Raw genomic sequence first — 71,541 nt, 5'->3', positions numbered from 1 at the left:
TGGTCCCCACCTCCTTGTGTGGACAAAGGTGGGGCATGGCATCAGGGTGGAGGGCTGACCCCACCCAGAGTGACCTGGCCCCTCACCAGGTGACAGAGCTGCTTGCTGGGGAGCTCCTTGGGCCTCTACTCTCTTTGCAGAGCAGCAGCCTTTGAAGTGATCACCAGCCTATGTGGAGAGCTAGGGAAGAGGGCGTGCCAAGGACTGGCTGTTATCTCCTCTGCACCCCAGCTGGTCCTGTACTGACACCAGGCTGGCGGGGTTGGTTCTCTGCCAAGGGGCTGGGACAAGTAATGGTCCTTTCCCAGGAAATCTGGGGAAAGGAAAGTGCATGACTGGGAGACACCAGCCAATCTCCTATTGGGTACCTGGCCTTCTTTCTCCTGGATTAAAACTCTTCAAGAAAACCAGCTACCTTCTTCTTTTCTCATCAGGAAAAGTGAATCTCAGAAAATGCCATTTCAAAATGCACATATAAGTATTGGCAAAAATACCCAAAGACATATCTCTGTATTGTTTCACTATATTTCCTTTCACCACCATTTTCAACAATGTATGGAGACTTCAGGTAAGAATCAGGAAGATCTCAGTGAGTTTTTCAACCTTTCCAAGCCTCATCAAGGAAATGGGGTAAATAATGGTATCCCCCTCTTTGGGTTGGGGGATTCAATAAAAAAATTCATGATAGAGCCCATCACATGGTAAGTCCTCATTAAATAGGGGGAAAGGGTCACAAACTCTCCAGACTCAGATCCTTTGTATCACATCGACTTTTTGAGAGGATTAAATGAATATAGGAAATACCCAGCATCATACCTAGCTCCACAAGTGCTTCTCCAAAAAAAAATCAAGGAATTGGTTTGCCAATTGCTTAAGGCCATAGATAGCATGTGACCTCTCACAGTTCAACTATGTGCTCACAAGTTGGCATTGAATTATAAATAGGGAAAAGGGGTGTAATTGTTTGACTCAAGGTTATCATGCAATTCTCTCTAGGTTCATACCAGCAATCCTTAATTGGTGGAACATGCACATCCACAAATGGGTAGAAATAAACATTCATCCAGAGAAACCCCTTCCCCTCATATGGTGCTGGAGGAATGATGTCTCATCTGCAGATACCTTTTTATGCACAAATAATGAAGGGACCTCAGCTCTGCTGCCTCAGGCCCACTGTAGGCTTGAATCCAGTGATACGTCCAGTAAACAGCAAGTTTACAAAGCTGGTTAGATGGGGGTCAGAATTAACTCTCAGAATTAGGAGTCATTAATAGGATTTTTGTGGTCAGCCTAAAAAGTAAATTTTACTTAAAGCACTAGAATCTAGGATATATTTCTAATAACTCTCTCCTTACAAAGGGAAGCAAACAAAACCATTCTTACAAGAACTTGTTCTAAACTGGGAATTGTTCAGACCCCCACTGTCCAACATGGTAGCCATTAGACCCATGTGGTTATTGGACCCTTGAAAAGCGGCTAACCTGAATTAAGATGTGCTGTGAGAGGAAAATATACACTGGATTTTAATGACTAAATATGAATAAAAGAATGTAAAATATCTCATATATTCTTTATGTTGATTGTATGTTTTTTATTTTTTATCAAGTTTTTAAATTGTAGAATACAACATATATACATAGAAGTCATAACTTTCCAAGTGCAATTTAACAAGTCATTAGAGAGCAAATTTCAAAGAATATTATAGGTGACAATTCCACAGTTTCAGTTATTTCCTTATTGTGAAATTTAACATATATACAAAAAGGTAATATCTTTCAAAATGTGATTTAACAAGTAGTTATATAGGAAATTTCTAAAGTTATGAGTTATAGTACCATAGTTTCAGTTATTTCCTTATTGTGGAATATGACATATATACAAAAAGGTGATAGCTTTCAAGTTACAATTTAACAAGAAGCTATAGAACAAATTTCAAAGGATGCTATGTATTACAGTTCCACCCTTTCAATTCTTTCCCTCTAGCTATTCTAATACCCTAGCAACTAAGAAAAAGAAAATTATATGAAGATTCAGTGTTCATAATCCTTTGTTAAATTCCATCTTGTCTGTTGCTCCCCCTTCCTCTAGTTCAATCACTTTCCCGATCTTCAGGGATGTCTAGGCAGGGACCACCCTAACCTGTTCATGTTGAAAAGGAGTGTCAACTTTTTGAGAAAAGGTGACACATCTAGTTGATGTTCTTGAAGAGGCTATTGCCTCTGAGTTTTAGGACTTAGCTGGCATAGGAGTTCTCTGAAGGACTTAAGTTTCTGAAGAATAAACTTAGTGAGTGAAACTTATATAGAGTCTCAGATAGGGAGCTGGGTATTGTTTAAGGTTTCTGGGACTACTGTTGAATTGGGCTTATCATACTGTGGTCATTTGGCATATCTAGCTGAAGCTTGCATAGGAGTAACCTCCAGGACAACCTCTTGACTCTATTTGAATTCTTTTAACCACTGAAACCTTATTTTGTTGCCTTTCTTTTCCCCCTTTTGGTCAAAAGGCATTCTCAATCCCTCAATGGCAGGGTCAGGCACATTCCTGGAATCCGTGTCCCATGTTGCCAGGAAAACTCATTCATCTGGGGGTCCTGTCCCATGTCAGGGGGAGGGTGATGAATTAATATTTCTGGTAGAAAAGTGCAGTTGATTGGTTAAGTAAGGCCTGAAGTACTAGAGGGAGACAGCCTGCACTGAGGTTCCCATGGTGTATAGCTCAGACTGACTCAGAAACGCAGAAGGTCCCAGGGGATTCTGTTTCCTCAGGCAGGACACTGGACCTTTGGAAGGCCCCAAGCTCCAGTTCCACTTACACTTCTCACAACCCATGGCCCCAGATGGGTTAGTACCCTCTCTATTTTCAGGAAAGGAATGAACTGGAGAGATTTAATTTCTCCTGACCCTACCTTTAAGACTCTGATCCTGATGAACCCATCCCCCTCTCACCAGTTGGTGAAGGAGCCAGATGTTCTAGAAGCCTCATGAGCCATTCTCTTCCCAAGGGGTCTCAAACACCTGTCCTCAGAAGCATTCCATGTTTCTCAGCCTCTGGGCAGGTGATGTCACCCCCCTCACCTCCAGCCTTCCCCTTTAGGATCTCCTGCTTGAAGTGCTCTGGAGGGATTATAAGAAAGAAGCACCTGACTGGGATGTCACTTCCCAATCTCAGCAGGAGATCCTTTCAACTAAACTAGAGTCTGATTCATTTTCAATGTGGGGCGAAATTCCAGAAGTTGAACAAAGAGAATGGATTAAGAACATAGCCTGTCCTGTCTGTGTCCCGTCCCTTCTGTGTCCACTCAATTTACTGTTCCCAAGGGCCCGTGGTGGCCGGCACTGTGCTTGACACTGGAAGGGGCAAACAAAGTTGGGCTCTGCCTAAGTAAAACAAAGCACAATTTAAAAACGACGGTCATTTACTATACCCCTAACAGATGCACATGCCATCTATATGTTTTTTTGCCTTTAATCAATTTGTCTTCAATTTTAAGACACGCTTCCTCTAACAGACTGACCCGGGAAAGCATATGCCATGTAGAATAAAGGTAATTCCAGCAAGCTGTATGAGTCAGGGCCATATGGTGTGCCCGAGCTTTGTGTTTGCTCTTGTACCTGGAGAGATAGCCAGCCAGAGGCACAGGGCCAACCTGGATGCCATCTGCCTGTCATGTAGTTTGAAGTTGAAAAGTCAACCCTGCAGAGACGGCCCCTGAACTTCAAGCAAGGCTCACGTTTTATCCACAGCCAGGCTGCAATTCCTCACCAAACAAGAGGAAAATCCCATTCTGGAAAACAAAGACTGGTCCTGAGTTCTTGGGGTTCAGGTTGATTTGGGGCTGCGTTGTGGGTCCCCAGCCTTTCCACAGGGACTCCTCCCAGACCCAAGAGGCTGGATCAGCACCTTCTCTGCTTGTGCGTCACTCCAAGAGCCATAGGTACTCTGCATTTTAGAGGTGGTGCTTTGCAAATGTAAAGGGTTTGGACTTTGCCCTGCATGTCCCTGGATTTCAGCTCTGGTCTGTGGTCTTGGGTAACTTTTTCAACCTCCCTAAATCTCAGTTTCTTTGTCTGTTAAACAATAATCCTCAGGGAGTTGTTGCCGGGATTAATTTATCTGAGATAATCTATGCAGAGCACCTGATTTTAGGAGGTGTGCAATAAAAGTGTGTTCCCTCCCCTCTTTCCCTCGGATTCTCTGATTCTGAGCCCTTCTGCCAGATGCCTTGGGGAAAGGAAAGCTGTTGCAAAATTCACCTGTAATCCCCAATGGTGAAATAAAATTCTTACCAAAATCATTTTGATGACCCATTGGCATGCCTGGGACACAGAATAATGATGTGATCAAAACAAAGTAGAGGCTATTGATCAAAAGGAGAGAGGATAGCAAGTCACAGTGTGAAGACAACTGGACTTGCCCTCAGAGGCCTGGATTCTTCCCCATGAAAAGTAAGACTGCACTCAACTCACTGTAGAAGTGCTGGACCTTTGTGGGCTTGGATTAAGTTCTTGCAGTCTCCTGCATTTGGGTTCAGTCCCTGGGGGCCCCTCTACACCCAGAACTGGCTGGGGTCATCAGCCCACTAACCCCAGAAGGAGGTCCATTTGCAGCAGATTTCATAACTGGCCCTGAACATGACGCTTTTCCATCATTTCTCTTGGGATAAGATATGAAGTGACAAGTTACAAAGGAGTCCTCGTTAAGTTCCCCCTGGCCTAATGGATTTCATTATAGGGGTGGTATTCATTTCTGAGAATATTTGCCCCTGTTCACAGCAATCCACTGCTAGTTCAGACAAACTCTTGGGCACTCTTCTCACCACAGAAACTCCCTGGCCTGTTATGGGGAAACTGTGACAACATCTGGCCAATTTCAGGGAAATTGATGGGCGCTGAAAGGGTGGACTTTGTTCATCCATGTGTTCCAATGAATATTTCCAGGCTTAAGGAACTGACTGTCCAAAAATCAAATTCATTGATTTTTCCAAAGAGCAAGTACAAGCAGATGGCCCCGTTAGGAAAGTCTCCCTGATGGTTTTCTAGCACTTGGTCTTTATTCGTTTTGTTAAATAGCTTCTCTCCTGAAAGCTAAAGGGAGGGGAAAAAAAACAAAAACAAAAACAAACAAACAAACAAAAAACTAAGGTCAGCTAGTGTGGACTACGCAGAGGGCAGAGCATGTTTTCTGCCGAGCAGCTGACATGTCACAGAGAGCCATCTCCTGAGCCTCATACTGTTGAGCACAGCCAGTTTGGTGATGCCTGGTAGGCCTTGGGCTCTGACTCTGAGAGTGTGTGCATGGTTCCACACCAGCAAAGGACTGCTGGGACAGCACAGCAATGTCCATGCAAGCTGAGGTGGCCCCACGGTCCAAAACGGTGGAATGGGGTAAGCACAGCTTCTCCTTGTAAGGATTCAAGAAGAATGGGCTCCACCCCTGACGCTATCTCTTCCAAGATTAGTTCCCCTGGTCACGTTACTTAGTATTCTCAAGACTCAGTCTCTTTATCCATAACATGGGATAATGTGACTTCTCCCTGCAGTAGGTTCTCAGCAAGTGTTTAATTGTCTTCTTAGAGCAAGTGTGGAGGGACTTTGCTCTCTCTCATGCAGGAATAAAGACAAAGAAGTTGGGAATGTGCAGCCTGTGGGATCTGGTGAAAGGCTTCTCACATCTCCAATTCCAGGGATGTTTTGCAATGTCAGATAAGGGGCTCTGGGTAGGACCTTAGACGGCATTCTTGAGCATTAAAGCACCCCAAGATAGGATCCCCAAGGTAGGAAGTAAAAACCTGGAGCATTAGGCTCTATTGGAGAAACCACCATTAATGGTGAAAATCTGCATCTGAGCCGAGTGGGCAAGGTCTTTTGCCTTCACCTGCTCCAGGCCTGAGGATGGTAATGGAGGCTTGTTTTGCAGAATAAAGCCCTTTCCCACTTAACCTCCAGAAAGGTGGTTCAGAAGCCGTGCAGAGTTGTCTTTTTTTGATTCTTCCTTATGTCCTCTCTCCAGGGAAACTTACACTTAATTTGGGGGTTAATTGTTGTTCAATTTAGCCCCTCCTTTGCAAAGTTAAAGCATGTCTTTAGACAGGTAGTAGGATGGGTAAAGCTTTTGAACTCCCTTTGTAACTGACTCTTAGTCCCCACATTGGCATTTATGGTGACTGGGTTACCTATGGCACATGCTCCTACCCTCCTATCCTGAAAAGGTCCCAAGTCACAGATGCACAGAATAAGGGAGCCAGAAGGGCAAAGGAACACTGTAATTAATTGGTTTGAAGTGATGCATGGTTGGGTTGACTCAGGAATTTAAGGGGGAAGGGAAAGGAGAGACATCTCCATAGAAGGATTGTGGCTGGGCATTAAGCTCAGCTCTGGTATTTCAGTGGCATATCTCTTGCAGTAAGACTTTGGGCAAGTCCGCTAACCTCTCTGATTAGATGTTTCCTTATTCATATATATACAAATGACAATGTCTTGGCTATAACTTGAGGATACTGAGGATCAAGCAAGAAAATGGGTCTGAAGGCATTAGAAAAAAAAATAATAATAATGGCTATAAAATGGCATAAGAATAAATTGCGATGATTATTATGTCCTAAGGAGCCATAGGCTGAAATGACACATCAAGCTCTACTAGTTAATTTCTACTCAGCAACTTCCAAAACCTAATGTCTGTGCACAAAAGTCATCCTGAATTGGTATATGGGCCTCCATCATAAAATTCTTTCAACTTTTCTGCATGTTTGAATATTTTCATAATAAAATGTTGGGGGTAAAAAATCACCTTAATGAAGACTGCAGTCTCATGCATGTTTGGAAGCAATGAATTTAGAGTCTCCATTTGAAAAAAAAAAAAAAAAAAAAAAGGCAGGCATTATCAAACTGTAAGATTGTTTAAAAGTCATCAATTCTGAGCCAGTAAAACAGGTTGTAGTCCAGAAATATTCATTACAGTGTTATTTATAATAGCAAACCATTTTCTCCAAAAAGAAAAAATTTTCAAAAACATGATGGCATGTTAAACTGAGGGAAGTGATAGGCAAAAAGTTGGTAGAGCAGCCTTGTGTCTATTATAAGGCCAAGTGAAACAAGTAACACAGAGGCAAGATTTTATATGCCAATTACAGATACAGTAAATAAAAAGGGAAACCAGAAAACTAGAACTAGAGCCACCCAAAGGATCATGGTGTTGTATTAGGGAGGTAGAATTACAGGAAGACTTTCTCTTACTTCTATGTAAATTTTTCCTTTGATTTGGTTATAATGCATTCATTTAAAAAAAAAAAAAAAGAGTGTAGAAGAAAAGTTTTTATTATTTTCATTTAGTATCATTCTGTGATTTTGAAAAATAAAATAACAAAATAAGAGCCCTCCACCTGACCCTACTGGCAAGAACAACATTGCTTGGAAAGTGGACTTCACTGGGTTGCCAAATGCATTGTTCCGCTGCTACAGCAATAACTTTGAACACAATACTTGCCGGGTTAAGGAGCAGCCCCTTCTCAGTCCTGGTCCAAAACCATTGTTGCCTCCAGCATTTCTGCAAGGAGCCTACATGGCCAAGCTTTGAAGTTGGGTTCACAGAGCCTGTTTTCTCGGAGCGTGACATTTGTGTTAGAGCCACAGATTTGGGGGGGTGGGAGGGGGAATGAAGGGAAATAGCTGTTCCAAGATGATCCCAAAGATCAAATGGGCCCCCCCCCCAGCCGGAAGTGTGTGAAGAGGAGCTGGAGCCCACTGGCTGAAGGCTGGGATGTCATAGGGAAGGAAACTAAAGCACAGGCAGGACCTTCATTATAGAAATCTAGCCAGTGATCAGGTCTCCAGCCTTTGATGAGCCAGCCCTTTGCTTCCATTTAAATTGCCTCTCACAAAAGAACCATAAATTGCCCTTTGTTCCTAGGGTGCAGGAGTCAGGGTCACATCTCAGGTGATCACAGCTAAAGCTCCTGGTTTCTCAGCCAGGATCAGGCAGGGCTGGAAGGGCACAATGCAAGGGCAGCAGTGGGCTGGGTTCCTTGTTGAGGTTGTACACTTGGGATTCTGCCTTTGCTTCTGCCCTGCCAAAGGCCGGCAACTCCCAAGTCTTGACTCTGGCCCCAGCCTCCCCAGGACAGGTCTTGGTACATGGTGTTTGGAGAACCTTAGATTCTCTCCCAGACATTTAGCAATACTATTCAGCAATGCTGTTTCCTGAAAACCCTCTATGTTTAAGGAGTTTGGGTGACAAAATAAATAGGGTACATTCTGAACCTCCAGGAATTCATAGAAGAATATGCTTAGTTTGCCAGAGCTGCTACCACAAATACTACAAACTGCTTAAAGAATAAGCATTTATTGATTCGTGGTTTCAGAGGCCAGAAGTCCAAACCAGGGTGTTGATAGGACCTCATTGTCTCCTGGGTTGGTGGCCTTCTAGTGATGGCTGCTGGTGATCCAGGGGTTCCTTGACTTACATCTCTGCCTCCCGTTGTGTTGCAAGGGCCTCTCCTTTCTCTTCCAGATTCCCGTTGACTTCCACTCCTTCCTGCGGTCTTCTCTTCATAAGGCCTGGATTAAGACCCACCTAACCTAAAAATAACATCTTCAAGAGCTCCTATTGACAATGAGTTCACACTCACAGGACTGCAGGCTGAGTACATGTTTATTGGGATACATAATTCAGTCTACCTCATGTGCCTAGCAGATATGCAATAATACTAGCCATTCTTTGGGGGCACTTACTACTTGTGAAGAACTAGTCTATGAGCTTTTCCTAAATTGACTCATTTAATCCCCATAACAGCTCTATGGCATGGCTATTATTTTTATTGTTCTGTACATTTTATAGATAAGGAAACTGAGGCACAGGGCAGCAAGCTCAGGCTGTCTGGCTCTGGAGTCTGGGATCTCAACCACCTACCAATGTTCCTCTCATGGGCAGGTGGGTATCACAAGGGATTAACAGAAGCAGGAGGGACAAGGAAACTTTTCAGTCATTTTAGAAATTTCTACTCCAATATGTGTTTTTCAGCATTACCAGATTAAGGGTTCGGAGAATAAAAGTTTTCTTTTATTTCAAAATCTCAGGGTGACATTAAATAAAAAGTATTTCTTTTTCATTATAAAAATAATATAAACCAGCTACAATTTTTTTTTAATAGAAGCAAAAATATCTTCCTGTAACCTCTGTGCCCTAACCCAGTCACCATGATGTCTTGTGGGCTTTGTTTTTGTCTTTTCTCCACATATTTCACAATAATTTAATGTGAAACAATCCATGTTCTTTTTGTTTGTGCCACTTAACTTTAGAGCAGGTAAGAAGATGCTACATCATTTTTTTATTTATCACTTTGACATATTCCTTCTAGAGAATATTCCCTAATTAACTTGACCATTTTGAAGAATATTCCTTATTATAAATAACAATATAATGGACATCTCTGGGTCTCAAACATGTTTCATGCATTAGATTATTTCCCAAGCCTGAGTTCTCAGAGGTGGATTTACAGAGCCAAAAAGGTGGAACACATAAAAATATTTTTTGATACATGCTATAACATAGCCCCCAATCATCCTACAAGACTAAATGTTTTATTTGTCAACCTTTGTTCACTTGTCAAACAGAATTTTAAAAAATTAACTATATGGATGGACAAGAATATCAGGAGGGTCCAAGCTGAAGGAAAGGAGGCTTCAAACAGAGAGTCAAGTTCATGGAACTACTGGGAAAAAGGGTAGGATTGTGCAGGAGATGATGCTGGAGAAGGCAGAGATGAGATGATGAAAGGAGTTTCCTACACACAAGGTGGAAGGACATGGACTTGATTTTGGAGAAAAAGGGGGAATCCCAAATGTGCACTCAGTGCCCACAGGGTCAGATTTGCAGGCTTGAAAGATCCCCTTGGAAGACAGGAATTAGGAGGTGAGACTGGATGGGTAGTTTCAAGCAGGCAGTGCTTACCCAAGCAAACACAGTAGCAAAGGAGAGATCTAATGACAAATGAAGTTGATAACAGGAATGGAGAAAACCTCGTTGAGGGGCTGTCTGGATGTGGAATTGTTAAAACTTGGAATCAACTGATTGAGAGGTAAGAAGGAAGAATTAGGGATGTCTCCCAGTTTCCTGGATGAGATGTCACTCAGCCTAGAAAGGGCACACTAAGGGCAGAAGGGTTTAAAGATGGGTGTAGAAGTTGGTGCTTCATTCAGCTTGCATTTGAAGCACTGATAGAGCCTCCAAGCAGGGGTATCTGATAGAAATTGTACACAGGGACCTGGAACCCAAGAGAAGAGGGCTAGACTCAAATATCACCAGTGTCCAGGTGGATGTTGAAGCTCTGTGAGTGATGTCACCCCTCAGGGAGAAGTTGCTGAAGGGGACAGAGGAATTTAACCAACAGAATTGCAGACATTTGAAGACAGATGATGAGGATTTGGCAGAGGAGGATAAGGATCGGAAGTGGTCTGAAAAAGATGAAGGGTACATGGTGTGGAGAAGCCATGCACAGGAGCCAAGAGATAAATTTGAAGAAAAAAAAAGAAAGAGCAGAGTTAACCATTTCAATATCACAAAGATTGGCCACCAACCCAGGCGCCGATGCTACTTGGCAATATTTTTCAGTGCAGTGAATGGAGGCTGAGAGAAAACCATGCCCACATATTCAGTCTCTGTTCCCTTCTCTTAAGTTTGTGCCATGCAGCATTTTCTGTTCTCTGAGAAGAGCTGCATTTGAGATTTACCCAACGTCTACATCTCCAGTGAATGTTTAGGGCTAAATAAAATGACACATCACCAGGGGCATAGAGTCTTTAGAATCTTGGCATTGATTCCCCCTGATCCATCTGCCTCCACTGCCCAAGCAGACTTCCTTCTCCAGTCAAACAATTAAACCATGGAAAATATGGAATTCTCCATCCAGGCGTTCATTTCTCAGCCTCAATTGCAAGGAAGTTGAGAGTGATGCCTTTCTCTATGGGGTCCACAGATCCTGGGTCTCCTGGAGTTTTCACCCCACCTTACTTAGCTTGAAATGTCCTCCATTACAGCCCTTCTTTGGGTTAGAAGAGGCCATGAAAAGTTGGGAAAAGAACACTAATGGGAAATGAAGACTTTCATGAGCCTCTTTCATCTCTGTTGTTTACCACACTCATAACTCCCCTCTGCCCACTCTTCTCATCTCATTTACTCTGTCATTATAAAGTTTTTATGAGACTCAGTTGAAGGAAAATGACTGTGAAAATACCCTGTAAACTAGCATTTCCAAAAGTATGTTTTGTGGAATATTCCTTGGGATGAGAATTGTTGTTGGGTGAATATAAAAGTTTTAGTGGTCTAATAAAATCAGGAAATAAGAATTCAAAGACTTTAAGCAGGTTTCTTTGACGCAACTTCTCTGTGCCTTTAATGAACTCATATGCATGGTGAATTTCTAAGAAAAGGATACAGTGTTTCCCAGATAGACTGGGCCACGAAACACTGTTTTCACAAAGAATCTTGAGGGATCATTGTCTGGAAAATCCACTTTGGAGAAGCCCATACACTGGGAACAATCATGCCCCCTTCCTAGGTTGGGAGATTTGGATGAGATAACATATGCAAAGTCCCTGGAACAGAGTTGATGATTAATGAGCATTAGTTCTTTCCCCACATCAGACAATAAAAGCAGAAGAATCATTATAGAAAACTGAAGCTAAAATGCATAAAGGAAATTTTAAGAGATAGGCTGGATTCCTGCATTCTCCACCTTCTTCTTAGAAGTAGCTGTGATGAAGGTTCAAGCACCAGGTCTACAACTTACCAGATGTGTGATCTAGGAGGAGTTACTCAACCTCTCTGAGAAATGGTACTAGGATTAAATCAAATAATGTAGTGTGTGGTTTTAGTCATCTCTTGCTGCAGACAAATTACCCCAAAACTTAGAGGTTTAATCAACGCACATTGGTTATCTCATCACAGTCTCCCATGAGACTACAAATAAGATATTGGCTAGGATTAGGGTCTCACCCAAAGCTCAACTGGAAAAGGATCCACTTCCAAGCTCGCTTACATACTTATTGGTAAGGTCCAGTTCCTCAAAGTCCTCGGTTCCTGGCTGGCTAGTGGCCAGACGTCACCCTCAGGTCCTTATCATAAGGAAGTGGGAATTATTAGGAGTTATATTGCGGGCAGTGTGCTACATGGTAAGAAGCATTTTTATACTGTAAATTCCTATATAATGGTTGGTTATTCTCACTCTTTAAAAAAAATTTCCAATTAAAATTTATTAGTTGTAACATTAAATAATTATCACCTTAGTCAAAATATCTAGGAAAAACTGTCAATAAGGGAAGAGATAAAAGGAAAACAGTGGCCTACGGCAGGGTTCCATCTCTTTGAAACAATCTTAGACCATGACTAGAGGGTCCCTGGAGGCCCCTGCTCCACAGTTTTTACCTTCAGGGACCAAAGCTCTTGGAATTGCACCACTGGCCATTTCTTTTATGATAGACGAAGATAATGACAATTTATTGTTTTAAGCATTTTACACGTGTTAACTCATTTAATCCTTAGAACAACCTGTGAGTTAGGTTTTTTATCCCCATTTACAGATAAGGATACAGATGAGGCACAAAAGGATCTTATGCCTGGTCCAAAGATCCCATAGCTGGTGAGTGGTAGAATGAGATTTCCAGTCCAGGTCATGTGACCCCACAGCCCCATATCAACCTCCTCATTTATAGCCTTTTAGGAGTCTGGTTCATTGTCTCTGGTCACTAGATATGAATGAATTAAGGAGAAGCCAGGCTCTGACAAACACTAGAGATTTGCAGAGTGGGGAAAGGAGAAATGGAAGAGCAAGAGACAGATTCACTCCAATGCAGTTTTGCCTGGAGGTCCTTGCATTGATTCTACACATCTGTGGATGTTGGTTGGCCAAGTCTAGCTGGGTTCTTGCTGAAATTACAGGTTTCAGAATCCTAGTTACCCCTCACTGGGCTCAAAGGAATTTCTTGACCTCTCTGAACCTCAAGGTAAAATGAGGTGCTTGAACCGAAAAAAAAAAAAAAAAAAAAAAAAAAAAATTCTAAGAACAATTTCTATGATCAAGAGTCCACAAATGAATGGGCCTGGGTGACCTTCAGGGCCAGGGTTTGGGGAAAGGCCCTACTCCAATGGTTGAGATCACAATGGAACTTTTTTGCAGATTGATGGTCTTGTGTAACTGTATCCGCAAAGCTCAGAAGCCTGGCAACATGTGTGTGTGTTTCTGAGCTTGGGTAAGTCAGGGCCCTACCACATGTATTTCGGGGACATTATGAGATAAAACATGTTATAATGGGGCTTCTGGTAGACCCTGGTAGACTCCCTTGCCTTCTCCAACCTTACACAAAGAGGCAGATAACCTCCCAGGAAAAATGAAAAGAACATCAGTTTTCCCACATATGGGTCCCATTTGGTCACAGGGACAGCCTGTGGACATAGCAAGGATGTCTCAGTGCTCTCTAGCCCAGTTCTCAATAGAGGATGCTGGTTGTATTAGCATTGGTGAAACTAGAAGAGGCAGAGTTCAACACATGCAACTGAGGAAACAGCTTGAAGGAGGGGCTGAGAATCCAGGCCCCAACCCCAATTACCGACCTCCCCCAAAGGGAAGTTCAGGTGAAAGGAGCCCCAGTGTGTCTTCAATTGTTTTCCTTCTCTTTGGGGCTGCTAATTAACCACTGAGCCAAATCAGCTCAGCTCCTCCAAGAACAAAGGGTTACAGGGGCAGGGACCAAAGAACAAAGCACCCTCCTGGGCTTGAGGTCATTTTCCAGGCTAGGGAACATGCTTAAGGCTGACAAGGGAGGTACCAACACTTTAACTTGTCCCGGGATGAATTCTCCACAGCACCGTTGAGAAGGACACAACTGCACACTCAGATGCACCATTTATGTCATCATCACCACTGTCTGGTCATTTTGGGGCGAGTACCACTCAGTGATACCCAAACGATTCTCTGACTTCTGAGAGCATTCCAATGACATGAAGAGGTATGGTGGAATTATCAGACCAGCATCTAGAATCAAAGAACACGTTCCAATAGGAAAAAAAAAATAATCTGCCTTTTCCTCCAAATGAGTCCCCCATCCCTAAAAAGCCTGTCCTGATTCTAAATTAATGTCTTCTCTCCAGTGTTGATATCTCTGAGGAATATAGAACAACTTCAGGACGTTTCAACGCCTCAGAAACCCTCTGCTCTTTTTCCTACCCCTGGGAGTCTGGACTTGCTTCCAAATTTCCCATTACCTAGCTGTGTGCTCCTGGACTAGATATTTAAACTCTCTGGGCTTCAGTACCATTCTGTATGAAGTCAGGATCATCACACAATTTTGCTGATTTGTTTTGAGCACTGTATCCTACAAAGTGCATGAAGTTTCTTTTTTTTTATCCTTTTGTTGCCAAAGCATTTCTGCAATGATTCCCAAGAGCACTCTTTCCTTGCCTTGTCTGGTCAGGCTTCTTGAGTCTCCCTAATTCATTTCCTTCCCAGCATCCCAATGGAACAAGTTTGGTTCACTTGGGATCCTTGGGGGTAACTACTGACATGGCCCAGCCACTTGGAGTCCAAGCCACTGGCCAGCTTAATCCAAAGAGATGAGCCTGAGAATGAAATTGTCAGTGCTCACCACCCTTGTCCTGGGCCTCTGCTCTTTCTTGGGACCTGCTATTAAATGTGGCTCATTCTGGTGAGCCCTTTTTCCCTGCCTCTTGCTCTGGTTCTTATCACCAAATTGGACTCCTGGCCTTGGACTCCAACCCTGTTTCCCCATCTCTTGTCTTATAGTATCTGCTCAGGTTCCATTTCCAGCCCCCAATGCTCAGAGTTGACCCTGTTGGAGATTTCATGAATGCAGGTCAGAGAATTCAGAGATTCATGGAGGCATAGATTGCAGGAGGCTCTTACAGCACAGAAACCTCTCTCTCAGTACAAGAATCTCCTCTAAATCCAGCTGGCCAGCACATGTTTATCAAGTTGTATCATAGCCCAAGCACTGGGGTAGATGGAGGCTTCAAAAATTAATAAAACTTCCAGAAGCTCATACCCCAGTGAAGGATAAAGCACGTCAACATATAAACACAATATGACATGATTGTGCCTCCTGGAAGCTAGTCATCCAAGCTATGATTAAACAGTCCCATTACAGGGGCCTCCTTATGTTGTGACCTGGCTTAGTCCATTGTTGGGTTTTTATAAACTGCCAAAATGCTCTTCTCTTCCTAATTCTGAGCCCATGTTTGCTTCCTTCTGCCTCCACCTGTTGGAGTTAGAGTTTAGCCCAAGACAATCTAAGATCAGACTCCACTTCTTACCAGCTGAGTGACCTTGAGCAGGTAAGTCAACTTCTCTGTAGAGTGAGGTTGCATGTATTCCATGAGATAATGGGTGTTTGTTCTATACAACATCTTTCTTTCTCTTTTCCAAGCAACACACTCATTTGATTCTGCCTCTTTAGTTCTCCTTCCTCCTTCCAGCCTCCTATCCCCAACACAGATGTCAATGAACCTCCTGATGCCTAATCCAGAGGGCCCTTCTCAGTTTCTTTGTGGATCTTCTGAAACTATCCCTAGAAATCTCTTTCATTGAATGGTCCCCTTTCTTGAATTCCACACCATCACATACCCTTCCCTCTTTTCTGGAAGGCATTCATCCTTGTCAGTCATGGCCCCTTTTCCTCAGCCCTTTCTCTATCCCCTCCCTCAGCTCACTGCTGTTCTCGGGAAAAAAAGAAGGTAGTAAAAAATGATTGGGCACTTACTCAATAGTAGGCATGGCTGTAAGTACTTGACATACATGCCTACATTCCATTCCCAAATAAGACCAAGATGGAAACTACTTTGAGTCTCATTATTTAGAGGAAGAAACTGAGGTCACCAGTGGTTAAGTAACGTGCCCAGGGTTAATCAGAGAAAGCATACAGACATGGGTTATTGGACTGTCTCTTAGTAAGTCTGTCCCTGGGCAATCTTGTCCCCAGTTGAAGGTTTTGTCAACAGTCTGCTGACATCAGCTTTGATAGCATCTCCAGCTCAGACCGTTCCTGTAGACTCTAGATTCAAATACTCAGTGGCCTACAGGGCATCTCTACTTGGATGGCCCATGGGTACCTTAAGATTAATGGGAACTCGCTTTCTTTCTCCAAAACCCTTTCCATCTTATCTCTTCCTGTTTCACTCAAGTCAGACACCTGGAAACCTTCTGTGCCTCCACCTTCTTCCTCACCTCTCTCAGACAACCACATCTCTAGTGCTGTCTCTTCAATGCTCCTCACCTCTGTGCTCTACTCGCCATCCCCTCTGCCACTGCCTTACTTCACTCAGGCTTCATTTCTTGCCTGGATTTCTGCAAGTCTCCTAACTGATTCCCCTGCCTCTAGCAGGACTCCCTGCAATCTGTCATCCTCTTTGGTGCCCAAGTGCTTTCTCGAAACTCAGATGTGATTCTGTCACTCCTTTTCTAAAACCCTTCCCTGGCTAATCATTACCTTAGAGATAACATCCACATTCCTTAGCTGGCAATCACAGCCGATTTATCATCATCTGTCCCTGCTGCCTCAAATCTCATCCTCCACCACCCCCTGCTTTACCCCGTGCTCTAGACTAACTGGACTGTTTGAGTTCTGTGGATGATTATATAACATCCAGCATTGGGCTCTCACTGGAGGTGAGTTGTATGTATTTTTTAATCATGGCAACACCTGTGATGGAGAAAAATACAATTAAACTTTGTATTACAGGTGAGGCAACTAAGGTTCAGAGAGGTTGAGTTATTTGTCTAGAATTCTTCTGGTTCCAAAACCCATGTTCTTCACCACCATGCTCTTAGAAGCTGGATGATTCCTCAGCTCAGACCTCCTTTGACATCCCCTTCACCCCTGACCCAGGATGGCTGATTCCTCTAGAAAGCTGTGCTTGGCCTCTGGCCCCCAGATTGGCTCAGCTGCTTTCCTGTGAACCCCTCTCTCCCCTCACCAAACATACACATATACACAAGTTAGCTCCTGCACAAACAACTATGTCCTGCATTCAATCTCTAGTTGCTTGTCTATATTGGTTCAATTTCCAATTCTACTAGACTGAGCTCCTTGAGAAATTGTTATCTTACTTTGACACTCCCAATGCCTGATGTATGGTAGAAGTTCAATGAATGGAAGTTGAATCAATAAATAATAAATGGTGAGAAAAATAGCTAGCATTTTTCAAGCATGTACAAATCACCAACTATTGAGCTGGGAATTTGGCATGAATTATCTTTTATTTAATGCTCACAATAAACACATATTCTTATCTACATTTTGTGGATGTGAAAACAGAAAATCAGGGAGTTTGAGAAAGTCATTTAAAGTCCCACAGCTAGAGTGACACATGATTGGCATCTGAAACTAGTTTGATTGATATCAGCATTTGAGTTCTTAACGCTGAACTGCTTTTCCCAATATTGAAGGGTTTTACTGCAAGATGTATCCTTGACTTAACATTATCTTTTCAGGAAAACTCCACTATGGTAAATATACACAGCCTTGATCCATACCTCACACCATATATGAAAATAAACTCAAAATGGATCATAGACCTAAATGTAAAATTATAAAACTTCTAGAAGAAAACTTAGGAGTACAAATCTTTGTGGCCTTGTATTAGACAAACATGTCTTAAATACGACACCAAAAACACAGCACATAAAATTTTTGTAATTCAATTTTATTGAGATATATTCACATACCATGCAGTCATACAAAGCATACATTTAGTTGTTCACAGTACCATTATATAGCTGTGCGTTCATCACCAAAATTAATTTTTGAACATTTCATTATCACACACTCAAAAAGAATAAAATAAAAATTAAAATGAAAAAGAACAATTAAAGTAAAAAAGAACACTGGGTGCCTTCCCCACCCCTCCCAAATTTCTACTCTTCCATCATACACTGGACAAAGGGGAGTGTGGTCCATATGGCTTTCCCAGTCACATTGTCACCCCTCATAAGCTACATTTTTATACAATCTTCTTCAAGATTCAAGGGTTCTGGCTTGTAGTTTGATAGTGTCAAGTATTTACTGCTAGCTATTCCAATTCATTAGAACCTAAAAAGGGTTATCTATATTGCACGTAAGAGTGCCCACCAGAGTGACCTCTCGGCTCCTTTTGGAATCTCTCTGCCACTGAAGCTTATTTCATTTCCTTTCACATCCCCCTTTTGGTCAAGAAGATGTTCTCCATCCCATGATGCCGGGTCTACATTCCTCCCCGGGAGTCAAATTCCACATTGCCAGGGACATTCACTCCCCTGTATGTCAGATCTCACGTAGGGTGAGGGCAGTGATTTCACTTGCCAAATTGGCTTAGCTAGAGAGAGAGGGCCACATCCGAGCAACAAAGAGGCATTTGGGAGGAAACTCTTAAGCACAATTATAGGCAGGCCTAGCCTCTCCTTTGCAGCTCAGCCCGTCAAACCACCAGTTCCCTAAGCAAGTAAAATTTTAAAAATGATAAATTGAACTTCACCAAAATTAAAAACTTCTACTCTTCAGAACACTCCATTAAGAAAATGAAAAAAAAAAAAAAAACAGACTGGGAAACAATGTTTATAAAACATAAAGCAAAAAAAATTTACCCAGAATATGTAAAGACCTCTGAAAATTCAATAAGAAAACAGACAACCTAATACAAAAATGTGAACAGACACTTCAACAAAGAAGATATATGGATGACAAATATGGATGTGAAAAGATGTTCAATATCATTTGTCATTAGGGGAAAAAAATGAAAACCACCACAAGATACCAATATACCTATATTGAAATGGCTAAAAAAAAAAAATAATAACCAGACACTACTAACATAGGGAGCTCTCATGCATTGCTGGTGGGAATTCAAACTGGCTACAGCAACTTTAGAAAACAGTTTGGAAGTTTTCTTAAAAGTTAAACATATACTTATCATATGACCCAACAATCTTACTTCTAAGAATTTACCCAGGAGAAATGAAAACATTTCTTTGCACAAAAAAAATTCATAGTCACCAAAAACTGAAAAGAATATAAATATCTTCCAAGTGTTGAATGAGTAAACATTTTGTGGTACATCTATGCAATGAAACACAACTCATCAATTAAAAGGAATGGCTACCAATGCATAAAACAACATGGATTACTTTGAAACACATTTCGCTAAGCAAAAGAAGACAGACACAGAAAGACTACATGCCTTGTAAATGCATTTATAGACATTCTGGAAGAGGCAAAACTATAAGGTTAGAAAACATATCTGTGATTGGCAGGGACTGCTGGAGTAGGGAGGAGTTTGACTACAAAGGGGCACAACATTTTTGGGGGAAGGAACCTCTATATCTTAATTTTGGTGTTTGTTACATAACTGTATGCATTTGTCAAAACCCATAGAACTGCACACTGAAAAGGCTGAACTTTAGTGTGTGTGAATTGTACTTTGATAAAAAATGTATTCCTGTATAGAGCTACCAATGGTGGGGGAATAAACAAGGTGACAATTAGTTGAAACGCTATCTACAAATAGGTAGATTCGCTATTTACAATGATTCTACCTACCTTTGACATAGATTTTAAGAGGCATCTAAAGTTCAGAAACAATAAGAGTTGGCGGGGGTAGGGGGCGGCTCCTAGAATTAAGGAAATACTGTTTTTCTTTTGACATTTGAGGCACACTTTATATTTAGCTTTGTAAATGTTCGGTTTATCAAGACTTCTTGTGATCTTGAGACACAGTGTTAACCATCCTTTTCCACTCAGTTTCCCCTGAAAGTTAGGTAAGCATTTCTTCTATTTCTTTACCCAAACAGAATATGAAAATATTAGCTGGGACAGTGTCAGTGGCTTAAGAGCAGAGACTTCAATCCAAATTGACATCTATCTAGCCATCTTTCTCCTTCATGAATTTCCCAATTGACTGAGAATAAGCACAGGGTTTGGGCTTTCTTTTCTCAAAGATGCGTGACAGATGGAGGGCCTCCCTCATATGTCTAGGAACACAAGACCTCCAGTTTAAACCCAACTTAGCTGGGGACTTTTGCATATGGATATACCCTGGCCTGCTCTTTTCCACCCTATGTGAAAGGGAGAACTGATAGCACCCCAACAGTTCAAATAAAAAACACAATTGGTGAGCTCAGAACATATTTGCTTTACTCCATTTTATCAAGGAAAATATTCACTTCCAATAGTTCATTTATAGAGACTAAAACACCATCAACCTGAACTTGGGAAATTATTTTCCAGGAATTATAGCATCGGGAGGTCCCTTCTTTTGAAGGGCTTTACTAAGATCATTGCCTTTTGTGATTGAAAGTAACATCAACAAGGGGTGACGGACATCATAGGCCCCAGATGTGATGCATAAGAAGGACTTGATGTCACCTAGATTGTATTCCAACCAGGGGATGCAATGCCTGAATCTAATCATTTGGAAATACCAGACAACCCAAAAATAAAGAATATTCTATTTTTTAAATGACTGCATTCCTTAAAACTATCAATGTCATTGATGTTTATTGAATTGTTTACCCCAGCTGGACAAGTTCTTGATCTTGGTCTACATTCTGACGGGATGGACCCATTGAAAATAAGATCTCTTCAGGTTGCTACTTCAGTTAAGGTGTGGCTCAGTTAAACCAGGTTGGGCTTTAATCCAGAATACTGGAGTCCTTTATTATAAGCAGAATGAAAGTCAGACAGAGGAATAAGACATGGGGAGAAACCAGACGCTAGAAGTCAACAGAACCCAGAAAAGAAAGAAGACATTGCCATGTGCATTGCCATATGATAGAAAAGCCAAGGAACACCAAGGATTGCTGGCCAGCCAGAAGATACCAACCCCAGGAGGAAGCAAGCCTCCTAGCTTTGAAACCATGAGCCAATAAATTACATTGTTAAGTCAACCTGTTTTATGGTATTTGTTTTAGTAGCCAGGAAACTAAGACAGTCATGAAATAAAAGGAAAGGTTGTAGAAATGTTCCATCTTAAAGGAGACTAAGGAGACATGACAACTTGGATTGAAGGAAAGAGATTACTAAATAGAGCATTACTGGGTCAAATTATTGATAAAATCAGAATACTGATGGTAAATTAGTAAAATACTATATTAATGTTAAATTTACTGAAGGTGATGACTGGGCTGTGGTCATGTAAGAATATCCCTATTCATAAGAAATATAAAATGAAGTATTTAGGGATTAATGGCCATGATGTGTACAACTTACTCTTGAATGGTTCAGGAAAGAAACATTTTTTGGAATTATTATTATTATTGAAATTACTACTATTATTATTGAAATTATTTCCAAGTAAAAATTTTTTCTTAAATGTAGCCCTTAAAACATGTCATTTTAAAGCATCAAATAGAAAACTTACATTAAACGCTGTGTGCATTGTTTAATTAAAGAAGATGGGGAGGAGGAAGAATGAAAAATGTGGTTTTCCAAGCCCTGATAAAACCCTCTATAGACTGGATCCTTATGAAAATGTCAGTTCTAAATATCACCTGACAGATGTTTTTCCCAGGCGTTTTATTGGGACGGATGTCTGGTGGAATTTCTCCGTCAATGTCTTCTGTGGGGTGGAGAGGCCCCTGCAGACACGAGCCTGCCAATCATTTCCAACACAGCAATCTCCATTCTCCCCCAAACCCTGCACACAAGGACTGAATATTTATCATGTCCATGCTAACATTTTGCCTTTTCCATTGTTTGGCTTGGCCAAGTGATTTTTGGATACTGTCAGGGGTCCTGGGGTAGGCAACCCAGGCAGTCCCAAGACTTCCTTCTTCTCTCTCCCATTGTCACATTACTGCCCACTAACACTGAGGGGGGCATGAAGGGGTTGCATAGGTTACAAGGCAAAAGAAGAAATTAATCCCAGTCTCTTGCTTTCATCATCGATCTGTGGTCCTAATAGATGTGCCAGCAACAAAGGAAGAGATATACATTGGCTCAGACTAAGTTTGGGAGTATGGATAGGATTCTCTTCTTGTAATGGTCCCCAAATCTTAGAGGATTAACACAGTAAAAATCTAGTTATCATGCTCACAAAGGTCGGTGTGGGTTGGTGGCTCTTCTCAAGAGATAATGCATGGATCCAGGCTCCTGGCCTCTTGTGTCACTGCCATCTTCAACAAGAATTCTGCACCATCACCACTGCATGGGAAGAAAGAGTGGGTGATGCATTGGATTTATACTTAGGCCTAGAAGTGGCTGACATCACTTTAGTCCACATTATCCAGTATTACATGGACACTCCTCTACTGAGAAATGCAGTCCATATTGCCTCCCCTTGAACCTGGATGGACCTTTGTACCACCTTGATCAGGAGAACATGGTGGAAGTGCTGGTTTGAATCTGTTATGTACCCCAGAAAAGGCCATGTTCTTTTAATCCATTCTTGTGGGGGCAGACCCATTGTGGGTGGGACCTTTTGGTTCAATTGAGATGTGTCCCAGTCCATTCAAGGTGGGTCTTAATCCTGTACTGGAGCCCTTTATGAGTGCACAGAGAGAGGTAGAAACATCCTCGGAGAAACAGGCAAGGACTCACAGGAGCTGAGAGAGAGAGCCATTGAAACCAGAACCCAGGAGAGAATGAACGACAGATGTTGCCATGTGCCCTCCCATGTGACAAAGGAACCCCAGATGCCAGCAACCTTTCCTCAGAGAAAGTGTCTTCCTCCTGATGCCTGAAGTCGGACATTTTCATGGCCCTAGGACTGTAGATTTGTGAACTAATAAATCTCCATTGAAAAAGCCAACCTATTTCTGTATATTGCATTTTGGCAGCCTTAGCAAACCAAAACACTGAATGACTTCCAAGACCAAGTTCTAAAAGGCAATATGACTTCCTCTCTCCCTCCCCCTCCCTCTCTTCTCTCTCCTTCCCTCTCTTTCTCCCTCCCTCCTTCTCTTTTCCCTCTCCCTCCCTCCCCCCTCTCTCCCTTCCTCCTTCACAGCACCATCTATCCCAAACCAACAGGCAGGATCAATTGCTAGACATATAAGTGCATAAGCTTTCAGTATTCAGATCTTCTAGTTGAAGTCCCAGATGGGATGGAGCAGAAACAAACAATCCTGTTGTGCCATTTCTGAATTCCTAACCTGCAAAAGCCCTAAGAAATAATAAATTATTATTGTTGTTTTAAGCCACTAAGTTTTGGGGTAACATGTTATGCAGCAATAGCTAACTAATACAGAGAGCATCTTGGTAGTCTCTGCCACCACTGGGATTTTCAGACTCCGCTGGGAGAAAAATCACCACAACCACTATCACCACCACCATCAGCTACAGCCATTTATTCATGGGGTCTCAGTAAGAAACACAGATGACATAATTTACCCTTTTTAAAAACTTTAAAAAAACAACTAGGGTAGGGTTAAGAGTCTTATTAGTGACACATGCTGGGAGTGTCAACAACATGGGGTCCTTAGAACTCTAGACCAGAATGAGCAAGGTGGGAAGAGGTTACTAGAAGGTGACAGAAACTCTACCTGTAGGAGAGGGACGTACCAGCTCACATGAGCTATAGCCTTCAGAATGCAGTTGCTGCCTTTCTGAGATGGCCAGCAAGGAGCAAGCTGGGGGGAAAAATATACCCAAGCTCTCTCCTCCCACTCCTTGATTGTCTGCTGATGGTTCCTATTAGCCAATCCTAACAGGAAACCAGAGGGCAGAGTAGCCTGGTTGATGCTGTCCACAGGGGTCAACATCCAAGGATCAGAGCAGGACAAGGAAGTCAGAGAGTAGATCTGAAGGAGAAAATGTCATCATTATTGCATTCATCATCTTTAATACAAAATAATTCCTCATGCTTTCTTGTACAGCATTCTCTGAAGCCTACCTTGTGGTCCAATTCTGCAAGTATCTTACAATGCTGACTCTATCCAAGATCCTGAGCTAGAAACATAGGAAGGAGAATAAAGTTCCCAGATGGAGATGGTAAATACCGTAAGAAAGATACTAACAGTTAGGAGAGTTTAATCAGAAAAGGCTGATGGAGGTCATGGTGGTCAAGGCTGACACTGAGTGAAAGGTAGAATCTTACTGTAAATGTTCAGAAGGGAGAGCTCTTCCATGCCCAGGTAACCATGTGACCAAAAAGGTTTAGAAGTAAAGGAATAAGGGAGCATGTTTGGGGAACAGGACATACTTCAGTTTTGCTGGAGCACAGATCTTACAGAGATAAGTTGTAAGTTGTGAAGGTGAGAAAGTATGGTGGCCATATTGTGATAGATCTTGAAAGCCAAGATGAGGCATTTGTGCCAGCACACTAGGTACTGGGGAGCCACTGGTTTTTTGAGCAGGGGATGAAAGTATTCCAATTACTCTCAAGAATATCCAGTGTACAGCAGTGGGTAGAGTCAACAGAGTGAGCCCAGGCATGAAGTAGGGAAATTACTTATGGGGCTATTGCTCTAGCTTTGGTAACACGAATCTTATCTAAGGCCATGGAAGCAGAAACAAAAGAGTGTGACAACAAGTTGACAATGTGAAAACTGAGAAGAGTACAAAGTGGCACCTCCTGTTACCAGGCATTTCTAGGCACAGAGGATGCCATGTGTTCAACATTCACAAGTATTTATTGAGTGACTACTATACACCAGGCACTGCACTTACCACCCAGGTTCTGTAATAGAAGGTGATTCCCTTGGAATAAACAGGGAACCCAAGACTAAGAGATGGCACACCAGTTGTCTTCTGCCTGGAATGTCCTTCCTATCTTCACCCTTGCTTGGAAAGCTCCTACTCATCCTTCAAAACCAGCCCAACTCCAAACAATTTGAATACTTGTCCCTCATTCTTGCACTGCACTTTGCTCCTTCCTCTGGAAACTCCCTTCACAGAACTAGGATTTCAGGAGTTAGGGAAAGTTTTTATAATGACAATAGCTTGGAGAAGTTCTCTTGGAAATTTGGTCAAAGCCATTGAGTTGCTATTAAGTCAAAATCCATCACATGGCAACAATGCATTATTGCTGAAACTTATGATTTCATTTGGACCATCTGGAAAGATAGAGAAGCACCACCACCCACCTCTCAGCCTCACTCCCTGCACCAATACCCCTGGCAACCTGGCCAATCCTTGTTCTTGTCCTTTACTCCTCATTTATGAGGACTAGAGCAACAGTGTGAGTGGGTCCAGGGCATTAGGGGATTTAGCCTGGCCTTTGGGGTCAAGCTGACTTAAGTTGGAATTGAGGCTTTTCCACTTAAGCCACAAGACCTTGGGGAAAGATATTCAACTTTTCAGAGGCTCAACTTTCTTACTTGTTAAGGAGGACAAGGAAAGCCTGGCTCTCATGTTACTGGGAGGATTAAATACTGCAACAAATATAAAGCTCCTGGCCCCTCATGGGCATGCAATAAGTGGTGTGCTTTTATTCAGATCAAATAAGATTCATAAGAATAGCAAGGGCACACATGAAGCTGAAAATGACTCTTAAAGCAACCGCACACAAGATGCTGGGTATATGTGACACAGAGGAGGGGCTGTCTCACCCCTGGGGAAGGAAGCACCCATGTTGGTGGGTGCACCTGGGAGTGGACCCTCTCCCACAAAGATTCAGCTCTGACCCAGCTGGACTGCCCTGCTACCTACCAGTAGGCAAAAACAGACTCAATGAACAAGTTCCATCCACTCAATTATTCAGCAAATATTTGCTGAGTACCCACCATGTGGCAGGCACTTTTACAACAGTGAACAAAACGGAAACCCTTGCCCACAGGACACATCCATCCTAATGAGAGGAGACAGGCAAGAAGCAAACTGGCTGAGAGTCCCGAGTACTCTGGGAACAACAAAGCAGGAGAGGGGCAAGCAGAGTGGAGGCTGCTGTGTGCTCAGCCCTCGTCGGGCTCAGGGACCCACATGACCCTTTAAGGCTGGAGAGCAGCCTCGTGGGCTGCTGCAGCCACCGTGAAGATCCAAGGGCCATCCAAGTTCTTTCTTCATCACAACCTGAAGCTAGCCTTGAGAATCACGAATACTTTCCCCAAAATGTGCAATTTTCTCCCTGAGACAAAAAATTGTCTATTGATGAGGAAGAGCACAAATAAATACTAAAGGAATATGTAACTAGTTAGATAGTGTATTTGTTCTATTACTTGGTGCCCAGTGAGCCTCCAGAGAGGCCCACTGGCTAGGGTAGCATCATGCCCCAGCCTGGGTGTCCACCAATGGAAGGAACACAAACAAATTCCCAGACTGCAGGATCAAAGGAGCTGAGGTGAGCACCCAGAGGAATGATGGGAGGTGTGAGATGGGGAGATCCAGAAAGGAGGGAAGCAGGAAGCAGTGTGGTCCTGTAGCTTTCGGCAGAGATGTTACTGATGTCACTTCCTGCAGACTCTCTCTGGAGGAGCACCCCAAGATGTCCTCAGGGCAACTGGCTAGGCCTTGCCTGATTTTCCTGGCCCTAAACCTGTCCCTCTAATCCATCCTCCACACAGAATTATCTGGAGTGCACAGCTGAACAGCTGGGAATCTGTTCCCCAGATTCCACATTCTGCTGATACCCCCAGGGCCTGCCCCTGGGCATGAAGCTCTGGCTCATTGCTCTGGGACCTTTCCTCAAACTTGACACTCAGTCCATGAGGTGGTGGGAAGCTGGGCTCTGTCGTGGAACCTTCACTCTCCTCTTCTGTGAAATGGGAAAAATTCCTCAGAGATTTTGTGAAGTTTAAGTGAAATAGCATGTGAAACATTCAGCTTAATGCCTGGAGCATAGCAAGTGCCATTAAGTATCAGCTATTATGGTGGTGCTTGTTGCTACTGAATTGCTTGGGATTCTTGTTTTGTGGTGCTGTCTCATGCCCCTGGACCAAGGACTGGGCTTCCTACTTCTCTTCATCTAGCTGAGCCTTACCCTTTAAAACTCAACAGCATGGATGGGTGGATGGGTAGATGGATGGATGGGTGACTGGGTGGGTGGGTGGGTGGATGGATGGATCTATGGATGGATGGAATGATATGGCAAATGTGGCAAAAATGTTAAAAGTTTGTGTATTGAGTGTGGGATATGTTGGAATTCTCTGTATGGGTTTTGTGTTATTTTTTCAATTCTCCAATAAGTTTGAGATTATTTCAAAATACAAAGTAAAAAGAAAAAAACAATGGCAGGCTTCCTAGACCCTCCAGTTTGAGCTGAATGCCCCTCTTTGGTTCTCTTAGGCATCCAGTCACCCCTCTATCATAGCACATTTCGTATTACAGTTAAAACTATCTGGGTATAGATCAGAACCTCCCCTAAAGGCTATAAACACATAAAAAAAATAATAATAAGGAAATGTATCTTCCCCATCTTGGTATCTCCATCACTGAACAAGTCAATTTGCTCTGAGGGGAACAGAGAGATAGATGATAGATAGATGATAGATGATAGATAGATGATAGATGATAGATAAATCAGAGAGAGAAAGAAAGAAGGGGGGAGAGAAAGAGAGAGACCGAGAGACACACACACACACGATAGGCAATCATAGATAACTAGAGGAGAGAAAAGGAAGGAGAGAATAGTGGAAACACCAGTCTGTTTCTTGTCTACTCCCACCCTAGTCCTTGGTAATAAAATATATATACACATATATCATGTATCATATATATCATATATGGAGAGAAATAATAAAATGTATACTTCCTCTTTGTTCCAGATAAATCATATTATCTCCTTAGCAACATTTTAATAAAGATAAAATTAACTTAAAACAGATCCTTGAGATTGCTTTTGTCCAAAAACATGTATCCGTAGTTTTTCTTAACAAAAGCAGTTCTTATTTATTGAACACCTAGGATGCGCAAGATGCTAAGGGCTTCATCTTTTTGACTCAGTTTATTGTCCCAAAAAACTTGATAGAGAGGTGCTGATATCCTGATTTTATACATTATGAAATAAGTTCAGAGATATTAAGGAAATGCCTAAAATCAAACCTCATGCTATGGAATTTGAAATTAGGATTTTTTTTCCTTTCTTCTTTTCCCAAAGATGTTGTACTTCTCTGCTGATTACACAAGGTCCATGAGAATGTGGAAAAACAAGGAGATGAATTCACTTTTTTGGGCTTGGCCATGTCTCCACTGAATCAGGAACTCTTTGGGGAATATCATCTTCACCCTTGCACCCCTCAGCTCATAATACAGTTGCTGACACAAGGTAGGTGTCCAAATATGTTTGTGAACTGAAAAAAAAAAACAAAACATTGTGGTAGTGAAATATCTGCCTTAATGTTTAGAACATACAAAAGTAAATTTAGAAATTCTCTTTCAGAGCAGATTTAAGACGGGAAAAGGAAGCTTAAGTGAGGGGTAGAGGGGCTCAGATGTGTGCAATGAGCCAGGCATTGTCTGAGCACCCACCCATCCTGCCCTCTCTGCAGGCCCCACACCCATTGCAAGTTGTCCAGGCCAGTGAGGGAGCTCACTTGGAAAGTTCCCATCCATGCAAACTCAGATGGGCCCCAGCTGGCAACATACTTCAACAAAGAAATGCAAGTACATCATCCAAGTGCACTTATTGGGGAAAAAAAAATGACAGAGGATTTGAAGCTGGGCATTTCCCAGAAAATCTGCTGACCGAGCTGTGTGCACACATGCACCTTCATATCTGCAACTAAGTGGAGGGGGATTTGTTTTAGAATTGGGAGAGGGTCAAGGATTCATTTACTCAACAATCTTTATTAAACACTTACTGTATGCTCAACAACGGACTAAGGACTATTGGGTAAATAAGTCAGCCTCTACCCTAAAATTAGTCCATGAGAGAAGACCTATAGATGAAATTTAAAAGGTATTTATCCACCTGCTCCAATGGCCCAGGCACGGTGTTAAGATTTACCCTGGCTGGATGGGCTTCTGAGTTGGGTTTATCTTCATTTCAAAATAGAAAAGGAAGGGTGGACCCTGGGTTAAGGTCACACACCTTAAAAGACGCACAGGCTCAGAGAATTCATTCCATTACAAGCCCAGCTAAAGTCAAGGAAACTAAGGTAACAATATAACGTAAGACAATAGGGTCTAGAGGTCTTAGACCTCCAGTGAGTGAGGTCTTGAAACACAGGTAGGACTCAGAAACCACCAGGAGGCAGGAACTGGAAGATTCAGAACCTTTGGGGAAGGTGTTGCTCATGAAGAGATCGGTGTGCAGTTTAGGAGGTGAGAAATGAGTCTAGTTTTAGATCAGCTGAAGGGTGATAGAGAAATATGTTTAGAATTTCATCCTGCAAGAAACAAGGGCTCTCTGGCAGCCTCGGAGGGTAAAGAATGGGAGCAAGAGGTGCTCAGGGATCCTTTCCAGTCCACAGATGGGAGACCAGGAAGGAATGGGAATCCTACGGGCCTGAAAGTGAAGACTGGGAAGGATTGGAGGTAGGACAGAGGAAGGAGATCAATGAGAAAGACAAGAAGTTATAAAGGAAACCCTGGTCAGACTTGATGACACAATAAATACAGAAGAGGAGGTGAGGAAAGGAATTCATTTCTTGGAAATGCTGGGTTTGAGGAAATGATGGAATCTCCAGTTGGGATGCCTGGCAAGCAGCTCATGAGGTAATACTAAAGCCCAGCGGGGAGATGAGGCTAAAATGCCACCTGGGGTGTCATCTACTTAGAGGTTTGAGTTGAGTGGGAGCAGATGAAGTCTTTCAGATGAAAGAATCAAGAGCAAGAAGAGCAGAGGGCTGAACCCTGGACCCACAGGGTGCTCTCCATGGGGATGGAAGGAAGATGGTCAGCTAGTTAAGAAAATGATGGCAAAAGCAGAAGAAAACAAAGAGCTGCATCCCCATTACCATGAAGCCAAGAGAAAAGAGAGTGTCAAGAAGGGAAGGTCCACTACTGCCATGAGGTCACAGAAGACATCATGAGAGAAATGGCCATTGGGTTCCTTCCACCTTTCAGAGTGTTGTTTTCGCAAACAAGACAGTAGGGAGATGGGAAGGCTGTAAGTAGCAAGGGAGTAGCAGCATCATGTACAGAATACTTCAACAAGCTTGCAGGCACCAAAAGGAAAAGTTGGGGAGAATCCAAGTGGAGGACATGTAGCCATTCCATATTCTACTAGCTCTAACACTAAACTCCCATGAGATTTGGGGCAAGTGTCTTAATGAATGTGAGACTCAATTTCCCCCATTTTGTATTTCAGAAATGTTCAAACATATTAGAGAAATAGTATATCAACACCACAATTCTCCACCGATGGTCATTCCTGATTCACCTCTACTCACCAACTTTCTTCCTCAATTGTGTTATTTTATTTTATTTGAAGTGTTTAATAAGCACATTTTATTTAAATAAATTCTCCAGTAGGAGATGGAGAATTCATTGCCTTTACTTGCAAAAAGACTATGTAAATAATTAGCTGTCAAACTGTATCTGTACAGCTCCCCAACATTCCCTTATTGGAAATATCAATTATTTCCACATCACAGTTTCCAAAAAGACATTTAAGTCTAGACTCTAGGTCAGTACACACAAAACATCAACATTCAGTAAACATAAAAATTATGTGTGTATTTCCATGACATGCTATTGATCTTTCCAAAATGAAAGCAATGTTCAGAATGTGGTCTGCCAGGAAATTGGAATAGCAGATATGAAACGTCTCATAAAAAGTACAATGATAATTGGAGGGAAAAGCAACTTGCACAAGCTGCCCCTCTCTGAATGTTAACACAGACTTCTAGAAACCAACTATTGGTGACAGTACAGGGTGGAGCTGGAGCCGACAGTGGAGGTCACTAGCAATGACTCTTGAAGAGATTTTTCTAGTCACAAAGGGCCTGTACTAGGGCACTGGCAGAGAGAATGGAAAAGCAGTGATAAATATGACATTACGAAAGAAGAATTAACAGGATTTGGTAAATAATTAAAGAAACAGAGAGTTGAGACATCGTCAATCCCTTGACCAACTGATTCTCAAGTAACAAAAGAACGTGCATTGGAAATTTCACAAGAACATCAAAAATGCCCTGCTGGTTTAAGGCAATAGATATCCCATTTGTTATGCTCTGAACTTGCTGATAATTAGTGTGCTCAGAGAACCCCAAAAGTTACCCTAAGCCATTTGAGTCCACCCCCTCATCTCTAAACATTTCTTAGAAAACTGCTAATAAATGACAGGTAGACCCTTTACTCAGAGACATTCTAAAAAGCAGAGCCATTTGTCAAACATTTTACGGGAATAAAATACTAACCTACTTATCTGAAAAGTACTCAGATGTAATCATCAATCTCTGTGTAACAAATTGACTCAATGAATGTTCTGGGAGTGCATGGGAGCTGCCCCCATACTGTCACATGTAGAGAATTCTGTAGAATAAAGTAAAAATTGTGGGCCCCTTAGATAGTGGTGCTGATGATTTAGCACATCACAGAGCCTAGTATTCCGGAAGCATGAGGACTGGCAGATGAAGCAAGAGGCACGTCCAGGAGAGGACATGGTGAAAGCTAAATATAAAGATCTAAGAGAAACCACCAGACCTGGAACTGGCCCCAACAATGCTCATTCAAAGCATTTATTAGAACAAAGATTGGAATGTCAGCAGTTCAGTTTAAGATTCCGGTAGCAAATTCCCCAGCTCCTGCCACCCAACTTATTTATCAGTGGACATCCCCAGGCCAAAAAACAATCTATCTGCCAATGTATTTCCACCCATGTGCATGCAAAATTACCTTTTCCGCAGGCCAATGGTCTTGGAATTCCCAGTGACACACAGACATTGACATTTGACAAGGCCAGCCCAAAGGGCCATGTGGAATTAGAGCTCAGCTGGAATGTCAATGGTGCTTTTCCCTGCACTGAGGGGTAACTGGGCAGGAGTGGACTGGCCTAAAATGAGCCTTCCTCAGACAACCTGGAACTTGTCAGTAATCAGCCTGCTGCCCATAAGGGGTTGGCTCTGACCCAGGGAGATCTTGCTTTCACACTACTGGATCAGTACTTCCTATGAACAAGGAACATCCTGCAGGTGATCAGAAGTTAGTAATCTCTTCTCTGTTTAAGAAGAAATCAGTGCAGCTTTCCAGGACCCAGAGTTATATGGCAGAAGATCTTGGTTCTTGTAAGAAAGTAAACTTTGCACCGCTGAAGGTGGTGTTTGCAGTGCAGAAAGAAGGAAGAAAAGGAGGTGGGGCACCAAGAACAGCAGGCAAGCAAATTGGATCCCAGCACCTTCTCCAGATGGATGGCACTCAAGCCTCACTCGAGACAAATTCTTAAGATTATCATAAAAAAAACCATAGCAACCATGTTGCTATTGGGATTTGCACTAAGATTCTGAGTCGAGAGGTAGGGCAGGAGAAACAGGTTTGGATTTCTTTCACAGCATGGGCAAAGGAATGTGAGGACGCCTCTGTCAATTTTCAAGAGACAACTTCTGATTATTTGTGTGCTGTGCTCACACCCTAATCTGTCTCATGTTTCTACAACAAGAAATGAGACCGAAACACATCACTGGCATCACTCAATTCCCAGAGACTTTGCAAAGTGAACTACATTTTTGCAATGGTCTATGAAGTACTGGGTTTTCTTTTATCCTTCTGACAGAGGGAGAGACTGAGGCAAAAAGAGATGAGTGACAACCATGTTATGGGGGTAACCTGGAAGAAAATGCAATCACCTTGGGTCAACTCTGCACCTGTGTAAGAAAGAGAAGAGACTTTCACAAGCACATGAGACGCGTTCTCAGAGGCCTGAGGTCTGCAGAATTGTGGCTTCAATAATAAAGTGAAGGGCAGAGTTCAGTGGTTCTCCACGTGGCTCCCCAAATATGGACTGAAAGGACAGGATTAGGTAGCACGTGGAGATATAGGTAGTTCAAACTTCTCAGCTGGAAACAGGAGGGATGTGCATGTGGTTTCTTGTGAAGGGGACCTCAGGGGACGGCTATGGGCAGCAGGAGCTCTTTGCACCAGGACCTCCTGGGGATCTGAGTGGAATGCCTGTCAAGACTGTCCCCAGAGGAACATGGGCAAGGGAGAGCACCGGACCCCATCCTCCAGGGCTTGGGAACTTCCAGGAGCAACGACTTTGTCACGGTCTCATCAGCACATACAATGGGACTTGGGTGGCTGGCATCACTCCAGTGCAGAAAGTCACCAAAATTTGGTGTCAGTACCAAGTGTCACAGCCCCTGGGGAACTGTTCTTAAGGTCATAGCTGAAATTAGAGGTCAGACAAGACTGATACATCCCCACACCTGGGATACCCCAAAGTCATCACCTTCCAAATTGTGTTACTTTCTTCAGTTTTAATTTTTTTTCCATATCCACCAAACATATACATGCCCTCCCCCTCTCCTATCCCCTCATGACCTCTCATCTACTTTCTGTCTCTGTGGCTCTATTTTGAGAGATCTCTTACAAGTGACATCATACCATTTTTGTCCTTATGTGTCTTGCTTATTTCACTGAGCAAAATGTTTTCAAATTTCTTTCATGTTGCAGCATGTCTTCAGAAGGCATTCTCTCTTATGTCCAAATAATATTCTATCATGTGAATGTACCAAATTTTGTTTATCCATTCATCTATTGATGGACACTCGGGTCATTTCTACCATTTGGCTATTGTGAATAATGCTGCTATGAGCATTGGTGTGCAAGCCTCTGTTTGAGATCCTGTTTGCACTTTCTTTGGGTATATACCTAGAAGTGAGATTGCCAGGTCCTCCTGTAATTCTATATTTAATTTGTTAGGAACCACCGAACTGCTTTCCACAATAGCTGTGCATCGTACATTCCCACCAACAATACCTTAGACTTCCAATTTCTCTGCATCTTCTCCAACACTTTTTATTTTCCCTTTTTTTTTTTAATTTAATAATAGCCATTCTGTGTATTACTTTCTCCAACACACACACACACACACCCTCCCTGGTGTGTGTGTCCCCTTTCCATCTCTGCCTTCCCACCACCCTCTCTGCTGCTCCTTGTCCAGCAGAAGGGACAATAAAGTGGCTTCCAGAAGTGTTGGCCTCAGCAACACAGGTCCTGAGAGCTCCAGGAGACTGCACACCCATGGCTGGCACTTGGCTCTCTCTGGACTCAGAGGTCCCCAAAGATGCCATCGTCTTCACTCACCTCTGAGCATAAGGCCCCAAGGTTGGAATGCCAAAGAACCATTTCTTTTTCTAGAACTCGGAGACAATGTGGATTCTGGGCTTCCAGAACGGCTGTCCTTGCAGCTTTAGTTAACACAGATGCCTTCTTGGTTCATTTCCTTCAAATCCAGAGGGGCAGAGCTTCTCCAATTTCCCTTTACCTCTTCCAGTTATTTGGAGTAAGGAAGGCTGAGGTGTCCAGGTCCTTTGGATATCACTCCTGAATGAAGGGCAGGAGGTCCCTTCCTGAGAGGCAATGTGGCATGCTGGGGGCCTTAGCATGAAGGGCATGAAGATTCCGGAACAATCCAGCTCTGCCTTGCAGGCCGGAGGACCAGCAGTGCCTGATTTAACCATCGGTGGCATCAGTTCCTTCGTGCATAAGATGGATACTACATATGTTGTTTATTAATAAATGCTCAATCCATGATAGACCCCTCCTTCTTCCCCCAAATGCAAGTCTCCATTTCCCCCTTAACTTTCACTTTTGACTCTTGGCCATGAAACTTGTTACCGGGGCATTTTCAGAGCACTTTACATGCATCATATATATATGCATGTAATATGCATATTGGTTTTGGTTCTTTCTCAGAATAGGTATCAGAAACACACCTCACCATACCAATCCTTCTTTCCCTCTCTGAAGCTATTTGGAGGCATCAGAATGGAAATTCAGAGAACCGGGAATTTCCCTGCCCCTTCCCAGTCCTTTGAAACGTTGCTAGGTCTGTACTTATTTTTCCTTCCAAGAGCAGTGACAGGCTAATTTGCTATTTTGTTGTGTTTTGTTTTGTTTCCCCCTATACAAGGCCTCTCAGCCCTGGAACCAAGGCCGCTAGCATTTTAATGAATGTAAAGGCTTGAGCTGGCCCCTCACCACTCCTTCCCCAGTGATTTTTCGACCAGGAAATAACTAGCAAACCAGAAAAAGTCACGTGTGAGTGCATGCGTGCCCCCTCCAAGAGCTAAGGCATCGGGATGGCCGGACACATCCCCAAGCCGGGCCCCCCCCCCCACCTCCTCCACTCCCAAGGAGTTTATTAGAAATTTCTTTCAAATTGGAGTCAAATAGAAATCAGTTGGGGGGGGGATGATATTTCTCCTTTCAATAAGTGAATGCTACTGGGGCCTGTGGATCAGCTTAGAGTCTCCACTTTTTTATTATCAGGGTGATATTCATCTGAATCAGTACTACCAAAATGTGTTAAACCATAACTTTAAAAAAAAAGAGAGAAAAGTTTCCTGGCAAATACCTTCAAAGACCTGTAATCTGGCCTTGAAATCAACCCCATATTTAAATCCTTTGTCAGGGCAAAGCACAGTCACAGTAACCCCAAAGATACTATGTTTCTTTTTTTCTCTTTTCCGGTAAATTTCTATTTTTTTCCTCCAACCTTCACAGCTTAAGCATTTTATCCAGTTTAAACGATGGGGATTTAAATTGCTATTTTCATAGAAGAGGCTTGATTAAAACCTGTGTCCTCATCAAATTATTGTATGGTGCTTCTTCGGCTCTGTTTACATTACTGTCAACCTTAATTTAAATTCTGCATAACTATATTTGCTTCGCTAAATGCATTCGCCAGGAACACACCACAAATTACTTTGCATTATGAGCAGAGTCTCTTTGTCTATTGCAAAGTGTTTTGAAATTAGCACTATAAGTAACTAGCAGTAAGTGTCACTCGATCTCCTTAATACCTCATTAATCAAACCCCGTTGGCAGCTGGTATGATGTCCAAACTGCCTCACATATAAGATCAGTATCACTTGCTCCTTGCATTTGACCACAGTCTTTTAAACTTGATTCATTATTTGTGCTTCTACCCGCCCCGTCACATTCCTTCTCCTGCAGAAGCTTCCCCAACGCGTGCAGCTTTATACTAGATACCAGTTACATGTGTATAGTTTGCAGAAACTGTCTATTTTAAAAAAAAATTTCCTCCCTCATGGAAATCCATGATTTCAAAAGGAAGAAAATCTTTTCTTGGAAGGAGATTCCCATCTGTTTCCCTGACTTATCCTCAATGATTCAACATCATTTCCAGTTCAGTCTTAAAATGCCAAGCTGGAAAAATTTCCCAGGCCAGGTTTTTCCTTACGTCAGGAGTGACAGAGAGAAAAATAACACAATCACCCAGGCAAAGCTACAATTTCCACCTTGGCATCAGTTCTCATAAAGATGGAGTACATTTAGTCTAAGGACCCAATCAAGGAAAAAAAAAATGTGTTCTTTTATTATATGATATAAATTCTGAGCTAAATACAGAATTTAAAATTTGTGCTTGCAAAAGAAAGGCAGAACAAAGCGTACTTGACAGCATTATTACATTCCTTATAGGGAAATAAAGGTTATCTAATCCAACCCATACATGTCTATACAAAAGTAAAGCAAGAGACGATATTTTTTATAGGACCCCCCCCCCCTTTTTCCTTTGTCTTTTCATCGTGCCGTCAAGCACTGGCAAATGTCTAAATAGACCTCTTCCCCTTTCCCATCCCTCTCCCTGCACTCACACACATGCTCAAACACACACACACAAGCACACACACACACAAACCCATTTAAGTCAAATTACGCAAGTTAACACTCACTGGCATTAAAACTCCTTAGCAGCTCTCCTGACACTGATCACGTGGCACGACGAGGGGGGTGTCCTGTGCAAAGCCCCCCTCCCCTGGCTGAAGGAGGGGAGCTGCAATGGGAGGTGCGGGCCCCGGGGTGGAACACACATGCACGCGCGCGCGCGCGCGCACACACACACACACACACACACACACACACACACACACACACACACGCCACCACCAGAGATAAACAGGTGCTCTCTTCTCTGACAGCCGCACATGAGGTCGGGTCCTCCAGAGCTGCCACACAATGGGAGGGTTTTGGCTTCGTGGCCTTTCCTTCTGACCACCCAGCGGGAAAAACAGAAGAAGGTTTTTTTGTTTTTGTTCCCCACCCCAGCGCGTTTTGTCAGTGAGAAAAGAAAAGAGAGAGAGAGAGAGCACTGAAACTTTGTATTTCCCGCAGGTGTGTTTCTGGCCTGTGAATGTTTAATGCAATCGTAGTAAACCATTAATTTTCTTTGCAGCTAAACTTTTTGCCTTCTCACCTCATAAAACCTTTCAGGCTAAATCAGCCTTATTACAACAGAATTAAGTACTGGAGCCTGGCTCCGTAAACTAACTTCAGTGGCCGAGCCCACAGTCAGAAAACACTCCCAACAGTGCAAACGAGTGTAGATTTTGACTTTAAAACCAACTTGATGTAAACCGTACTCTGTGCTGATTTGTATATTGCTATCGTGGCTTCCTTCTCTTACACCATTTAAAAGAGGCTCTGATTTTAAACTAGCAAATTTGGGAGAAGCCTTTGAATTATCTGGGAGGTGGCTTACTCTGATTGTGGGTGTGATTCATGGCAATTACAAAAGTACATTTTATGTCCTACCCATGGGTCATCCTGTTTTTTACTATGATTCCAGCAACCTCTATCCGTCAGGAGCAAAATAAGTGTGGAAAGGAAGAGTCAAAGTTATTTTCAGGAGTGGAAAGTCGTAATGGAGCACAGTTTTAAAGCTAACGATTCAACACTTCCCCTTCTTTTCAACAGCTGGAAAAGTCTGATTCTTTAAACTAGAATCTATGCCTGGAAGCGCCCCTTCCCTGCCCTCCACACACACCTCCCCCTCCCTCTCCACCCCCCCACCAGGACAACATTTTGGCCTGACAACCAGTACAAATCACTGAGCCCTTCCATTTAAATGCCCCACAAAGATCGTGTCTAATCACAGCTTTGATTTAAGAAAGAAAGGGGAAAACCCTGAATCAGACACCGACGATGACAGCCACCTCCCCTCTCCCCCCAATGGCCTTCTTCATCCTCTCCCTTCCCATCCTTTCGTGAAATAAAGGATCCAGGAGCCCAAGGCATTACAGTAAATGCACCCCGAGATGCAGGGGGATGAGGGAGGCCTCGCTGAGCTGCAGTGCTGCAGCTGTGCTCTTCTCTGGCCACGGAGACGGGGGACAACAAAGGCCCCAAAGAAGCGACGGCGCTGCATGGGAACAGAACTGCTCAGTATTGTGGCTGTCCTTCTGCTGAGCAAATAGTTCAAACTGTTCATTCCCATCTCCTATTCTCTCCCCGGCACATTGTTTGTGCCCTTGCATTTCATTCTGCAAGGGAAGGTTGCTCTCTGGGCTTATAAGCAAACAGTCCAGAAAAGAGCTAGCCATCCTCTCCTCTTCCCTGGAGAACTAGCATTTTTATTTCGGCTCCAAGCTGTCAAAGACCTGGAGAGTTTATGTCAGTGTCCTGAATTAATTGCTTTAAGCTGGAGCAAGCTCCGCAGGCTACCAAATGTCCAGAAGATGTTTATTAATAACTTTTCCTCCAGGACTGGGACTCCAAGCTGTCCCTGGGTGGTGGCAGAACCCTGCTGCTTTGCTCCCACTCACCCCAGATGCCTGGTGCTGGGGGGGGGGGTGTTGGGGGGGGTTGCTCTTTCAGTCATGGTGGCAAAGTTTTAAATTACCTGGAGTGAAAAAATATCCACCTATGTAACAGGATGTGTATGACAGACATCTTTTTTCTGACTCAGAATGGTGCTGTGTTACAGAATCTTCACCCCATGAGCTCGAAAGTGGGATGGGGAGAGCAAAGAGCAGCGAAGAAATCCCCGTCAGAGCTCATTTAGCCAATGTAATTAGCAAAAGGAACAAAACAATTGCCCTCCCTCCCCAAAAGAAAATTCAGAGACACTGACAACATGACGCATTTTGAAGTTTTCCTGGCACCAAAAAAAAAAAAAAAGCCTCTGTAATCAAATGAAATAATAAACCAATTTATATACCAATATAAGGCGAGGATCACGAGTGCCATTGTGTAATTTTCCACTTGACTTTTCATTACCTACCTGAACAAAATCAATCTATATGTATGGGATCAACATACAATTCCGGAGATAAAAGCTGAAAATAAACGCGCTTTGCATATCCCTGAGATAAAAGACACAGTCCTTCGCACTGCCTTTTCTTCTCTGGCAGATGCATTTATAAAATAAATGGTTGTGTCGAGGCAAAAGCAAGACACGGAGCTGTATCTCAAGGGTTGACCCCTTGGCTGGAAATATTGATCCTGCAAATGAACAGTGGTTAATAAGTACCTGCAGACAATACCAGGTCCTTTCCCCTAGTTTACCCGAGTGCACTCTGGGCCAATGTTTTTCCAAAAAAAAAAAAAAAAAAAAAGACTTACCCTATTAACATGGATTTGGGGCTAAGGACTTCAAGGGCTTTCCGAAGACTCTCCTTGGAGCCCAAGCACACTGGAAAATCACATTACATTTGCAAACCCCTCCCAGCCAGTGTCCAGTTTGTGGGCACCCTCAGCCTTCCAAAGGGAACCAGAGATGGCTTTGAGTGCTTTGGGGTGGATATCTTTACTTTAAATGGGCTGCATTCCCATCCCTTTTATGTCCCTCCTCACCCCAATAATTAGGAATAACACTGACACCCTCCTCCCACCCCACACAAAACTGGCTGTGCAGTGGATGGCCACTGACCCTGGCACCCCCAGCATGGGTGACCCTGAGCTGTTTACACTCTCTGTCTGGGTTCAGGGCTCCTTGGGGGAAAACGATGTCCCTCTCTGCACCCCCAGGGTAGATTCTCAGGGTCTGTTTCACTCTCTTCCCTCCTCCCATTCAGGGACTCATTTCCAAGAAAGGTCCATGAGGTATGGGTAATGGGCCATTCTTCATGCCCAAACAATCACTCTGAGTTCATGGGCTATTTCTGGGCATTAAAAAGTATTGTTTTAATGATGAGCTTTGTGTCTTCTTCCAGGGATTCCTAAGAAGCAGCCACTCATCATTTTAATTGTTCATCATGAGTTTCAGCAACTTCTGGGGAGGTTTGATTTCTGCTTGGGCAATCTGATCATAATAACTGCAATTTGGCTGCAGAACAAACCAACACTTCTGTATCTGAGTGTCGACGTGTTGACAGATGCCAAATGGTTGCTGGTCTGTTGACTGGGTACAAGTCTGCAACTCACCATTTTATTTTTTCCTCAGTTTTCCTTACCCTGAGAGCTCCATTTTCACACACTATACCCATCTGGACTTAGAACATCCCTTCTCTATTAATGAGTCTGGTTTCGGGGGTTGTTTCTCATTTTACATTCACAGAAGCCCATTTTAAAAACCAGAGTAAAACTGGGAACAGGTGATTGTACACCATGGGTGATTGTATGGTATGCGAATATATTTCAATAAAACTGAATTTCATTTAAAAAAAAAAAATCAGAGTAAAGCATCCAGAAGTAACCTGTCAGCAGAGTTGTCACCTTTTGGGGAAACTCCTGTGATGGTCAAAGTTCGGTCCGGAGGAAAGCTCATGTGCTTTCTGTCACGTGGGGCTTTTAAGAAAACAAACTTCCTTCCTCCATCCCATCCTTTTGGTTTCCAGTAGCAGCGAATAAGCAAATCTATAGAAAACATAAGAATGCAGCTAAGAAGAGTTATGCGGTCATTAGACTTTTGTTTGGAAAGGGAAGTGTACCCTGATGGTATGTGGTGAGAAGTCCTTATGGTCTCATCACAAAAGTAATGCCTTCTGCAACTAGAACATTCAGCACCAGCAGACACAAAGTATATTTTATCTATACTGACTGGTGGTCAACATCCTTGAGAACACATGAGCTTCACCCATCATAAAAAAACTCCTTTAGGGGTCTTGTACCTCCTAATCACCCCAAGGAAAGAGAACACACCAGAATGGGATGCTCCTACTTCCACAGCCCTGACAGCTCTTGACGGAAATCTCATTGCTGGATGACATCACCACATCTTTCCTAGGCTGGGAAAAGCTCCATGCATAAGCAGAATCCTGACAGAGTTGAATGGCAATATACATTTATAAAATAAATAAATCTTTACTCAACAGGAGAAACTGGATGTCTTAAAAGGCATTTTTAGTAATAATGTCACAGTTGAGCTTTCTGGATGTCTTTTCCCAAGGGAAGAAAAATGGACAGAAAAAAGAAATCCAGTAAATATATGCAGTATATACATACACACACACATTCATTCAAATAAGTATAATAAAACAGAAAGTTGTCATCAGTTTTTGCTTGCTCTGGCATTTAAAAAACCATATAGCAACAGTCAAAATCTTTAAAGGAGGAGACAAAGGGTTTTAAAAAAAATTTAGAAAAGAGGCTGTAAACCTGCAAATATTGATCCACTTGGCTGGGAGTGAAATCATGGACGAAGACAAGATTCACAGGCTGTCTGCACACTGTCCTTGTTGAACAGCTAGTAAGACCTGGAAAACTGGAGAAATTATATATGCATAAATACAGGCTACCTGATAACATATCAGGTATCCTAAGCTAAATTATTTCCTTCCCAAGAATTGCTGCATCCTTCCCTTTCCAGTGTGTGCACAGCGTCTTTACAAATAACCCAAGTAAGGAGTGTTCTTAGTCTCCACCAACATCAAGAGACACAAACAAGTTGGAGACATGTGAGTTCTGAAGCAAGAAGCCCCAGTGAGTCCCTTCATGCTGGGCTTAGTGGTTAACTAGAGAAACCCATTTCACAGATGAGGAGCTAAATGCCATCCCTACCCTGTGTGAGAGGTATTTAGTTTGGCATTTTATAAAGTTCAAGTGGAAATGCTTTCCAAAGGTTGTTTTGTTTTGTTTTGGTGGGTAGGAGGATGGGAGTTGGCTCTAGATCAGAATCTCTTACACAGTCTTCTAGAATCGTTCACTCTGAGCTCCCTGAAGATAAAGCCCCTCCTCCTGGCTCTCTGAGTTGGCAACACATAAATCCATTCAGAAGGGGGTGAGATCTGGTAATTTGGTGGTGATGATGGGGGGGGATGCTGTGCTCTAAAGGTGCCACAAAACTTTCCACCCTACTTAAAATGTCCTGCCAGCAGTCCTAGATAAGATTGTTATTTTTTAAGCTGAAAAGAAAAATAAGTATAATTTACCCATGGTGACAGTTCCAAAAGTTAATGAAATTTTCATCTTGAATGAGTGTGTCACTGCAGAAAAATTACTGAATTACAAGATTTTTTTTAATTGGATTACTATGAGAGAGAGTATAGACACTCTATGAGACACACAATTTCTTCTCTTATAGACTGAATTAAGCTATTAATTTTTTTTTAATATGGAGAACTAGGTGAAAAATCCCCAAAACTAAATTTAACATTTAGCCTGTAAGATATTATTTTTATCACAGTAAACATGCAAGAAAGTGGATCAGAACTCATTCCACACACTTTCCAACTTTTCTGACTTAAAAATATTTTCAGAGCCATTTCTTAAGTGAGTCCTTATTGCTTAACAAAAAGAACTATGTATCGTTATTCAATTTCTTCAACCGTGTTACAGACACATAATACCAACCGGCTTCTTTCACGGAAATATGAAAGCAGTTGTCTTGTTAACTAACTTAGTTACTAAAGGGTTCATGGCAATCTCCATTAAATTCACATTTAATGAATTTCCCAGATGGAGGTTCAAGCATCCTTTTTGCACATGACTCCAGGCAGCTACAGCAACTGTGAATAATATGTTGATTTGATGTAGGATGCGTTAAAATTGATTTCGGAGCTCATATGTACCTTATTTTCTTTTCCAGACACTCCACGAGACAGAGATGTGGTTTCATAGGCTAATACAGAGAGGATATTTAGTTCCTAATTAAGTCAGGGGGTGTTTATGGAGAGTGTCATTTAAAAAGGAACTGTCCCATTTTTTTGCTGAAATGTCTCAAGCATCGTTTAAAAGGTCAAAAGAAGTATCCGTAGCCCAGCACGGAAAGTGTTTTGCTCCCCAACTTCTCAATTCCACTCACACTTTTAAAATGGTTAAAATTGGCTGCGGACTTATTCAGATAAATTAGGAAAGCATCAGAACATCATGGTAGACTGAATTGTGAATTTACGAAGCCAAAGAACATTGGTAGAAGCCCATTTTCTCTCCTTTCGCTTTCCTCCCGGGGCTGGGGAAAGAGCTGAAGGACAGTAGAAAATAAACTGGGAGTCTTTTATTTTTTTTTTTCTTTGAAAAAAGATAAGCATCCATTTTCAAGTAATTTGAAGAGCGAGAATTCTGGTGGTGAAGAATGTCAATGCATTCCAGCTTTTCTGGAAACTCAAGACTGATTCAACAAGCAAATACTGGGGTGCAACTTCATTACAGTAGTGGGTTTCTTTTTCCTATTAAGGGAGTAATTAAATTAACAAAACCAAAAAAAAGGAGAGGGGCAGATTATTAGATATTTTGCTTGACATCACACAAAATAATTTTACACTAATTGAAGGAAGTATCCCGATTTCAAAATTTTAAATGTTCCTATTCTAGCTAAAAAGTCACATCCTGTCCAAACAACAGGCCTGAGTTGATCTGAAATTTTATACAGATTTCAATTCAGGCAAAGAACTATATGACAAAGCTTGGGGTGGAATCAAGGGAGAGACTTAATACAGTGCCCGTTTTCAACCCATGAAATCTTCTGCATTTTTCCGCTGTTTTTACCTAGAGCTCCTGTGTTCACCACAGACCGCTACATTCTCATACTGGATACCCACAGAAGGTCACATGCTTTGCATCAATGGCAATTAGTTCCCTTTTTAAAATGGAAAATGTCATTAAGTTCTTGAATAATTCAAGAGTAGAGGTCAGGATACAGTGTTCCTTTTGGGGGGTCTTTATGGTGCAAATGGCAAAACAAGGCGATCTTATCAGCAGGAGCAGACCTGAGGTTTACAATGTAGCTCTATTTAGTGTGTCAGGAAAATTAAATTACACGAGACCCTCACTCATTGTCACCGGTTAACAGGCTTGGGAAAATGTGGATCCCCAGAGACAAATCACTGACAACTGCGCGAAGCAAATAAAAATATTTCATTTTAATTGGCTGCTGTTTCCTTTGCTCGGGTTGGAAAACAACAAACATTAAGACACCCCCACAACTCTCCTGGGAAAAAGGGTCCTAATTTCCCAAACTCGACCGAGACTTGTAGTATCTGTCGGACGCAAGGGCAGATTAAAAACTCTGGGGGAAAAAAAATGGGTCTGTTTTCAACCTCTGTTGAGCTGGTCTTGATCCAGGGGTCCTGGAAAAGAAATAGAAAGGTAGGTTTCAAATAAAAAACTGACGTCCACAATTCGCACCGCCGCCCGCAACGGAGCTGGCGGGACGGGAGTTACGCTTGTGTTTCTGGAGCAGGGGTTGCCTTTCACATCCAGGAGGGCCGAGGCGGAGGCGAGGGGGGCGGAGGGGATGACGCGGTGACCACCGACTTTCCCCCCTCCCCAGGAGAGAAAAAGCCAGAGCGCCCTTCTCGATTCCCGCTGGGCCGTCCGGGCCGCGTGGGTGGGATGGGTGGACGGTGTTAGAAGGAGACCAAGGCAGGCTGAGCGGAGAGACCAGCATCCCCAGACGTCACCAATGGCGATGGAAGTTTTTCCCAGGCCGCGCCCGCGCGTCCCAGCCATCGCCGGCGCCCGGGTGGCCACAGTCCCGGTTAAGCCTGGTGGTGGGCGTGGCTCCCCGGCCGGGCCAGGGCCTGTCCCGGGAAGGACCCCTCAGCGCCGAGGGTCGCGCACGATCGCCCCACCGGCGCGTCCTGTCGCCGGCTCCGGCTGCGCGCCCCCGCTCCGGCCTTCTCGGCTCTCCGAGAGGGCGAGCCCTGGCACCTGCAGGAGAAGCTGGGCGCCCCCCTTGATTTCTGCGAGACGGAAGGGACACGGGGAGGCCTAGAAAGAATGAAGTCTCCAGCGCGCGTGCAGACCCGGGCTGGCAGGCCCGGCCGGCGGGGTCTGCTGTCTGCGCCCTAGGGCCGGGAAAATGCCAACAATGACCACCCTGGCCATGGCATCTTTAGATCCCCCTCTCCCCTAAATAATAGTTATCGGGTCTTTCCCGTTTCGAACTCTCGCACCAAAACCCTGGAAGCGGAGTGAGCGTCGAGACGGGACGAAGAAAAGTCCGCCCCTCGCCCGCATCCGGGCTGGGCACCGCGATGGGACCCCCGGCACCACGCGCGGGCCCCCCAGCGCCCTCTCTCTCCGCCGGCTCCGGGCCTGGGAGTGCCGCTTGGGTGGCTTCCGCGGGGCTTTCTGCAAAGCTTTTCCCAGCAACTGGCTGGGAGCAAAAGCGTCTCCACCAGCGAGCGGCTCGAGGCTCATCTCGGCAGGAGCGAAAGGGCCCGGGGCGGGGGGGTGCCAGGGGGTGCTCCGTTTCTGGGGCAATCCAGACTTGAAAATATAGGTAAAAGAAAGATTTAATACCTAAGAAGAATTAAAATGGTGTTCCAATGCTGTTTTTTAAAAAGTCGATACATTTCCTATTAGAATGAAAAAAACAACTTTCATGCTTGGGGGGATGGGGGCGGGGCGAGCAGTGAGGAGGGGAGCAATTCTGGTGTTTTTTTAAAATAATTTTCTAAGTGCTTCAATTTAAGCAAACACTTGGGGGCTCCATGCCGCAGTGATTTCGAAGACAATTTTCGCTGGTTTTAATTTGATTTGCATTTTTTCAACTTTGATACTATTCAATTTCATGGCTGAATACACATGTAAACACCGTTAGGTCTTGTTTTTCGCCCCTTGGACTAAACAGAAATTTGCTTGTCGCAGAGTGCCCTGGGAGGTGACACTCCGCGCTCCAGGAATATCTGCAAGTTTCTCCTGTATTTTTTTTTTTTCCTTCTTCTTTTCAAAACTTGGCGCTGCTTTGCCTGGGCTCCAGAGACGGCGAACGATTAAAAAATTTCTAAACAACCAAGCTAGCTCAGGTAGGGGGAGACCGACAAAAATATTGCTAAAAAGAAGGAGGTAAAGGAAACAAATTTCAATTCGACCTTTAGTCAATTCTATATAACCTAGGATATTTTATAGTGTTTTATTAATAGTTTTAAACAACCCAGAAATGATCATTTCACACCCAACTCAGAAATGTTCTAAATGTAAGATTCAATAGAAAGACAATTATTGAGGGATATAAAGAAATTATCTTTGTAAGGAGAGTTGTAACTAGCACCATTGAGCTATTTTATCAAGCAGAGAATTTAGAAGAAAATAGAGTGAAATTGGGTAATTAACTTCAGTCATAGCAATACAGTTATTTAACAAAATAGCCCTGTAAATAGCTGTGGAAAGAGGCTGTGTGAACTGCCTACAAGCAGCTACAGCAAAAACTCAAATTTAAGCGTAGGGGAAGCTATTATTCTTTCATTTCCTCAGGACACACCATAGACGACACATTATACAAAGAAATAGTTGTTTCATCAAATATGCAGATAGACTGGTACATAATAAATATATCAAAAATGCCATGCATTTTATACCCCTCCTAAAATTTTTCCAGGATGGGGAAAGAGTAAAGTAGTGGCAAATACTTCATTGGTTTGTCAAGAGGTACCTTACATAATAAAATAATTTTATTATTTCCAGAGCTACCCTCATTTAAAAAAATATTCTCATTTTCTTGTTGTCTGACACCTTAGAACACTGAATGCCATGAAAGATATTTCTATCTTAAATCTTGCCAACAATTTACAGTTTTTGTTTTATATGTTAAGATCTTTTTAAAATCGGAGCTCTGATTGATAAGATTAGTGATTAAAAAACTAAAAGATATTAGGATTTTTGCATGTTGGGAAGACTTGATCCAGGAATTAGACTTGTGAAACTTCTTAAAAAGCTTTTTTCTTGAGCCTGGCTTATAATGGGGAACTGTATTTTAAGTTGAGGTGATCTAATTTGAAAAATATCTTTTATCATGTGAGTGGTGTTTAGGCAAACAAAAAAGGAATTCCATTTGAAGTAGTACTGACTTTGAAAGACAAAGTTGCATAATTTTAAAAAACACACACTCAGTGCAGGCTGACCCTGTGTCAAATGTCCTGTTCATTATCATCTGTCCTTTCCCCGCCCCCCCCCCTTTGGAATTATTGAATTTATTTAAATTACCATTGTTAGGTTTGGCACTCTTATTTTACACTGTTGTGAATGACTGGCAATTATGTCCTTCTTTTTCATTTTACACAAATAGTATGGCATAGCATGCACATTCCAAACACTGGCTTCCTTGCAAACATAGTCACAGAAACAGAACTCAATGAAAGGGAGCCTAATTATTAACAAGTGATCTATTCAGAGAATTGCAAAATATATTGACAATAGGAAGCATCTTTCTCTCTTTTCCTATTAGTAATCGAGGAGAAAAGGGGGATCTTGTTAGGGATCTTAGAAGTTTGATCCTCAGAGAGTAAGAGTACTGTTTTAATTTGCTTTAACCTCCTTCTCCCCAAAAAGAGAGCTCTATCCAGTAGCAGTTCTCCTGCACTGCAGACAGCAAATCCAGTCCCCACCCCCCAACTTTGTTCAGCTGTATCTGAGCTGCAAACAGGCTTATCGAACTCGGGGCAAGCAACCGAGGTGGGGGAAGGGTGCAAAGGAGGAGAAGTGTAGGGAAGTCCTAGGCAAGTGTTGTGGTCAGGTGGGGACTTTCAGAGGCAGCAGGTTACGGGGTCCAAAGGGACACCCCTTTCTCAGGAGCCCTCCCTGCAGACTTAGGGACTTGGAAGAGTATGCCCATTGAAAAAGAAATGAGTCCTTGGAAAAAAGATGCAGCACCCCCAAAGGCCCAGCTGCTGGAGGCGTGGGGTTGGAATGGGGGAACAGAGCCCAGGGTGTTACAAAGGGATTGTCGTCTGAAAGTCCCTTCATGATTAATAGGAGCCCAGAACCTGAGAGAGGGAAGAAGGGAGGGAAGGAGGGAGGGAGGGAGATGGGAGGGGAGGGACGGGGGGGGGGGTGGAGAATTCTGCTGAATGCAAGGGAGAAATAAGCGCAGTTACTTTTAGTTGTTTACCGAGCAAAGGCAAAATCTAAACAGCGCTTTACACAATCAATGAAGAGGATCGCCTCGGGTTCCCGAGTTGAGCTCCTTAAATGAGTTTGGCATTCTGATAACTGCAGGTTAGCACCTGAGATCAACTCCTGCTGCCTGCTCGATGCTGGGAAGAGATAGGGCGGCATCTTGTTCTTGAGCTCGAGGAAGGGAGAGGCACGAGGGGGATTTAATTGTCTGCCTGGGTGAATCGAAATGTCCTTTTAAAGCAAAGAAATTAAGAGCGATTGGCCTTTAATTGGCAAACTGCAGTGGGAGGGGGGGGCATCTTTAAAATGGGGAGTGGACAAAGTATAAATTGGAGAGCCCCCCACTGGCCCCCATAAATGACTTGATTTATGACAGACCCATCCCCCTTCCCTAAAATCTTAGAAGGCCCAGGCCACAACCTGTATTGGGGTACCGCTGTTAGTCCCGATGCCCCCACCTTAGTCTAACACTTCGTTTATCCAGTTAGTGGTAGGGAATATGGTCTAAATCAGAACGCCGTTCAGAACTTTCCCAGGGGGGGTCATTTCCCAACCCTAGACTTACACTGTGTGTAGAGCAGGTCTTAGAATCGAATTGTCTAGACTCTCCCTTAAAACATCCAAAAATGGAAGACACCAAGTGCCCAGGAAAAACCACATCACTAAAACAGGCAGTCTGGGGAAACCATCTTCCAGTATGGGGAAAAGGTGTCCCCCAGTGTCCCTGGGCCTGGCACAAGCAGGTGCTCAGCCACTGCCCCTGTGCATGCGTGGCGGGGGTCTGGGGACTCTCTTCTCCCAGTCTTCCTCAGCCAGGGTTCTGTTCCCAGGCAAATCTCAGCGGCAGGCATTACGCGGGTCGGCAACTGTGTCTGGGGTGGAGATGAGGGGGTGCTTGCTGTGGGGGTCGGGACCTTGCTCTTCCTGCAGTGAGGATGGGGGTATAGCCCAGCTTGTGGGGAGTGTCGTGCATTCCAGCTGCCCCTTCACCTGTCACCTGCGTGTGTCAAGCCCCAGGTGTGGGTCAGGGGGAGGTCAGAGGCAAGAGTTTCTCAAGGATATTCATGGTCCCTGCTCTCCAAAATCCCTGGCAAGGAATAAGGCCAACAGGCTCTGTCTCATGAAATAATTTGGCTATGCGGATTGTTTTAAGCCCAGATGTCAGGCCATTGCCTCTGCCCTTGACATTTTTTTTCCTTCTTCTCCTGGCATTTTCTTTTCTCATCATAATGCAAGGGCCATTTAGATGCCAAGTCTCTCTCTGTCTCTCCCCTTCCAGCATTTGCCAGGTGGCCACTGGAAGCTTTGATGGAGAGGAGCCCCAGACCTGAATGAACACCTGGGTGGTTTTGAGGACCCCTGTTCACAGGAGATTCTGATTGCATTAACCCAAGAAGAAAGTAAGAATGCAGTCTGTTCCCAGACCTAATCCTAATCCCACCCTAATCTCTTCTAGGAAAGTGGATGAGTTCTCCACCGTTCTTCCAAGAGTCTCCCAGAGACCCTTTCCAGCCTTCCCCTAAAACTCCAGGCTTCCTTATCCACCAATAGCAGCTCACTGCCCTGACTCCAGTTTCAAGAGTAGCCAGGCATGTTTTTGGGCCAAGGTTGGTAGGGACCCTCGCAAATCAAAATAGGGTTCTGGGCAGGCAGGCTTCCTACTGCTTTGGAATTGGATGGGTCTGTGCTCCAGGGTCATAGGAAGCCAAGAGAAGTTGGAAGAATATAGTGTCAACAGACTTGAGTTCGAAACTGAGCTCTGAAGCTTGGAGTAAATTCCTAACTTCCCTCAGCCCCAAGCCCATCACCCATAAATTCTAACAGCTCCCAGGGTGGGGGAGTGGTGAAGTTTAAACGAGACGATGTTCAGCTCCCTTGCATGGCATCTGGCATACGGGAACTCCAGTCAACAGTGGTCAGGACTTAATACGGTCATGATAATGAAAAGAGCTGGAGGGATGTGGTGAGGGGTGGGGGATAGGTTGTAGGAGATGAAGAGGACTGGAGGGCGAAAGTTTTGCCAAAAAGCAGACTCACACTTCTGAGTAGAAGATGTATGTCCTCATTCATTCATTCAGTAAGGCATATATATAGTCGTTGACGTTACTTCTTTCTCTTCATGAACAACTCAGTTTAACATGTATAGTGGAGCTCAGAATTGCATCCCCAATGGGAAATATATAGTGAAATTGGTCTCCTTTATTTTCATTTCAATTTCTTAGATTGGGTTTTTGAAAGTAACATGAGCCAAAGTTGTATATTTTATCCCAGAGCCTGCCCATGTTGACATCATCCTGGAAGATGACTCTGCCCTCCACCCAGAACGCTCTCTGACTCAGGTCCTGCCCTGGCTGACACTTTGCCCTGCTCCTTCTCAGAAAACTTCATGAAATCATCATCTCCAGCCTCACCTCTCCAGCTACCCACTCTGCTCTTTAACTCCTCCCAAGACATCTCCCCCAATCATTTCCAAAGATTATGTTTTATGTTTTCAACTAATGCCCTTTTGACATTCTTGTCTTTAAATGAAGCGTTCTAGGCTTTTAAGTGAGCAAAAATTTCCCAACAAAATCCATTACACAATTATGTCTGCTTGGTTAAAGGACAAGGAACAATGGATTTAGACCCGATTTCTAATCAACCAGCAAGTTGAAATTCATACGCATACCATCCTATTTTGATTTGCAAGGGTCCCTACCAGCCTTGGCCCAAAAACATGTCTGCCTGTTCTTGAACCTGTGCTTTATTCTTTTCAAAGAAACGAAACAATGGAAAAGGAGATTTGCCTATGAAAAAAAAAAAAATCTAGTTCTCAACTATTTGAGCCTATGCAAGTGGAACCACTGAAGCAAATAGAACTAAAAACAGCAAACAACAATCATCCCAACCTTCTAATATGTATCATGCTCATGTGTTTTTCCCTCACACATGTATGTATGTGATCCTGAAATTACCCACCTCCATTAATTTGATGATGTTTAGGTCAAATAAAAATGATGTTGCTGGGATTGTACTCTGCCATCACTGGGAATATCGCTGCCTCGAATTAGCTTCAAGAGAGGGTTAAGCCCTGAGCACTTGCCCTAGCGAGAATGTGAGACTTCTAGTTTTGCAAGAATTAATGTAACTTAATCTGTGTTGCTTCTTTCAGCAGTCTCAGCTATCATTTGTGTTATCCAACAGTAAAATATCCCTCTGCTTTTGAAAAAGAAAGGAGAGAGGAAAGGAGAGAGAGAGGGAGAGAGAGAGAGAAATTGCAAAGGGTATGTAAATCACAATGACTTTTAATGTGAACCTCCGGGTGGGGTGGCGGGTGACAGTGACATCTGACCAGTCCCCATCAGCACTGAGCTCTAAGGCTCTAAGGACTGGTCAATAATGTAAATAATAATAATAATAATAATAATAATAATAATAAGCACATAGTTCTGAAGCTGAGGGGGGAAGAGGTGGTGCCTTTAGTTGAGGACTATGCTACATGAAACAGATGCTATCTACCTGTCCATGACAGGGATTTTTGCACAAGGTGGCAGTTTCCTCTGTTGAAGCTCTAGAAAGGATCTAGAATATGCCCCAAGGATGCAGGGGCTAAGGTAGAGGGGGAGAGTTGGAACCACCTCCAGTCTGGCAATAGGGACGACAGCGGAATTACAGCTTGTAAAATAAGCCTCCATCAGTCTCCCAGGAGACAGCCGGCCTCAACTTGGGTGTTCCCCGCTTGTTAGCCTCAGTCATAATTGGTCTCTCCTCCCACCCCAAGTTGTTGGTTTTCTGTGTGTGGCTTTTGGTGTGAGTGTGTTAGGTCATCAACAAATACAATGGGGGAGGGTATGGGGGGGCACACATGATTGTTTTAAAGAAGAAAAGCAGAAAGGGATAAGAGAGTGGGCAGGAAAGCTGTGAGTAGAATAGGGAAGATGCCCAGGGATTTACGCTTCCAAGGCAAACCCTGGGGTGCTCAAGGGTGCGGAGCTCCCTGGGAGTTTTGTCAAAAGGAGAAGAAGCCAGCCAGGAGCTGGGGACCCCGCTGAGCTCCACTGGGGGCACGCAGCTATCCCATGCTATTTTCATTTGCTTGTCTCTGGAGGTGCTTGTAACATCCTCCCCATATCCGGAGCATCTCATCAAAAAGGTATTTTTCAAAAAATTCAAATCAGAGTGGCATGCCCCCAGAAAGGATGCGTATCTGGTGCTGAGAGTGTAAACAGCAACCCACGAATCTAAGTGTCCTCCCAGCCTTACATTCATTTTTCTCCATCAATTTTTAAAATAGTTTCCTTCGAGTTCCTCATTATTTTTTCTCCATTCCCTCCACCCCTATCTCTTCTTTGCTCCTCTTTTTCAGAGGAAAACCAGTCCTGGAGGGTAGAGGCTATAAGAAATCTGAAGTCGGCTGTAAAACTAAGGAGGGGAAATGCTTTTGCATTTAAAGATGGTTAACCACAGAGCGCATTGTTTCGCTCAAAAGGAGACAGATAAAGTCTGGAGACCCTTGGATTCTAATTTACTGTAAAATGAGCATTTGGCAATGGGGGAAAGGAGCATCAAGAGGTGTAATTAAACCATCCAATTGCACTCTCGGGGGTGGGGTGGGGGGTGTTCCTCGGTACCTGTAATTTCATGGGGCCACTCTAGGTTGGCCTGGGTGCCACCGTGCTATGGTCAGGGCCGCTGGCCATGCTGACCCGACCCAGAAAATGTGTTCGGGGTCTGAACCCTTGTTCTTTTGCTACCGCGGGGGCAGCAAAACTGAGGCCGGTGGCGCTAGGGCCGTGGGTTGGTTGGGATGTTAGTTGTGTCAGGAGTTTGTGCCTGCATGTCCGTGGGGATTTCACCAACACCCGCCTGTGCTCTGCAAGACACTTACGTGGAATGGGGGTTGGAGGGGAGACTCGGAGAAAGTTTCCTTTTCTCTTTCTTCTTGCAGGGCAAACAGTCAGGAGTAAAGGACTTGCTGCCTTCTCTCAGCGACACCCTCCACCCCAAGCTGGGAGGATCTACTGGCCCCCAGATCCTTAGAAGAAAGCCACTCCCCCCTCCAAGAAACCCAGGGACCCCGCGGTTCCTCCAGGTACCTCCTTGGGCAAACGCCTCCCCCCAGCCCTATTAAGCGCTATCTTTCGCTCCCCCCACCCCGCTCACAATGAAAGGCCCCAAAGCACTGAAGAACCGGCTTCTCTTTATAAAGCCAGGAGAAGGGGGGCGATAAAGATCAGGCGTTTAAATTGGCCATTTGGAAGATTACATCTCTTCAGCGAGGGTCTTTCTTTCAAAAACTCGCACTGAAGTAAGGGCCGCGGCTCCTCCGCACCCGGCTCTCAAAGGCCGGGCACCTTTCAATTCGGCCGCGGAGTGGGCAGGGCTAGGTGACCCGGCGCCATCAAAGGCCCCGAGAAAAGGCCGTGGGGCGACACTCGTCTAATGACAAGTAATTGACGGATTCGAGGCCGCGCGTTACTAGCGGAACGGGAAGGCATTAATTATTTAAAAACGATTAGCCTCGCCGAGTGTCCTGCAGGCGTTCCATCTTGTTCGGGGACGCTGAACAGCCACGCGGCCCGGAGTCGGTGCTCGGAGGACGGCGGTCGTACTTCCCGGCCGGCCCCGGGGACGGTGGACCAGGGCAGAATCCCGGGGCGCCAAAGAAGGAGGGGAGGGCGCACCCACGGTCCCCACGCATGGAGGTGACCACATAACACTGATCCTGCCAATCACCGAAACTGATTTCTGCTCACTTGCGTTCAGAATCTGGTGACTTCGGGCGGACTAGAAGAGCTTTCCAAGTTGGGGGCGGCATTCAATTTCGGTGGGCCAGGCGCGAAGCGCGTCTCACTGCCTGGCCAAATACCCAGAATAAAACAGAGCCGGGTGCCGGCCTCTCTCAGCGCTGGATACCCAAGCGTTTAAAGGGGGTGGAAGGAGGAAGCCCACAGGGAATGCAGATTTTGGAGAGAGGGAGGGAGGAGATGAGCACCTGGCAGGTCCCTGGGGAAGACATCTTTTCCGTCCTCTGCCCTGGAAAGCCGAGGGACCTGGGATTTCAACAGTTGTTAGCGCAACCACCAGTTTTCCCATCCGCGCCTCTCGGCAGGCGGCGGAAAGGGTTCTGTTGTTTCCCCCTAAACTCGCGTCCTCCGGCAAGGGGAGAGCTCCAAGTGCGCCCCTGACCTTGCCAGCCGTGGAAGGCGAGTCGTCAGGAAAACAGGCAACGGGGGCGCGGGATAATGGGGTTACAAATGACTCCGCGACCCATTTTTGTCTTTCTCTCCTGGGACTCGGTTCTTAACCCCGGAGCTCCCAGAACCTGCCTGCAACTGTGCGCGCCTGTGCGTAAAGACCACCAGCGGCTCCCTGGGGCGAGAGGGAAGGTTCACTCGATTCAGGGAAAGGGTGGTTTTCCAACCCCAGTGGCCTTGGCATGTGCTCGCGGTTTATAGGCGCTGCTCCCCCCCGGCTTCCGCGTGGCACTGACCCCCACCGCCGCCTCGGCCTGACCCGCGCGGGGGAAGCGCGGAGACGGGACGCGAACGCCTGTGCGCGGTGGGTGGGCGTTGTCACGCTCGCGCCCCTGCCTCTCCGGCCACCACAGCTCTAAGCAGGCCATTTCCTGATGACCCTCACCCCAGATTCTGAGGCCAATGAAGCTTTTCCTTCCCGGGAAACATGCGGCCCTCAGGTCGAATCCCCAAGGCTGAAGAGGTGGCTATAGGAAACCACAACAACCCCTGCAGCCCCTATCTACGCTTAGAGCCCAGACTCAGTCTGAGTTTGTAATTTTTGACACCTCATCCTCGCTTTCGTTTCATTCTCGTATCCGCCCCCCCTCCCCCAGAAGTCAATCCTCCAAACCCCTGGCTCCTCCAAGACTTAGCTTTTCACTCCCACCCCACCACAGCCCAGGTGTCCGAGCTGCTGGAATGGAGGACTGGCCGGGGAGGGGAGGCGCGCTGACCGGAGTGGGGGGCAGACGCTGCCGAGGGGAGCCGGGTGCGGCTCCAGAGTGGGTGCGCTCCCTACCTGCGGCGGGGGGGGGGGGCGGGCGGCGGACCGTCCAGCGCAAGGTGGGAGGCGACCGACTGCTCCCAGACGAGGCATCCCCGCATTTATTTGAGCTCAAACCGAGCGACTGTTGACTTTAGCACACAAAGCAAAGATTTCACTGCCCGCTAGTTTAAAAATGAATATTTTACCAAGATATCGATCAGCGTTATAAAATTCAGTTAAGTACAATGGGATCCCTGCAAAAAAAAAAAAAAAAGAATAATAAAGGAGGGGGAAGGCAATATAATATCTGTGCAAATTTGCCGAGGTGTGACGTGGCATGGAAAGTTTACCCTCCTGGAATTCGGATCTAGAGTGTTTTTTTCGGTTGTTTACTGACTTTGTTTATTCACAGATCACGGTTGCTTAAACCGGCGTGCGGAAAGCGCCGGGAAAAGGAAGCAAAAGAGAGGGGGCGGGGGGAAGAAGCGCTGCACCCCACAATACGTCGAGGTGGAGAAAGCGGGCGGAGGGCGGTCTGCGAGCTCCTAAGCCCCGAGTCCGGGCTGGGGGAGGGGCGGAGGCGGCCAGGGTGGGGGTGTGTGTGTGAAAGACACAGAAAAGCCTCCGAAAGCGCCCAGCTCCCTGACGTCCTTTTTATGCATTCGGACAGAACTGTATCTTATCCGCAGAGATCAGTGGAGGGGGCGCGCTAAGTAGTTTAAAACGACCCTCGCACAATGGGCGTGCGATACGAAACATCGCAGGTTAGAGAAGCGCTTTCAGCCTCCATTGTCCCCCGCTCGGCCCCCGGCCCTGCCTCTCGGCTCCTTCGCCACGGGAGCCTTTTATGTGATAATGGAACACATTTCAGGCCGGGCTCACGACGTGTGTGTCCTTGCCAGGAAGAGAGACGGTCCTGATTGCCGACCGCGGCCTCTTGGACCACCACTCCACCCCCCCACCCCCCGCCACCCCCGCTCACCAATTTCTCTTCCTTGTGTTCTGCGGGACAATGTGGCATGTTAAGAAGGGATTTGCAAGTGGGGGAAGGAGCTAGGCGCAAACCCCCCTCAAGCTCGTGGGAAGGCCAGGCTTTCGGGGGAGCCGGACAGAGCCCCCTCAAGGTGGCAGAGGACTCGTGGAGAGCCGGTCTCCCGGGCTGGGGCGCAACTGGGGCACTTCTTCGCTTCTGGATGGTCGGGAAGCGCAAGGGTCTAGCACCGGAACCCAGGTTGAGAAACCGTAGTAAAAAAGTCCTGGCCTCGGCGGCCTGCGGAAAGCTCTTACACGCCGCAAGTCTGCGGAGCCACACTGACAGATACTGGCTGCTGCCTTCGCCCAGCCCGCTTGCAGGCCGGCAGAGGCCCCGGGCAAAGCCAACGCGGGGCTCTGCTCCGCGCACCCGACCCCGGTTTCACCTCCCTGGGTTTCCACTGCCGTTGACCAAGGCCGAGTCAGGGTGGCTAGGCCTTCTGTGGGGAGAGGCAGCACGAATTGTCAAGATTTACTCTAAGCCTTTCTATATAATATTGGATTTTCCTTTAAAGCTCACAGAATAGCCGTGCAGTCCCCCAGATGCCTCGCCCCCGGCGTCCAAGCTTGCCGACCTGACGAACTCGAAGGAGGGGTGTGGGGAGGGGGAACAGGGAGCAAATCTCCTGGCCCCGGGACCTGCCAATCTGGCCACGATCACATGGCCAGGCACTCCAGAAACCCCTTTACTTCGGCCCCATTCGCACATACACCTTTTTGTTTGTTTGTTTTTAAAAAGAGAGATTTGAATTGTCACTGCGTGCTATCCCTTTAAAAAGCAATTCCCGGAAAACTTCGAAATATTTCCCCAGACCAGATGCTTCAGTCCTGGGCTTGGCAGGGTCCATCGCGGTTGTACTGGACACCTAAGGAAGGAAGGAAGGAAGAGTGTCTATGGAGAAGTGACGGTGGTCTAGGCTGTAGGGTGCAGGTGGGGTCACAATTCCACTGGGGGACCGAGGGGAGCCCCAGACAGAGGTGAAACACTGCACCAGGAATTGGCAAATCCAATCTAGGCCTCCTCATTTGAAGGGAGGCCTGAGATTGGAACTACAGCAAAAATGTGAAATTCAGGCTTCTTCCAGAGACCTTGACTCCAGGGCACCTTCAAATGGCTCAGGTGAAATTGAGATAGTGAAGGGTGGTTTTCTCCTAGCTTTAAAAATAAACCTGCAACAAACCCATGGAATGATCCACCTGCAATCTGCGAGTTTCATTGCATGTAAAGTTTACTGCAAAAATTTAAAAATAACTACAAACAATATTGAGCTCTAATAGTGAGGTGCTTGCTGAAAGTGTTTGAGGGTAGGGAGAGTACCGATGTTTGCAATGTACTTTGAAATGCATTTTTAAAAAGGTGGATTTTTAATGGAGGGCTGGATAGTTGGGCAGATATGTCATAAAGCAAGTATAGTGAATTGTTAACTATATAATCTGGGGGGTAGGTCAACGTGCCTTCACCGTAAAATTTTTTCAACTTTGGTGTGTCTCAAATTTTTTTTACTAAAATGTTTGGGAAAAACAGCCAACTGCCCCTACCCCCATACCCCCCCCCCCAAATGAAATTCTACAACCAGCCATGGCCTATCTCCCTCCTCCTCTAAATAATTTTTCCCTCCTCCTCTAAATAATTTCCAGATCTGTTTATCTTTTCAAGTCAGGCAAAGGAAGGGGAAAAAAAAAAAACCTTTAAGAAAAGATTGAAGGGGTAAAACTGGCAATAACACTTTAATATAGATTTGTGGAACTCCGGCCCCAGCCAGAATACACATTTATAAGCCATAAATAAAGCACACAGAAACGATAAATTAATCAGACCCGAGACCTGGATTTCACCATGTCCAGAATGGGAATGCATTTTTTTTTTTTCTTTTTCTGGTCATTTACAGCAGACCTTTACATCATTTTCCCCTCTTTTTTTGAACAATAGTACAACTCTCTGGATCTCTTAAAACTACATGGTTTTACACCAAGTCACTCACACACAAAGAAATTATTTTAAAGTAAGACTTCCCTGCGACAATAGCAATGAGAACCGCCACAACAACAAAAGAAATTGGAATCTGCAGGTGCTTGGAGCAGCAGGAGTCTACACAGTGGTGGAAACCGGAGGCTTTTTGTTTTCCTTTTCTTTTCTCCGGTTTCTCTTTGCCTTCTCCTCCTTATAGAGAATGGTAGGCTCAGTGTGGCCCGTGCTGGGAGGGAAGGGCTGCAGAGGGTGGGGGGAGACCGCTGTCCTGGGTGGGGGTGGGGGTAATGAATGGATTTCTCCCCCCTTCCGTCCCTCCAACACCCCCTTCCCAAAGTCAAGACCCCAGCTCCCCCCCTCTCCTTGTCCTTTCTCCTGGGCTGTGGAGCCAGCCGGGTCAGCAGCCCATCTTCTTAAGACGAGTTCATAATGGGCCGGGAGTACATCCCCTGGTAGTAGGAGGTGTCTGCGGCCAGGGGCGAGGCGTCCAGCCCCGCTTTGTTCGTGACGGGGCCCATGGCCAGGCTGCCGGGCATGGGGGAGCCGTAGCCGGGGTAGTGCATCACCTGTTCATAGGCCTTGAGGTCCATTTTGTGGGGCTGGTGGTGGTGGTGGCTGTGGTGGTGCTGTTGCTCCGAGGACATGAGGTTGTTGATGGAGAACGGGTGGTTGAAGGCGTAGTGGTGCTCGGGCTTCAGGTGGGCCTCGGGGGGCAGGCCCGGGTGGTGGGGCGGCCCCAGGAGGTGGGCCGCGGCCTGCTGCTGCGCGGGCGAGGGCGCAGCCTCCGGGGGGCTCAGCGCCGCGGTCGGCGGCCCCTTCAGCTCCCCTAGGGCCCCTCGCTTGTGCTCTTGGCACGGGGAGGCACTCGAGTGCGGCGACTCGGTGCCGGCCGGAGTCTCGGAGGCTGCCCCGGCGGCCTCCCCGAGCTGCCCCTGTGAGACCTGCGCCCCAGCGGCCGCCTTCTTGCCGCCGCCCGAGGCGCCCGCAGCCTCCTTCAGGGCCAGCTGCTTCTCGCACTTGAAGCGCTTCTGGCGGCGCAGGTAGCAGCCGTTCTCGAACATGTTGCCCGAGTCGGGGTGCAGGGTCCAGAAGGAGCCCTTGCCGGGCTTGTCGGGCGAGCGGGGCACCTTGAGGAAGCAGTCGTTGAAGGAGAGCGAGTGGCGGATGGAGTTCTGCCAGCGCTGCTGGTTCTGCCGGTAGAAGGGGAAGAGGTCCATGATCCATTGGTAGATCTCGCTCAGCGTCAGCATCTTGTTGGGGCTCTGCTGGATGGCCATGGTGATGAGGGAGATGTAGGAGTAGGGGGGCTTGGCGTGCGTGTAGCTGCGCCGGTACGTCTTGGGGTCGCGCGCGCGGCTCAGGCCCGCCTGCCCGTACATGGGGCTCATGGAGTTCATGTTGGCGTAGGGGGCCAGGCCGCTCATGGCGCCGGCCGCCTGCCCCCCGAGCGGGCTCAGGCTCGGGCTCAGGTGCTGCCCCATGCCCGCCACGCCGGCCGCCCCGGCCGAGCCGCCCATGCCAGCCATGGCGCCCGCGCCGGGAGACATGCCGGCCAGGGACGGGCTCATGCCCGCGCCCACGTACGACGACATGTTCATCGAGCCGGCGCTCATGTTGCCCGAGCCGCTGCCCATGGCGGCCGCCGACATGCTCATGTACGTGTTCATCCCGTTCATCCCCAGGCCGGCGTTCATGTTGCTCACCGAGGAGTAGCCCTGCGGACAGAGCCCGAGAGGGAGGTGCACAGCGTTAGCACCCGCGGCTCCAGCCTGCCCTGCCCTCCCGTCCGCCAGGCCGCCGCAGGCCCCGGCCTCCGGGGAGCCCCGGCGGGCCACCCCCCCCCCCCCGGACACCGAATACGTTTCACCCCGAGCGCGCCCTGATCGCCCTTGGGGAGGTGGCGAGCTAGCTGGCTGCTTGCTGCCCTGTGCGTGTGGCCCATTGCTAGCTCTTCTGCGTCTCGCCAAGTTTCTGGAACAGGGATTCGCTGGATCGCCCTCACACCAGACAACCCAAGCACACCCGCCACCCTCCCTCCACCCGCCGAACTTTCCGCAAACCCTGTGCCCAGCTTAGGGAACCCGCGCCGCGCCCGGGAATACCGAGGCGCCACCTCCCGCCTCGGCGAGCAACCTGCGGCACGCCGTGCAGGGTGCGCGGGGAGGCCTTGAGGGGAGACGGTCCCAGGGCCCCTCTCTGCCCGGCCCTCCTCTGGGACCCCCTCCCTGGCCCCGTATGGGGGGTGTGGGAACTGAAAAGCAGTGCAAGCCGATGGCATTGAGTGAAGGAAGAATCCGGGGACCGCGAACTGAACCACACGCGGCTGGGCTGGGCTGCCACAAACTTTCTTTCTCTTTGTCCCTCGTCTTTGCCTCTTTGCCTCCACCTCACCCCCAGTTCCTATCCCAACCTTCTCCCCTCCAGCTCTCCACCCCCTCGCCGGCCGACCTCCCACCCCTCCCCAGCCGCGCTCTGCCAAACATAACTCTGTTAGGATAGTGTGTGGCTCGGCCACGAAGAGGATTTGGAGGCGCCGCAAGTCAATATTTGATCACAAAGTTAATATTATCTCAAGGCTAACAGTGTGTCGTATAAAAAAGAGACCCATTTGAGTTGAAGGAGGGAGGAAAAGGAGGCTGCCCAGAGCGGCTTGGGGGTGGGGGCGGGTGCCGGCTAGGGAAGCGGTTCTGAGGTCCGGGGAGAGGAGCAAGCGCGCCGCCCCACTTCCCCCTGGAAACGGCGATTGCCTACCTCCGGCTCGGCGTAGTAGCTGCTCCAGTCGGACGGCTCGTGCCCTTCCATCTTCACGGCTCCCAGCATACTGGAAGCCGAGTGCATGGCAGTTTAAAATTTAACAGCCACAACAAACGACCAGCAATCACCCCCCCACCCCCACCTCTTAAAAAAAAAAGTCAACCCCGGCACCGTCCCCTCCCTCCCGCGCGCTCCCTCTCTCTCGGCTCCGCTCCCTCTCTCTCTCTCTCGGCCGGAGGCGGTAGCTGGAAGTGGGCGGGAGGGGTGGGTCGCGGAGGAGGGGGCCGAGGCGGGAGGAGGCCTGGCAGAGCCCCGTTGCAGGGCGCGCCCGCCGCCCGCCGCCGCCGCCGCGCTCGCCGGCTGCCCGGGTGGAGGCCGAGGTGGGCAGTGCCGAGCTGCCCGGAGGCGGCGGGAAGCGCGCGGCGCAGGGGTGGGGGGAGAGGAGGAGGAGGAGGAGGAGGTGGAGGACGAAGAGGAGGAGGTGTGCACCGCGGAGCGGACAAGTGCCGCAATGACGTGGGCGCCTGGTGATATAGTGCGGCGCGCGGGCGCGGGCCTCCAATCCCCAGACCCGGGGCAGCCGATTTGAATAATCAGCTCACACCTAGGCTCCGGACCCGCACCTGCCCCTGAGCCCGCAGCCCACCCCGCACTCGGGAGAGGCCAGAAGGGAGCGCCGGCAGACCAGAGGGCGTCGCGCGGAGCGCCCAGGTCGCGCGTGCCCCGTCTCTTCCCAGGGTCACGGGGACCCCCGGGACCCGGGAAAGGGAGCCAGGAGGAGCCACCCGGAGCAGATGAGGACTCCGGCCTCGTCCCTGCTCCAGAGCGCGGAGGCCTAGTGCGTCGGTCCGCGGGCGCGTCCCCTTCCGCGGAGCCTTATAAAAGCCGGATTGCCGGATGCGGGTTTCTTAGTTCCCCGGGCTCATTCGGCTCATTCCTTGCCAAAAGAAGTCGGCGACAGAGCCAGTATGCAAAGCGCTGTCGCATGTACAAAAGCAGTGCACACACCTTTAACGCGCCTGCGGCAGCTCCGGGAGGTCCCTCCCGGTTCCAGCTAAGGCCTGGGGCGGCCCCAGGAGGCGCGTGGTCCGGCCACCGCGGCCTCTGCTTCCCCCGAGCCCGGCCCCCGGCCACAGGCTGGCGGCAGCGCTGTCTGGGCGCCGGGGACACGCAGCCCCGCCGGCTGCAGCCGACAGTTGGGAGGCCGAGATGAGTCTCTGACACTCAGGCCTGCGTGTTTCAAGGTTACTTTTCAGTCACAGCTGAGGTGCCCACAGCATTTCGTAACTAAAACAAACAGGCCAGGAGGTGGAGGTGTGGGGGTGGGGATGGGCTGAGCGGGAGGAGAGATCGGAATAAACGGGGCACACGGGATCGACTTCAGGAGGGTCTCTGTCCTCTCTGCCCTCCAGAGGGGCTTTTTTCTTTTGTTTTTTTGTTTGTTTGTTTTGTTTTTAAAAAAGAAACCCTAACAACTGTATAATTCTCTTTTATTCCTTTTCCAGTTTCTGGGCTCAAATATTGTCATCTGTCCCAAGTCAGCCACTCCAGTGAGCCCAGACGGGTAGCGCTGGTGGTGGGGTTTACGGGTGCCTGGACGTTGAAGCCCTATCTTGGTTCTGAAAAGCAGGTTGAGCCTTGGGGTCCAGCCCTGCCCCCTCCCCCTCAGAGATAGAGGGAAAAAAATCAAAACTAGTGGGCGCTGGCCCACCTGCCCAGGTGTGTGGGGGTGGGGCGGCAGAGGACAGGGAGTGGGGGTGGTGGCAGGCACGGAGCTGAGCACTGCGAGTGGAAAGACTAGAAGGGTCAGGCCAGAAGCCCAGCTGGGAGCACGCAGCTGATGCAGGGGGAGCCCCAGACCGCCCTGGGCCCAGCCCTTTGCTGTCGGGACGCTGATGGTTTAGTCAATACATAGCGAGGGCTGTAAAAGACCCGCTGAGCGAGTGCCAGGACGGGACCCCCCAAAGCCAGGGTGCGAGGCCTCTGAAGCTGTTTACACCCCGCCCCAGAGTGCTGAGAGCGCCCAGGAGGGGCAGGCGGCCCAGGGTGCCCGGGAAGTCTGTGGTGGGGTCTCGGAGCCTGGGTGGGAACACCTTCAGCGCTCTCCGGCGAGCTTGGGAAAGAGGGATGGGCACTGGAGTTCAAAAGAAGAGTTGCCTATATTCAAACCTTTCTGTGCAGGTGAAGGCAGAAAGGCAGCCGCACATGCACACACAAACACGCACATACGCAAACACACAGCCTGTGTCCCCCAACATACTACAGGACGCTTCTCACATTTGGGAAGAAAAGTCAAACGACAAACAGGCAGCTTTCTGCTGTGTACGGAATTGAAAACTCTCAAGAGTATTCTGGTTAATCTGGTCTGTGCGTGTGTGTGCGTGAAACTGAGCTGGCGTGAGTGCCCTCTTCCCTTTCTCCTTTTGCATCTGGTTGAGAATTTGATAGTAGAATTATTCTAAAAGCAAAGGGAGTTATTAGGAGCCGGGAAAAAAGAGGTCTGCGGGTGGAGGAGGCGCAGCTTTCCTTGCGAGCCCCCCACCCCCACCCCTCTCTTCTCTCCGGGGGTCCCCTGCGGGGATCCCTGGGCAGCGGGAGCGCTCGGCTCCGGATTCCACAGTGACGGGGCGCCCCCTGTCGGCTGCGCGCCTGCGTGGCCCAGCCGAGTCCTCATTTACACTCGCGCTCCTAAACGCGCAACTCCAGCCCCTGGGCACCTTCTCCCGAGCTCTCCGGGTGGACCCTGAAAGCGCCTCCGGGGTATTGGCATTTCTTTGGAGACCCCTGAAGTTCTACGCAAACCCAGACCAGATTCTTGCCCCGTGGAGGAGGCTCGGAGGGCTCGGGAGCTGCACGTGGAGCAGGACACAGGGCCGCTCGGACAGCCTGGGGGTCGCTTTCCTCTCCGATCGCGGCTGTCTTGGAGGCGTTACCTCTCCCTGCACATTCCTCGTGGTCCTTCCCGGCAGCTTTGGTTTCTAAAGGTTTATTCAGAGTGTCTGGCAGGAAAGTCTCAAGCTGGAATGCTGTAAATTGCTCTAGGAGCTTCTCTCCAGGAAAATGTTCACCGGTCACTGAAGCTGCAAACTGATCTTTTTTTTTTTCTTTCCTGAACCCCATTTATTTTTAACACCTTCTAGGACTGAGACCTACAAAGCTTTCCTTTGCCGGCTTCCTCCCTTTCAGTGTTCCCATATTCCCTCCCCGAGCCCTTTTTAGCTGGTTGAGAAGTGAGCAGAAGAACTTACCTTCTCTAAGTGATAACCTGGCAAAGTACTAAAAGAAAAAATAAAACCCCATTTGGCAGATCAATATTGCAATTCCTAAAGCTCTTCAGAGCTTAAGTATCCAGGTAAGGTCCTGCCTAGAATTTCCCAGTGACGTTTATCAGGCAGGTCTGCAGGTGAGATTAAGGCAGAGGAGAAGGAAAGGTGACAAAGTCTGGTGAAAAGATACATTTGACTTGCAAACAAGTTTTTTAGTGAGCAGAAATAATACAACCATGCCTTTCTTATTCACAGGTGTAATTCTCAGGGTGAAGCTTAGATCTCAACAAAGACAAGACAAGGTTGTCAAGGATGGCCGCTGACATTTCACTTTCTGTAGATGGCTTGTCGTTATTTCTGAAATTTCGTTTCAAAAAACCAGACCATCACAATTGCTGTACTTTCAAAAATTCTATCGCTTTCAGAGTTAGATGATGGTCAAATCACTAGAGGTTTACAGAAAGGGAAACTGAAAAGATGATTAGCTATGAACATCTTATCAAAGAAGATGTATATGAAAGAATGAAGAAATGATTCAGTCTTCTGCAAAACACAGGAAGGTGCTGATGATAGTGGGGGGAAGAAGCAAGACACAACATTGTAAGCTCAGTGCACGAAACACCTGCATACAATATACCTTTCCTGTGCAAGATGCACATGAAAATATGGGGAACAAATTATAATGAAATAAAGTAAAAATAAAATAAGTAAATACAATGTTAATAACCTAACCATGTTTAGGTAGTACAATTATAGTGTCCATATACATTTTCTGCAATATCATTGTATCTTTTTATGGTATGATTATTTTATTATTTTTTCATCCTTTTCCATTATTTTATGGTAAAATACGTAACAAGAAATTTAGATCTGACCTCCTGAAAACTTTGACCAAGTAATATTTACAAATATTTCATTCAGTTCTCATGCTTGAAAGGAGATCAGCAAAGCTAGCATCCAAACTGAAAGAGGGCTTGAGTTCTGAAAAAAACAAACAATATTTTTTTTCTTACATGTATCAGGCAATGGACTGTGTTCTTCCTTGAGTTGAGGGTAGAGGGCAAGGAATATTACGGCCAACCACAGGCAGTGGTTGGGGCACACAGCACAGAGAAAGGAAGTAGGGGAAGAGGGGAGAAGACACCTCCCAGGGAATGCGACCATGAATTCGGCTTGCAGACCTGTTTCTCTGTGCGTCTATGATTTGAGTGTTGTTGGAAGGTTGGGTTTTAGTTATGGATGGGCCATCTATTAGGTGCTTTCTTAGAGTCTGGGGTCAGCATGAATTGTGCAGTTTGCTCTTCTACTGAGGTTGGTCTGGGTAGAGGGCAGGGGCTCTGCCCATTTGGGGCCAGGGTTTGACAAATATTTCTGGTATATCCTTGACATCCTGTCCACCTTTCTTGGGTTGTTAGCCCTTTTCTGGTATGTGGGACTATTATAGCAGGCAATTAAAATAATTGGAAGAGATAAAAATAAAGGGCAGTAATAACCCTGCCAACTTGAGTGAGAATAAACCCCTCTTTGAGGGATGCCTAAATTAGATGCATCTGCATTTGTGGCCCTGGGAGCTATTTCATATATTTGGGTGTTATTCTTGGGGGAAATCTCAGTTATTCCTGCCAGGAAGGCAAGCAGTGCACTTCATTAAGAACAGGAGTCACAGAGAGGCAGTTACAGACTATCCGAAGAATCAACCCCTCATCCCCACTGCCTGTCCTGCGATCTATCTTAGGAATCCTTTGCATTACATGGTGAGGTAATTAAGAAGCAGTCCCATTAGATCAGTTTGCTTACTTGGATAAACAAACATATGCTCAATAAATCTGTAAGGATAAAGCATATCAGAGAAGTGGAGATGGGAAAGAGGTTGCCAGGGCTTAGTTTCTCTTATGCTTATAGAGCAGTCATTTGCTTCTAGTTTCCATCTCAAAGTGCTCCAGGAACTCTGTGACAACACAAAGGAACTATACAGAACTTGCTTGAATATTAAGCAATGACAACATATTTTTGGTCCATTCAGCAGCTATTTAATGAGCATGTTCTGGATGGTGGGGATATAGCAGTGAAAAAGATAGGCAAAACTGTGCACTTATGAAGATAGTCTGTCTGTTTGCCTTGCTTGCTTCCTCCTTTTCCTCTCCTTCTCTCACTAGGTTCCAGCAACTGTATGGTTTCAAGACTCCTTCCAGCACATCACCCAGGGATTTCCAAGTGCCCGAATCCCATTCCAAAGGGGGAATTCACCATTCAAAAATTAGTCTATCTGGAGGCAGGGAGGGACTAAAACCCAAAGCAAATTGTTCTGCCCATTCTAACTCAGAATTGATAGGAAAATCAAGGTCTCACTCCTCCGAAGTGTGCTACTATGGAGTGAGCAGAACGGTCTGGCAAGGAGGACCATAATAGCCCAAACCTGTCCTACCATCATTTGTAATCTCTCTGTGGTCCCAGTTTCCCATCAAATGGACACTAGCGGTTTCTGGCTGTGGGAAGGGAGGACGGAGAAGGGCAGCAGGGAAAGGGCAGTGGTAGCGGATTCTGATTTGAAAATCTTTCCATCTAAGGATAGGAAAGAAGAGTGGTGTGCACTCAGCTCTTAAGGGTCAGTACTGTACGTGTCTGTATTAGCTCTTTGTTGATTTTACTTCCAAAGGTAATCTCAGACGAGTGATTGTGGGACTTTCTGAAAAATGAGAGCTCCAGGGAAGGGTCCCATATTACAGCAAGGGTGACCCACTGGCAAGGGGGTAGTTAACCAGGCCTGGGGCTGCCCTTCCAACTTTTATGTGCATAGGAATCCCCTGGGGGATCTTGTTAAAATGCAGATTCTGATTTGGCAGGTCTGGGAGGGGTCTGAGATTTTGCATTTCTCACAAACTGCCAGGTGATGCTGAGCTGCTGCTCCCCTGACTGGCAGGTTGAATGCAAGGCCTTCAAGATCGGCAGGTCTCTCTCACTCATTTTGCAGCCTGTCCCTACCTGGGTGGTGAGACGTGACTTGACAAAATGACAATTGTAGCTCCATCTTCAACTTCTGTCAGTTCTCCCATTCATCCCTACCCACTCACCTCCCCCCACCCCCTGCCATATTGACCCTCCCCTTATGGCCGTTGTTCCCTTTCCCAAGCAAACAGGTTTCAGAGTTTATCTGCCATCCCAAAGGCAGCTCCAAGGCAGCTCAGCCCTGACAGCTGGGCAAGGGCCGGTGGGGGGTGGGGGGGGTGGGGGAGGGTCGGGAGACAGGGGTGATTTTCAGCTCTTTAGTACTTGTCTGCTCCTCAAGAAGTGGAGTGTGGGGGTGGGAGTGGGGAGTGAAGTTAAGGGGGCAACGGGTGCACGAAATCAGGTTGGTGAGGACAAGGCCCTGGGGACCCCGGGCAGTCCCTTCGAGATGAGGGTCTTCATAGTCAATGAATAAATGACACGAATTCTTTCACGCAGCTCGAACAGTGTGCGTGCTCCTTCCTCCGGCTGCTGGAGGTGGAGGTGGATGGGTGGTGGCTGGGGGGTAGGGTGAGCCTCGGTCTTGCCCCCACCCCGCCCCCGTCCCCCTGCGCCATCTAATTCCCGTCGATGCCACATGACCGTCTTGTTGGAGGGCGCGCCTTCCCCGTCGTGTAACTTTCTTTCCTCTTTGAAAAAACAGTTACCTAGGACCTCGATTCTCGAGTGTGGCTCGATTCTCCGCAGCTCTCGGGAGCCCCACCCCAGACCCACTAAGTAAGACTCTGCATCTTAGACCAGATTCCCGGGTGGTTCGCACGCACATTGAAGTCAGAGAAGCGTTGCGCTAGTCCATTCCTCTCTCGCTTTACAGGAAGGGGAGGGGGTCGGCAGGTGATGGGAGCGCCGGGGCCCTGCCAGGTGTTCCCCCCCCCAGCTCCCCCCCACTGAGCCTTGTTTTATCTCAGCCCACGTTCCCCCTGCTAGGCCCTGTTTTCCGGAGACAGGGACCTCCCAGGTTGATGGGGGTGGGGGGGTGAGGGGACCAGCTCGCAACGCGGAAACTGTCATTTTCCAAGCATGGAAAAATGGTCCAAGAGTCAGTTGCATCCGGGCTGCATGCGGAAACGGGCCCCTTCCCCCTAGCCCATCTCAGGTCCTTAGATTTTAAATTTTCGCCGGAAGGAAAAGGCCTCGGAGCTCCGGGCTGATGCTCTGCCTGGAGGTGTCCGCGGATCTCTCTGGAGTTCCGCCCCTCTGAGGGCCGCACAGGGCTTCCCGCTGGAAAGGGAAAAGGCACGGGACCGAGCCTCTCTCCCAAACTACCCCCTGAGCCTCTTCATTGATCCGAACATACGTTTACGAAATACAATCGAAAGATCAGGAAGAAGAGAAAATGACAAGGACACTGCTCTGCACCTTGAAAACACCTGGGTCCTTTGCCACCGCACCTGGGAATGATGATGTTCTTGAACAAAGTTTGACCTTATCCTGAACCGGAACTTCCCATCATCTGACGTGAGAAAACAACATCACCAGGAGTAATTAAAAACCCAACCCACAGACAACACTAAAATTCACCCCTTGTTAAGAACTCAGCTGTTCCCCTGCTGTGTCACTCCAACTTTTCCCCCTATGTTTAAGAGGAACCGTTTAGGAATTAAAATTTGAGTCTCAGAAGTGAGAGGAATTTAAAAATTCGGACTATTTCCCTCATGCTTATTCTATTTGTAATGTTGAGAATTAGTGACAAGACTATCTTTTACTTTGTGAGAGCTTTGGAAAGGGCTCTCTTTTTTTTTCCCCATGTAAGAACAACTAATAGGGAAAATATTTTTTTCTGTGGTCCATTTCTTCCTATTTATACCGTATTTATAAATGCATTTGGATAATTAATGTAGAAGGAACAATAAATTTAGAGCAAGGACTTTATCTGTATCTGATTTTAGAGCAGTGTGGAACAGGAGTAATAAACTCAGTGATGAAATTGTATTAAGATGCTTTGCAATCTACGGACCAACTGGAAATAAAATTCAAACTTATTTTGCATTTGTCCCTCTAATATCTATCTATTAAATCACCCCATAGATTGCCTCTGATGGGCTGAAGGATTAAAATATGTGATGCTGACTTAAGATGGATATGAAAATGTGTAAGTGCTATATAATATTCATGTGTTCCTTTCAAAATTTTGAAACTTTTTACCCTTTAAGAGTAAAACCTGATAAATTAATTCCTCTAAACCTTCAAAATAAAGTGCTAAGTAGATACTAATGATGAGAGATAGCTGGTGGTGGGGGTGGGGTGGGGGTTGGGAGTGGGAGTTGGGGGTGGGTGTAGTTCTTTGTCTCAGAGTTGAGTCCTCCAGACTCATAGTTATGTAGAAATCTTGAGAGGGAATTACTTGCTTTCTAGTGACAGCCCTATCTCTATTTTCTGTTTTTTTCTCCCTTTTAGCATGCTAAATTTAGAAATACAGACTTCTTCCTTTATGTTCACTCCTCAGGAGTTACCCTACTCCTCTCTCCCCCAAAATGACTTATCAGCTATTATAGAATAAAAAGATATGGTGGTGGTGGTGGTGTTTGTTTATTTAACCAATAACCTACCTTTATTAAGAAATATTATGCAGCCATTATAAAGAATAAGATAAATCTCTATGAAATCATAGAGAAGGATATCCATTTTAGGATAAATGATTAAATAGCTACAGAATACATGTAGTTTGGTTTCATTTTTGTACAAATAAATGCTGTTTGTTTATGCCTAGGGAAATTCTGGAATTTACTAACCAAATGGCTAATAATTTTGACATCCCCAGAGATTGAGACTTGGGAGGGTGGAGAGAGGACTTCCACTTTTTTACTTTATATATTCTTTTTTTATTTTTTACAATTATCTTGTTCTGTTTTTATTAAATAACCTTAAACAAACAAATGCTGAAAGGTGTGGTCTTTGCCACTGGGTAGCAAATATTTCTGATAGTTATTAATGTAAATGCATAGTTCTCTTTGTCTTGTTTCAGGCAAAATGAACAAGTTTCCTGCCCAGGAGCAGTTTACCTCATATTTGTAAAAAGAATCAAATTGAGAACACACACAGGCTGGAAGAATTAGGGAGGAAAAAGAAACCACTATGATTTAGTAAAGCTGACTTAATTTTTTTTTTAATCATCATTTTATTGAGATATATTCACATACCACACAGTCATACAAAACAAATTGTACTTTCGATTGTTTACAGTACCATTACATAGTTGTACATTCATCACCTAAATCAATCCCTGACACCTTCATTAGCACACACACAAAAATAACAAGAATAATAATTAGAGTGAAAAAGAGCAATTGAAGTAAAAAAGAACACTGGGTACCTTTGTCTGTTTGTTTCCTTCCCCTACTTTTCTACACATCCATCCATAAACTAGACAAAGTGGAGTTTGGTCCTTATGGCATTCCCAATCCCATTGTCACCCCTCATAAGCTACATTTTTATACAACTGTCTTCGAGATTCATGGGTTCTGGGTTGTAGTTTAATAGTTTCAGGTATCCACCACCAGCTACCCCAATTCTTTAGAACCTAAAAAAGGTTGTCTAAAGTGTGCGTAAGAGTGCCCACCAGAGTGATCTCTCGGCTCGTTTTGGAATCTCTCTGCCACTGAAGCTTATTTCATTTCCTTTCACATCCCCCTTTTGGTCAAGAAGATGTTCTCCATCCCACGATGCCGGGTCTACATTCCTCCCCGGGAGTCATATTCCACATTGCCAGGGAGATTCACTTCCCTGGGTGTCTGATCCCACGTAGGGGGGAGGGCAGTGATTTCACCTTTCAAGTTGGCTTAGCTAGAGAGACAGGGCCACATCTGAGCAACAAAGAGGCATTCAGGAGGAGACTCTTAGGCACAAATACAGGGAGGCCTAGCCTCTCCTTTGCAGCAACCGTCTTCCCAAGGGTAAAACTTATGGTAGAGGGCTCAACCCATCAAACCACCAGTCCCCTATGTCTGTGGTCATGTTAGCAACCATGGAGGTGGGGTAGGTGAATACCCCTGCATTCTCCACAGGCTCCTCAAGGGGGCACTACATCTTTTTTTTTTTTTCCTTGTTTGTCTTTTTTCTTTTCTTTTTTTTTTTTAACTTTCCCTTCTTTTTTAAATCAACTGTATGAAAAAAAAAAGTTAAAAAGAAAACAAACATACAATAAAAGAACATTTCAAAGAGACCATAACAAGGGAGTAAGAAAAAGACAACTAATCTAAGATAACTGCTTAACTTCCAACCTGTTCCTACTTTACCCCAAGAAAGTTACATAATATAGCAACATTTCAGTGAACTTGTTCCTGCTACATCCATCAGAAATTAACAGACCATAGTCATTTCTGGGCATCCCCAGAACGTTAAATAGCTTATCTGTTCTTCTTGGATTATTGTTCCCCCTTCCTTAATTGCTCCCTACTGCTAGTTCCCCTACATTCTACATTATAAACCATTTGTTTTACATTTTTCAAAGTTCACATTAGTGGTAGCATATAATATTTCTCTTTTTGTGCCTGGC

The 71,541-nt window shown here is 45.7% G+C and overlaps 1 protein-coding gene and 1 long non-coding RNA gene across 5 annotated transcripts; both read right to left on the bottom strand.

The window, feature by feature from the left end:
* Nucleotides 1-20,865: 20,865 nt before the first annotated feature.
* LOC119515861 lies at nt 20,866-42,058 on the bottom strand. Of its 3 annotated transcripts, XR_005213160.1 has the most exons (4): nt 41,355-42,058; nt 40,473-40,613; nt 27,954-28,201; nt 20,866-22,178 (listed from the first exon to the last, which is right to left on the bottom strand). It is a non-coding gene; the product is annotated as an uncharacterized LOC119515861 (long non-coding RNA). The 3 variants fall into 3 exon arrangements; XR_005213161.1 differs by lacking the exon at nt 20,866-22,178 and having other exon boundaries at nt 27,676-28,201; nt 40,454-40,613; XR_005213159.1 differs by lacking the exon at nt 20,866-22,178 and having other exon boundaries at nt 27,676-28,201.
* Nucleotides 42,059-57,751: 15,693 nt separating this feature from the next.
* Nucleotides 57,752-61,992, bottom strand: FOXA2 (forkhead box A2). Of its 2 annotated transcripts, XM_037812076.1 has the most exons (3): nt 61,783-61,992; nt 60,772-60,841; nt 57,752-59,735 (listed from the first exon to the last, which is right to left on the bottom strand). In XM_037812076.1, the coding sequence occupies exons 2-3, from the start codon at nt 60,838-60,840 to the stop codon at nt 58,434-58,436; spliced, it is 1,371 nt and encodes a 456-aa protein (XP_037668004.1). In that variant the 5' UTR covers nt 60,841; nt 61,783-61,992; the 3' UTR covers nt 57,752-58,433. The 2 variants fall into 2 exon arrangements, with proteins under 2 accessions (XP_037668004.1, XP_037668003.1); XM_037812075.1 differs by lacking the exon at nt 61,783-61,992 and having other exon boundaries at nt 60,772-60,906.
* Nucleotides 61,993-71,541: the final 9,549 nt, after the last annotated feature.

This window comes from Choloepus didactylus, chromosome 19 (genome assembly GCF_015220235.1).
Source record: "Choloepus didactylus isolate mChoDid1 chromosome 19, mChoDid1.pri, whole genome shotgun sequence".
Classification (NCBI taxonomy): Eukaryota; Metazoa; Chordata; class Mammalia; order Pilosa; family Megalonychidae; genus Choloepus; species Choloepus didactylus.
This window is presented reverse-complemented; position numbering and strand designations above follow the sequence as displayed.

Coding starts and splice junctions, on each gene's coding strand:
- FOXA2 (XM_037812075.1), bottom strand. CDS start 60,858: ATGCACTCGGCTTCCAGTATGCTGGGAGCCGTGAAGATGGAAGGGCAC. Junction 59,736..60,771: donor GCTACTACGCCGAGCCGGAG/GTAGGCAATCGC, acceptor CTCTGTCCGCAG/GGCTACTCCTCGGTGAGCAA.